Below are 72,089 nucleotides of genomic sequence, written 5' to 3'. Positions count from 1 at the left end.
TGTTTGGCCTTAAGGGCTGTGACTGTTTGACACTCTGACTGTGAGGTCTATGTGTTGCAGGTGTTGTGTTCTGAGGTGGTGATTGTTTGGGTGTCTGCTTTGGTGGCCTCTGCTGTTTTGGTAGATTTTTGATCAGAGCCTCCGAGTATGTCTTTGTGTGTTTATGTGTATGATTTGAGGTTGTAATGGTACTATGTGAGACTGGGTCTAGTGTGTGTGTGGTAACCTTCTCCTCCTGACTGGTCTTGCCAGTCCTATGTTGAGAGAGCTCAGCCTCCAGTTTGGCCGTATAGTTGCATCTCTCGCATGTATTTGTGTTTTGTAGGAGGAGGAGAGGGTTGTCTGTGTACATGAGGCAATTGTAACATTGCCTCAATATTCCCAGGTTCACCAGATGAGCAGGAGAGGACACTAGCAACTGATCCCTCGACATGCTAGAAGGATAGACCAAAAAAAACTTTAAAAAAGATTCCGAGGGATGTGGGTGACCGAGAAATGGGGGGTTGCCTTTTTGGGGTACTATCTATGACAAGAGTGCCGTATCAAGGTAATAAGTACTGTAGGAGCAAGTGCTAGGGTTAACAGATAGAGAATAGTCTACTTGGAGTCAAGTAGAGAGGATCTTTTTAGTTATAGGATACGCTGATTAGATCAGTAGTATAGTTCGAGGGAGGTAGTTTTAAGGGAAAATTTGAAGAGTGGACTTTAGGTAGCCCGAATAGTTTAAACCTGCTTAACCACCACTGCCCTAGTGTGCAACAGTGGCAGCTCCGCGCTAAAGTGTGCTTTATAGCAGGGGGCTGGAAAAGACATCTTGGTTTAAGCTATGTTGTCTTTCGGCTTTTCCCGGTTAGGGGTCGCCACAGCGGAACTCCGGTCCGCTAATGATTGGCAATAGATTTTCATGGTGCCGAGTTGCCAGCTCGACGCCCAACCTTCAACGAAGGCACTCCCATTAACGCATGTCTTTCGGAACGCCACTCGACCCGTGGGGAGGACATGCAGACTCCCACACACTAGCTGAGAATTGAACGGGAGAACCTCTTGCTGTGAGGCAACAACGCTACCGCTGCACCACCATGGATTCTTCCTCTGGTTTAAGCTATAGCCATAATAAATTGCAGCTTGATTAAGGTGGAACTCATTTCAGCGCATAAGTGCCAACATGACAAAGGTCTAGCATCCTCAGTGGAGATTGCATTTAATAAATATGGTATGACCACAATGAACAATTTATTAATGGAAGTAAACACCTTTAAAACTGTTTTTTTAACAAAGTTCCTTCATTTAGAAGACAGCTAGGATTTGTAACTTTCAGTTTCATGGAGGTTAGCAGAGACATTGCACAACTTTAAGATCAAGCAGGACACATGGTTTTGAGGTAACATTTTTGAAAATGAACTTTTATTTATTATGAGCAACTTACTGCTGGCCCTTTGTGCCTTGTGTTTGTTTTTTAAAAACATAGTAACACAATGATGCTTTACATGAGGCAAGCATTCATGAAAAGAACCATAAATTACATAACTTGTAATCTGATAGAAGAGGTTTTCTTTCAAGCAAGCAAGAAGATATTTACTTTACATACAAAAATGTTCTGAAAATGTTTAAAGGTAAAAAAAAAAAAGAAGAAGAAGAATCTGGCGCTGAGGACTTTTCTGTTAAAAGAAGGGAGGAGCACAGGCAGGACAACTACACGGAGTGAGAAGCAGTATGAGGTAAAGAATAACACCCTGGAGAGGCTACAGGGAGTTAGAGAAAGCTAAACCATTTAGGAAAGCACTATAATGTAGTTATTGCAAGAACTGAATACACTACTTCTGTTGTTACCCTAAATGCATCCCTTAAAAGCCATCACAGTCTGATTTCAGTTGACACCAGGGTACAACCTAACAAAACCATCTTCAAAAAACATCTCATTTCCCACCTAACCAACTCCTGGACATGCAGCTGCCTAGCACCTGGCTGACATATTCTAACTCCTTTCCCCTACCCACTATCCAACCTCCTCTTTAAAACTCCCACAGATGCACTATATATTATCACACGTTACTTGTAACTGCCTAGCACCTGGCTGACATATTCTAACACCTTACCCCTACCCACTATCCAACCTCCTCTTTAAAACTCCCACAGATGCACTATATATTATCACACGTTACTTGTAACTGCCTAGCACCTGGCTGACATATTCTAACTGCTTTCCCCTACCCACTATCCAACCTCCTCTTTAAAACTCCCACAGATGCACTATATATTACCAAAAGGTACTTGTAACTGCCTAGCACCTGGCTGACATATTCTAACTCGTTTCCCTTACCCACTATCCAACCTCCTCTTTAAAGCCAACAGATGCACTATATATTATCACACATTACTTGTAACTGCCTAGCACCTGGCTGACATTCTAACTCCTTTCCCCTTCCCACTATCCAACCTCCTCTTTAAAACTCCCACAATGCACTATATATTATCACATGTTACATGTAACTGCCTAGCACTGGCTGATATATTCTAACTCCTTTCCCCTATCTATTATCCAACCTCTTTAAAACTCCCACAGATGCACTATACATTATCACACGTTACTTACCAACTCACTGCCACCTACTCCCCACTGTCCCATCTATACCCACTAACTCTCCCCTAGACGAAGCTGAAAACGTCCTTTCCAAAAAGCCATAGAAGAAACCAAGGTCCTGGCAGTGTGTGCCTTGGCCCTGCCTGGAGTAGTTTTGTTCTGGTGGGAATAACAAAAGTTATTAGCCTGAGACAACCACTAGTAAATAATTTGTTTTGACACAGTCATCCCTTCATCTTACGAAATGAACAACTGATCAGATCTTCTGAAAGAATTTTGTCCTGTCAAGATAGTACTCAAGTTTCCTGTGGACATTCAAGGTATGAATTATACATTTCCCCAGTTTTGGGTTCAGGAAAGAAGACAGGGAGATAGATAGTTTGGCTTAAAGAAAACTTGCATACCACTTTATTCATTAGAGGATTAGTTCTCAAAGAAAACTTGTCTCCGTGGAAGATGACATAAAGTTGGCACACCATAAGAGCTTGCACCTCATATACTCCTCTTGCAGAGGTCAGAGCAATCTGTAAAACTGTTTTCCATGTTAAGAACCTAAAGTCAGCTAGATGAGCTGATTCAAATGGTAAAAGTGTTAGTTATCTAACACAAAATTAAGATCCTAAGGAGTAGCCATTAGTTTTCATAGGCATCTCTTATGTGATACCCCTTTTGGAACCATTTTGACAGGAGAATGCACTGAAAGAGGGGCATCCATGGGTAGACACACTGAAATGGCTGACAAATGATGCTCGTCAGAGGAGTAAGACAATGAAAGTAACCTCACAAATATTGCAAAACCAGCAAAACACCTGCCCTTTATGAGTGCCGGCTATTTTGTTGCCACCAAATAGAAAACCTTTCCCTGTGCTTATAACTTTTTCTGGTATCAGGATCTCCTGCCTCCATTAGTACCTGCTGCACACCCTCTGCAACAGTTGCCTAAAAAGTATTAAAAGCTCATCAGCAAGGCAGTCACATTTGAGCTTGTTTGGTGTCAGGATGCATCAAACTGTCTTGCTCTTGTATGAAGGGATCCAGTCTGTGAGGAAGCTTGTGGCAATTGCCTCTGGCCAATTCCAAAAGATGGTAGAACATACTTTGCTCTGCACAGACGGGACTCACAACGACGACTTTGGTGGATTCCTTCCAAATCTTCAGATATAGCCTTGATATCAGTGGAAATGGTAGAAAAGCATACAGGAACATTTCTGTACAAAGAAAAGGCACCTGTCTTCCAGGCCTTGTAGCATGGAGACCTGAAAAAATTCCTCACAGATGGATCAACTCTTGGAAAACCTCCTGATCTAGGTTTCATATATGATGGTCTACCTTTGTCCTGCTCAGCTTGTCTGCCATGCAGTTTTGCTCTGACACAATGAAGAATGCCTGTAGAGTGAGATTGTGCTATGAAGTTGTATCTCATGCTAACATGGCTAAGCTGCAAAGAGGCTAACATCTGTTTCCTCCTTGCTTGTTTATACACATCACTGTGGTATTATCAATTACAATTTGAGTTGGTCTTCGGGACCAAAGATAATTCAGAAAGTTGAGGGCCTTGATAACAGCAAGCATCTCTTCAGTGTTTATGTCCTTTTATCTGGTTTTGTTTTTTGTAGTCCAGGATACCTTTCACTTTTATCCCCCTTGAAACAGCTTCCCAAGCCAAGTCTGAGGCATCTGTGGTGACTTCTTTAAAGCAAGAGGATAGAAGGGGAGCTTTAGATTCAGGTATATTCTTGTCTCCACTAAGTAATTTCTCTTCTCAAAAATCACAGAACTGAAATCTGAAAAGATAAATGGCACTGGTGCGGGGAAAATAAAGGCTTCACCTAGGATTATGTCTTTGTCATATGAAGTCTTGCAAGAGGTATCATGAGAATAATAGACGCTATGTGACCCAGAATCCTGAGGTATTCCTTTGCAGTGCCAAAGTCTGAGTAGAAAGCACGTGGAATAGATTTAGAGAGAGCTACTTTTTCCTGTGGAATAAATGCTATTTGTACTGAGATGTCTAACAGATACTTCGGGAACACAATCCCATGTGACAAGAGTCAAAAAAGACATTAGAAAGTGCTCTTGGAATGCCAGCCTGTGCAGATCACCTCTCATCTAGGTCAGAGATTCCTGACACTCTGGAAAAGACTCTGCAAAGATAAGCAAGTTATCAAAATATGCAGATACCCTGTAGCCTGCAATGGGCTATGATAGGAGCTAGATACTTTGCAAGTACTCTTGGAACAGTGAATAGCTCAAAAGGGTAAGACAGAGAATTGATAATGTGAACCAGACACTCAAAACCTTACAAATGGCATGAAACCTGGATGAATAGAAATGTGATAATGTATTTATTCACATTTCAATACAAGGAAATTCTGACTGAGTAGGTACCCATTTTCACAGGTGACCTGGGGAGAAAAGGTCCAAAAACATTTTAAGAACAATCGTTTTACAATCTTCAAAATTAATACAAAAATATGTACAATTTAAAATAATTATACCAAATTAGATATAATGTGAAAACAATGGTTAAGAACAGATGCAACATATATGACAATAATTTGATATTTAGATCATTTTTAGCCATTTTAGAGAAATTAAAGGTAAGCTAGTATAATACAAACAGGAAGTAAAATATGAAGTGAAAGAAAAAAACAGGGTTATCGCATATTTAGAAAGAGCGTCAGGAGAGAGAAAATGATTGAAGGAAGTGAGTGAAAAAGGGGGAGAAAGGAGGTGTAAGGTATGAATAGGTACTTGTTCATATTTACACAAATAGTTTATCCTGTGAATGAACAAGAAGAGAGACAGCTTTTGGCTAGGAAATATTTCAGAAAGGGTTTACATGACTCAAGGGAAGTTTTTGACCTGATGGATGCAGGTAATGAGTTCCTGGTCTTAGTAACATGGTACCAGTACAGACCATGCCCAGTAGATCTGATAGGTCTGTGGACAGAGAGGAGTTTATGGTCACTGGAATGTAATGACCAATTGGAACATAGCTGTGTTGAATGACATTTAGTGCTGGACAAGCAAATGGAGGATGGATAATTTTATAGGAGCTAAAAAGCTACTTACATGTTAGTTCATGAGGTAGTTCTAACCAGTTTAGGGATTTTAGTGCTATACAGTGATGAGCCCTGAAAGAGGCATTTACTGCAAATATAGCCACTTTATTACAGCATTGTTCAAGTTTTCCTTTTTGTGATGCCTGTAAGTTAATAATGATGGCAGTGCCATGAAGTTGCAAGGGGTTGGGAGGGTGGCCTAATGGTTAAGGTGTTTGCCTTACACATACAAGGTTTGAATCTCACAGGGGATAATTGGTTAGGCTTAAAATGGCTCGCAAGGGCAGTTAGCTTAGTACTAATCTGTGAACCTATGAGTAAGCAGTGACAAGTGTACTTTTAGACAAGTTGGTGAGAAAGTTTGTGGCTTTGTAAAGCATCCCTAGTTTTGGTGAGGGTTTTTTTATGCAATTTTGTATATGCAGGTAATATGTCAGATAATCAACTGCTATTATACCTAATAGTTTTGGAATGAGAAGTGACATCAATGGTTTTGTTGTTGAGAGAGAAGATTTTAAATTTTGTTTTTTCATGAGAGAGGGATTTGGTGGAAAAAGACATTGCATGTTTTGTTTGAGTTGAGAATGACGTGAGTTAGAAAGCAATAATTCAGTGGCTGTTAAAGCTTGTATGGTTATTTGGAGATGCATCAAGTTGTTTGATGTACACGAGTGTGGAGTTATCTGTTTATTGGAGGCCTGCTGCATGGTTGTGTAAAGGGTGTTGGTAAGAATGTTAAAGAGGAGGGACCAAGGGCAGAGTCTTGCTGCACACTGGTGGTGACCAGCAGGTATATGGTGGTGACCAGCAGGTATATGGAGAGGAAGGAGTGGTATTTTTCTAACTGATACCCATTAAACAAGTAGCTTTTGAACCATAGAAAGGTGGGCTGAGACAGACCAATTGAGAAGATTTGATGTAGAAGTTTGCTATGACAAACTGTTTTGAAACTTTAGAAAAATCTATAAATAAGAGGGAGACTAATTTGCTACTATTGCTTTATTGACAGTAGCTATATTTGTTAGAACTGAAATTAATACTATGGGAGGGACAGAAGCTGCGTTGTGTGGGAGATAGAAGTTCTTCCTGCAGGAGATAGTTTAGCAATTGTTTTGTATACATTTTTCTCATATTTTGGAGAGAGGGGATAAGATTGCTATCGGTCTAAAGTTAGTAATGTGTGTTGAATTTTTTCCCATATATAGAGGGATAATGTGTGTTTTTTTTCCAGAGAAAGCAAATGTGGGATAACCTGGACTGAGACATTTATAAGGATTGAATCAGGAGAGTTTATTCTACTGGCTGTTGTTTTAAGGTAATCACTTGAAAGGTCATCAGCTGAGGTTGAGCATGGTTTGAGTTTGTTTAGGAGAAGTTTTATATAGGAAGTGGGCACAGGTTTGAAGGTGAAAGTGGATGTGGCTATACGTGGCTGTTGGCAGGATTGGGATTAGATGTTGGGGAATCCTTTCTTAATGATGCTATACTATCTATAAAATAAGAGCTGAATTCTATTGCAATTTAAAATGATGAGTTATTGGGAGAAGGGTTAGGGATGAATTTTTGGCCATGATATAAGATTTCTTTAATGTTTGTCCAGAAATTTTAGGGTTGTGTTTACTATTGTTCTTAATGTTATTACAACAATGTTTTTTCTTCTTTTATTATATTAGCTTTTTAGTAGGTTGCAGGGCATTCTGAAGTTTTCAATATATTGTGGTGTTTAATATTTCTACAATTACTGTAAAATATTATTACCAGAGAGGTAGGCTGACAGACATACACTGTACTACTGTATCTGTTAATATTTATCTGTATTAGTACAAATTCTTGCCAAACAGCTAATACTGTCAGAGTTATTTCAATTCTATTATAACACAGCAAGACAGACTGATGAACACTCAGTCAAAAACATCACTAAAGAGTGAAATATACTGTGCAGTTTATATACTCTTTTCAACCGATGTTATTTTTAATGTCCTTGTGACTTCTTGTGCTGGTTTCTGTTAGAGTCATGAAAAAGTCCATGGTTATTCCTAGCCTGGACACTTTCTTATGTCTTTCTTTGGTGCTGTATCTGAAGACTTCACAAAAAGTCTCTCCGTGTCATTTTTGCATCACTTGAAGTGTCTATTTTATTTCATTTATTTCTGCATCTGAAAGCTCACAGAAAGTCAACTTCCTTGTTTCTATAACAGGATGCCATTTACAGTAAGCCCACAGCTATATGTTATTAATATCTAAGCTGAGTAAAAAGTATAATCCAAGGCAGCGAAGAGCAGCAAGAAATAGCAATGAAGCCAAAGGTAATCTCCACAAAAAGTTTATTCAAACACACAACATAAATTTCTCCAAGTCCTTCTCTCAAACACACAACATAAATTTCTCCAAATCCTTCTTTCAAGCGCTTTCACTCAGTGCAGTACTGAGCTTTGTCAAGATAAAAATGCAGGGCAGAACAACCTTATTTGTAAGTCTCTTAATGAGATCATGTGCTTTGTTAATTAAAACCAGTCAAGTTGCAATTAAAATTAATTGGTGACCAATTTAAAATTAAACAGCAAGATGTTGTATGAAATACATAAAATCCTAAATAAAATACCTTTTGTTAAATATGTTATAGCTGAAAAACATGTTATTTAAAAGATATATCATTTGAAAATCACAAAGCATTCGTGTATAAATAAATAAATATTGTTATATGTTAATGTCCCATGAAACCACATTTGTAGTGACTGATTCTTATAACACTGTTTAGTGTGCAATAAATATTACAATGGGGTACCACGAATAAATGATGCGAGTAATAAATAGTAATAGATAAAAATCAAATGTTAAAAATACAAGAAATATAAATAATAATCAAGTATTAAGTGTTCAAATGTTGTTACATAGGGGGGCGTGGCCAAGGATGAACACAGGATAGCAGCAGATTTCTTCAGCTCCACCAATTTCATTACATTGACAGGAATTAATTACTTAAAAAATTAATTTTTGAAGTAATTTTCTTTCTAAATATGTTTGTTTTATATAGTTCTTGAACTATATCTAAAAAAGAAAGGAAATCTTAATAATTTTCCTGTCAGAAATTACTTTGGAAATTTTCCTGTCAGTTTATCAGTTTGAAATGAGTTCCAGTAAGACAAATTCTCAAGACTCCAGCATCAAGAAAGAACTTCAGTCTCTAATAATTATAGTCCAGCAACTTACTGCTAAGATGGATAAAATGGATACTAAAATAGACACTTTCATAGAAAAAACTACAAAACAAATAGACTTGTTACATATGGACCTGCAACAACAGAAGATCCAGATGACAGGCATAGAAGAAGCTGTGAATGACATGGAAAATAGAATACAAGAAGAGGAAATCAACATTGAGTTTCTGCTGAAACAAAATACACATTTACAAACAAAGCTGGATGACCTGGAAAATAGATCTAGGCGCAATAACATTAGGATTTTTGGACTGCCAGAAAATATTGAAGGTAACAATATTACTTCTTTTTAACAACATGGCTCCCTAAAACTTTAGATTTACCAGAAGCATTCTCTTTTGGTATCGAAGAGCACATAGATCTATAGCTGATACTAACTCTAACAAAAACTATCCTAGATCAGTTATAGTTAGATTTCTATCATCTTTTGATAAAGAGATGGTTCTTAAATCTGCTTGGGCTAAAGCTCCTGTTAAGATTAATGAAACAACTGTGCGTTTTGACAATGACTATTCTTCCATGGTATTAGCTAAAAGAAAAGTTTTTCTGCCACTAATAAGGGAGCTTAAAAAGCACAGTTTAAAACATACCTTCTGTTTCCTGCCAAGCTTAAAATCTTCCTTCCTGATGGTCCTAAAATTTTCGATGACTTAGACTCTGCTTTACTGTTTATCAAAAAAAATAAGATTTTGGAAAAATAGAAGAAATGGAATGGGCTAGTCCTTCGTTAAAGAGACTGGCAACTGAAACTTCATGGAAGACTTCAGAGAAGAAGAAGAGACTAAAAAACAAATGATTTGTACTATGTTTTTTTTCTCTCTCATCATTTTATTTTATTATTAATCTTTTTAAATATAGTTCCTGCATTTCCAAGAAGCAACAAATATTTTGAAAAAGATTTAATCAAAGTTATTCTCTGTGTGCAAAGAAATGTTTTGTTTCATAACTAGTCAAAATATCTGGAGATTTAATGGCAAGCTGTGATTTAACTTGTTTCTCTTTCTGAAGAGGAAAAATAAGGTCAGTAATTTGATACATTTTTTTTTCCTTTAAAAGTTTATAAGTTCTTCAAATGCTATTCCTAATTATACTTTCTTGATTACACTGCTTATGCTTGTTTGTAAATAATCTGTCATGCTTTAACTAATAATAATTAGAACTAAAAAATAGTAAATAATATGTTTTATTTTTAACTCTATTAATATAAACAGTAAGTAACATTCTATGGTATATACTTCTTATAGCTTTCTCTTACATTTTTTTTTATTTCTGCCTTACACCCTTTTACTTCTACTCTCTTTTCTTTTCTTTATTAATATATAGAAATGCTTTTGATCATATAGACACAGTAAATAATAAGATTTGCATAGGAGTTGAGTTGGGACAAAAATGTTGAGTTTTGTTACTTATTAATAATTTTGGGCTTGATTTCACTTACATAGAGTCTGTAATAACCTGTAGAATGCATTGTGAAGGTTTTGTCATGTTTAGATGCATTTACACTGCTAAATGAATGTTTGTCACTAGTTTTAATAAGTTTCCGCCAAAATGTTAAGAGAGACAATCTGGGATGTGGGCTGTCTCATGCACAGTGTCCATGAGCTACTTCAAAAGCTTCAACTCTCAGAATTCTCACAGAGAAGCTGAAAGCAGCTAGTCTCACCTTTGACCTAGATATCACACTGACACATCACAGATACAGGAATGACACTACCTAATTATACTTTCTTGATTGCACTGCTTATGCTTGTTTGTAAATAATCTGTCATGCTTTAACTAATAATAATTAGAACTAAATAATAGTAAATAATATGTTTTATTTTTAACTCTATTAATATAAACAGCAAGTAATATTCTATTGTATATATTTCTTATAGCTTTCTCTTACATTTTTTTTATTTCTGCCTTACACCCTTTTACTTTCTACTCTCTTTTTCTTTTCTTTATTAATATATAGAAATACTTTTGATCATATAGACACAGTAAATAATAAGATTCGCATAGGAGTTGAGTTGGGACAAAAATGTGGAGTTTTGTTACTTATTAATAATTTTGGGCTTGATTTCACTTACATAGAGTCTGTAATAACCTGTAGAATGCATTGTGAAGGTTTTGTCATGTTTAAATGCATTTACACTGCTAAATGAATGTTTGTCACTAGTTTTAATAAGTTTCCGCCAAAATGTTAAGAGAGACAATCTGGGATGTGGGCTGTCTCATGCACAGTGTCCATGAGCTACTTCAAAAGCTTCAACTCTCAGAATTCTCACAGAGAAGATGAAAGCAGCTGGTCTTACCTTTGACCTAGATATCACACTGACACATCACAGATACAGGAATAGCAGATTAATAATATGTGTTAAAAACCTATGTCACAAACATATACATTACTATAACTCATTTAATTCATCTGATTGACAAGCATAAATAATTTTATAACTCTATACTGGAAGAAATTGTCATGTGATATATTTTAAAGCAGTAGTATAGCATGTTTGTAAAATCTGGTTACTAAAATGTGTTTGCTGTGCATTATTTTGTATAAAGCAGACAGATTTATTGAAGGGACAGCAATGTAAGATGGTGCTCAGTAAAGATACAACTCAGTGAGATCTGATATATATATATATATATATATATATATATATGTATGTGTGTGTGTGTGTGTGTGTATGTATGTGTGTGTTTGTGTGTGTGTGTGTGTGTGTGTGTGTGTGTGTGTATACATGTGTATATATATATATATATATATGTATATGTGTATATGTGTGTGTATGTGTGTATGTATGTATATATATATATATATATGTGTGTGTGTGTGTATGTAGATATATATATAAATGTTTCTGAGAATCTGCTTAACTATGAAGTATGATTTATAACAATTTCTATGAATACAATATTTTATTCTATTGGCAATAATGAGTTTGAGTAAATGCTCATATACAAGCAATTCAAGGTTTTTTTTGGAAGCTGTTAACTGTATTTACATGACAGAAAATAGATGCATCCTAATATATGTAATGTCTGAATCATATTAGCCAAAGTTTTTGATTTAAATGAATGTTAGAACTTATTTTTCTCTCCTCTTGATTTCTAACATCAAGATTATTTGAATGCTATTTGAATACAAGTGTTTTATATTACATGGATGTATATAGTAGTATGAACAGTTTTTTAAAAAAAAAAAAAAAAAAAGTTTATTTTAGTTTATATGATGCTGTTTTACCAAATGTGTAGTCTTGTCTTGCTAGATAATTGAATTGAAAACTGTTAACTTCAGTTAAATATAACTAGTATTAAATTGATAAGGTGGTAGCTGACGTACTGCTGCTTAGGGTAGGGGGTTAACTTGAGTGGTAAATACTACTCTAAGTTGGAGTTTACAACTCTAGGCTGGATGCAAGGTTTAATCCTTGCATTATTTTCACTTGTTCATTGTTATTTGTATATAGTTTTGACATCCACAATATATTTTGTACATTCATTGTCACTACAAACAAAATTGAATCCTATACGAAATCCCATAAGAGATTCAATAAATACAGCTATATTTAAAGGTACACCTAAAGGAGGAGATGTAACATTACTTATCTTGTTATTTGTTATTTTGATCATAAGATTCTTAAGTTTTAAAAATGCCAAATGACATCTTTAAAAGGAATTTCTTTAAACATTAATGGATTGAATAATCCATGTAAAAGGGCAAGCCTAATAAGATACATTAATTTACATAAGGCCAACTTAGTCTTCCTACAAGAAACCCATCTCTTGAAAAAGATATTGATAAACTAGCCACAAACAAATATACAGTATTGGTTAATTCAGAGCACACTCAGAAAAAGAGGAGTGGCTATTTTATGGAATAAAAGTATGCCCATTCCTAAAACCATTAAGTCTTATCAGGATGACAAAGGAATGTTTTGTATGGTTACAATACAAATTAATGGGAAGACTTACACTTTAATTAATGTATATTGGATACCTGGAATTGGTATTAATACAGTGAAACATCATCTTGATAAGATCATATCATTCTCTATAGGAGATATTATTTTAGCTGGTGACTTTAATTGTATACTACATGAAAGTGATACTACCACTATAGGAAAGAGAAGAATTACATCTAATGCAAAACATTTAAAGGATTTTGCTAATTCTTATCATTTGAATGATGTTAATAATCAGATAGATTCAAAATCATTACCATACACCTTTTTTTCTAACAGATACAAAACTTATTCAAAAATAGATAGGGTCTTTAATTCTAACCAGATGGTAACAGATTTAATTAATTCCAAAATCATTTCATGTCCTATATCTGATCATAATTCAATTGTTTTTGAATTCATGATAAAAAATACTCATAATGTTCAGATCAAAAGGATACCAGCATACTTAACTCAACTAAAAGACTATAAAGAATATATACTTTCAGAAGTAAAACAATTTTTAGACATAAATAACACTCCTGAAGTCTCCATTGTTTATGTTTGGGATGCCTTAAAATCATATCTATATGGACAAAGTATCAGATGGTATAATAATAAAAGGAAATCTTGGGATAAGGAATTGTTAGATATTCAAAGTAAATTAGACTCTTATAAACATAATAATAAAGAAAATATTATGGACAAGAAAGTTATTGAAGAAATAAACAAACTAAATGAGAAATACAAAGAAATTTTAACTCGTAAAGTTAAAATAACTTTAGAGAAATACAAGTTTTTGTCTTATTCAATAAGCCCCAAATACTTACATAGACTTAAAAATAAAACAAAAAGGTTGAATAAACAAAACCATATCAAAGAAATCTTTTCTCTAAGGAAAAAGAAGAATGTTTCTAGTATACCAGAAATACTGGATGAATTTAGAAATCACTTTCACAAAATTAACTATAATAATATTAACATGGAACCTAAAGATAAAATAAAGGAGTTTATAACCACAAATATGAATAAAAAGCTTAATAAACAACAGATTAAACTATTGGACAAGGGTATTTCATATACAGAAGTTATTACACAAATAAATAAGCTTAAATCAAACAAAGCACCGGGTAATGATGGTATTATACCAGAGATATATAAAATCCTTTCTAAAAATACATATTCATTAATACATAAGGTTTTTATTTTGGCCCAAACTGAGTTAATAACCCCCCCCCATCTTGGCAATATACATTTATTTCACCAATTTTAAAACCTAATAAAGATCCAACTAGATGGTATTCATATCGGCCCATCTCATTACTTAATGTTGATTATAAAATGTTTATGAATATCTTTGCTGATAGATTGAAGACAATCATTCCCGGCATTATAGATATAGATCAGACAGGCTTCATTGTAAATAGAAATACTTTTGATAATATAAGAAGAACTTTAACATTAATAGATTTTGCAAATAGGAAAAAGAAAGATTTAACACTTATTAGTCTTGATATAAGTTCAGCATTTGATTCAGTAAGTTGGGACTATCTGTTTACCTTAATGAAGTGCACAAACTTCTCGGATGCATTTGTAAATCTAATTGAACATTTATACAAAGGAACGTTGGCTTATATTAAGGTAGGAACATATGTTTCACAAAAATACCCATTCTTAAAGGTACAAAACAAGGATGTCCACTTTCTCCACTATTATTCACTTTAGTAATGGAGCCTTGGGCTAATTTGATCAGAAACAGTACTGACATAGAGGGTTTTGAAATAGATGAAAATACAACATCCAAAATTCAACTTTTTGCAGATGATGTTCTAATTACATCAGCAGGATCTAATTCTTCTATACAGTCTCTATTTGATAACATGATGAATTTTAAAAGTATTTCTGGTTTAATATTCAATGAAGAAAAACTAAAATACTACCTATATATACACGAAAAAATATTCTCATTAGTGATTTTACTAAATATGTACCCAATTCAGGTCAGATAACTTATTTAGGTATAATACTATCTAAAGATATTAAATCTATTATATATAATAATTATAATACCTGTTTTCTTAATATACAAAATCTTTTAATACCTGGAATAATATGTTGTTTACTATGGAGGAGAGACTTACAATTATTAAAATGATAATATTCCCCAAGATTTTATACTTAATACAATCAATAATACTTCCACCTACAAAAATAATTATCAAGAAACTGAACACACTAATGTTAAATTTCTTATGGGCACCTAATAGACCTAGGATTGCATTAAAAAAACATACTAATAGCTGGTCTCAAGGGGTTATTTCTTTTCCAGACTTTAATTTATATACTATCTCTTCTATTGTAAAAGTTATTACTTTATTAATAGATCAGTCATATGTCACAAAATGGAAAGATTATTGGGAGCTAATTAGTATACACTTCATGAAAATCTCCTTAACACATAAAAATATGATTGTAAATAACTCCATGTTATGGTTACTAAAGGAATTTTGTACTTCACCTATTACACCTAAACATATGGTTTGTTACCCATTAAATATTATTATTAGTTATCGTAACTTTATATTCATGCACCCTAAGTATAGGGAATGGAATTTTATTGTATTTCCTATAATGTATACTCAGGGAATGCTTTTGTCATCTACATCTGAAGGAACTCATTTAGCTATAGATAATGATCTAAAGTACTGGTATCAGTTGATATCTGATAATAAAGTTAAAAATCTAGATTTCTTAAAACAAGAATTTGATCTAAGAGAAATTTGCTGGTTAGAGGTTCAGACCTTTAGACAACATCTCATTAATAGAATAGATTTAATGTCTATAACTGTTAAAGAATCTATTCCAACACTGATTGATTACTTGATATTAAATTTACAACATAAAGTTTCTGATAAAGGTAAACTTTCATACATACATAAAGTTATCAGACAAGAAACTTTTTACAGTGTAGATTCATACTGGAATAATTTCACTTCTATTAATGGGGACCCACCAAATCAACAAGATAAACAATATATATTGGAATCTGCTTATAGAACTACGTCTTCCATTGTCTGGAGACTTTATACATGGAAATTTTTACATAGATCTTTTTATACACCTTTGATGATGAATAAAATAAATAATAAAGATAATCTATGTAAGAGATGTAATGTAGAAATTAATGCTGACTGGGCTCATATGTTTTATGACTGTATAAAATTGAAAGAATACTGGAAATCAATTAATGAATTTTTGCAGGCTCTTTTACAGATAATTTCATTATTTCTAAATCTCTTATATTATTCAACACACCTGTACCTCAAAGTGTTAAAAAGGTTAAGCTTCCCTTGTTATGGTCTATTCTAGCAGTGGCTAGGAAAATAATAACTAGAAATTGGATTTCAGATACACCTCCTTCGTTCAATGAATTTAAAAATGTTATGAATATAGTGTGCCATATGGAAATAAACACAATTAGGACTAGAACAAATAGAAAACATCTTATTTTATTGTATGGGATAATTTACAAAATTTGTTAAAAAAATTTTAATTTCAATAGCATGGTATTTTAGTTTAATTAATTGATCTGATTGTAGTGGATGTCTTTGTAAATACTTTAGTTGTTTTGTCGAATATTATAATAATACCTATTTTTAATTACTTGTATAAAATTGTTATGATATTTCTCTTATATGTTAAAACAATAAACCTGTTTTGAAAAAAAAATGTTGTTACATAGATTATATTCCCTATACTCAGAATAAATATAAATATAAAATACAAATAATTTGATACAAATAAGTAATGTTGATAATCTCTTACTAAATGTTGTATGCTATAACTTAGCTCTTCTTAGTTTTAAGACACTACTTAAATTTGTGTAGTCATTTAACCCTGGCCATTTAGCTGCATCCAGTCTTAGTTGCCATATAAGCTCCCTATATTCCAATTTAGTCTCCCAGTCACCCCCTCTCTTGTCGGGTGTTATCTGGTCTAACACAATGAACTTGATTTCCATATCTGGGCAGGACAAAGGGTGTTTATAAAAAGCATTGGTCTCTTTTTTTCTTGGAAATATTGTAGAAATGCTCATAAATTCTTCTCTTTAGAGCCCTTTCTTTTTTCCCAATATAGAAACTTTGACATTTTATACATGAGCCTAAATATACAACATATTTTGCATTGCAGTTAAAATACCCATTAGACCGGAATAGATATTTCCTAGATGTGATGTATATTCTATGATTATTCAACATAGCAGTGCATTGTTTGCACATTCCACATTTATAAGTTCCTTTCTTGGATCTACTACCAGTGGTATTCGTCATTTCTTTTCTTTCAAATAGCTCTTATTATTAGCAGAGAGGTAGGCTGACAGACATACACTGTACTACTGTATCTGTTAATATCTATCTGTATTAGTACAAATTCTTGCCAAACAGCTAATACTGTCAGAGTTATTTCAATTCTATTATAACACAGCTAGACAGACTGATGAACACTCAGTCAGAAAGATCACTAAAGAGTGAAACATACTGTGCAGTTTATATACTCTTTTCAACCAATGTTATTTTTAATGTCCTTGTGACTTCTTGTTCTGGTTTCTGTTAAAGTCATGAAAAAGTCCATGGTTATTCCTAGCCTGGACACTTTCTTATGTCTTTCTTTGGTGCTGTATCTGAAGACTTCACAAAAAGTCTCTCCACGTCATCTTTGCATCACTTGAAGTGTCTGTATTTTATTTCATTTATTTCTGCATCTGAAAGCTCACAGAAAGTCAACTTCCTTGTTTCTATAACAGGATGCCATTTACAGTAAGCCCACAGCTATATGTTATTAATATCTAAGCTGAACATTTACAAGAAATTAACTGTTCTTGCAAAGCAAGCCATATTTTCTTTTACTGCACACACAGTATAATTTTGGGGAAAGCATTTTAATTTATACAATCTCTATCAATTCCCCCTTTTTAATTAATACCAAGAAAATTGTAAGACAATTTACAACACAATACGATTTTCAGTACTTTGAATCCCTTGGTCTGTTGCAACATATGAATTCCTTGCATTCAATGCAATCTCTTCATACAATGTTACATTACCAATGGCTGTTACTCGAGTAATACCTTTATTAACACAAATCTTAACACACATGCAAACTGTTGTAATTAAGCAGATAATGATGATAAGAGCAATTAATGCGGAAATTATTTTACCCCACCATAGACACCACCATTATTACTTATCTAGTCTTAACTGCTTTCATGCTTGCTTAAGCAAGTTGTCAGCCTTGCAGTTACACAGAAGCATTTATTTCAAAATCTTGTCAAGTTAATCCTTGCTTTACAAGGCAAAACCTTGTATTAGAAACAAGCATTGGGAAAAAATATTTACAATATCTATCAATTGCCCCCTTTTTAATTATAAAGGGAAAAATGCAAAAAAGCAATTTACAGGACAATGTGATCTTCTGTACTTAATAGCCTTTCTTCATTATTAACAACAGTTACTTCTTTGACAGTTTTATTAACACATCTCCTCTGTTATATCTGAGATAGCTCCATAAGTTGCATTTGCTATCAACTTTGTAACTTTTTATATTGCCATAGTGGCACCATATCAGTAAACATTTTCAGCTCCTGAAATAACACCATTTCCTATGTCCAGCTGTTTTAAAATATTTCCCTAATTTTTTTTATCATGAACCTCCCTCTTTTTCTGGTGATTTTTTTACCATGTCCTCTGGTAATGTGCGAGTAATTCTCATTATTGGAAATGCATACTCATGTAACAGAATTTTTCTTTTTCAACTCTTTCCTGAAAGAAGTATTATGTGTTAACTCCCATGCTGTTTTTATTTTATGAAAAAAGAGTATCCCTTTTTCTATTTTCATCAACTGTATATGTTTTTATGGCTGATTGTTTCACAACACTGTTTTTATAAGATTCTTTAAACATAAAACCTCTATGTGTAACCTCTACAGGGACTGCATGTAATAGCATTCTCCCTCTGCAAGGAATGTGGCTAAAAACCCATCAATTTGACTTGTTACGTGCCTTTGCAAACACATTTTGCATGTCTAAAAATATACTGAAATCAGGTATCTGATCATGATCTAATATATCTGAGCATCTCTCCCCATTTTTTCTTTGCAACCGTTTTATTTGCATTTGCTTTTGTTTTTTTTTTTTTAAATTGCCTTGTCCCGTCCATAGATTACTATTATAGAAATAAATTTAACCTTTTTTAAGACTGTTAACAGACTGTCACTGTGCTGATACTGTTTGATTGTTATTAACTTACACTGATTTTTATGAACCAACATGGTGTGCTCCTTTTTCTTGGATTTTTATTAGCTGAAAAATGCTTTGTCTAAGTTTTTATTGAGGTTTTTAATGACTCTGTACTTTACGTCCTGTATGTATTCTTGTGTATTATATGCAGGATGGCAGTTACCAATCTCACTAATGATGTTCTTGCTGTACTAGTTTGTTTATAAGACTGTTTGCTGTTATACTTTAAGTAAGACATTGTTTTGAAAATATGACATTACAGTCACTGTTTGCTACCAGTATTGATCCTGTTTGCTGTATGCAAAAGCTGCCTTTGGAAACATACTGTACTTTTAATGTGGGGGGGGTGACCCTCCCTTGTTACCACAGAACCTTTTGTCATTTAGGATTTGTCACAGGTACTGCCTTAAATGTTACTCCATTTCCAGACATAGATGTGGACTTACATACCCAACATTTAATTGCAATGTTTAGTTTTTATTTTATTTTACATTTGTTAATCGGGAATGCCCGACTGGAGCAAGGTCCATTTACAGCGTAGACCCAGGGAGAAAAGCTCCACATAAAACAAGTACAGTGGTAGATATATATATACATATATATATATATATAAACAATCACGATATATATAAACACAGGATATATAATACAATGCATTAAAAAATGAATATATACAATAGTTTGTTCTATACAAGCTTTTGCAGTCATAGTTTACACACAATTGAAATTGGATAGGAGTATTTGGGAGCGAAATACACCCTATTTACGTATGCAGTGAAAGAGGTATTTTGCAAAATACTCCCTATTTACTTATGCAGTGAAAGAGGTGTCTCACAAGAGATAATATACAAATGCAAAACATAATGATTTATGTAGAAGCTCCTCATGGGAGTATTTTTAGTACAGTATTGTAGGGATAGTAAAGAGTGAGAATACGGGGTAGTAAGAGTGGGAGGAAAAAGGAGTGCATCTAAGTGATGCAAGGACATAGCCAGGACTGTGTGAGGTGCGACTTGAGTAATTTTTTGTATAGTGATATAAATGGAGCTGAGGTGATATTCTGGGGGAGGCTGTTCCATTTCTTGGTGATGGAAAAAGAGAAAAGAGCTTTTCCTGCAGTATTGTTAGATTTAGATACACAGAGTAGGGTTTTGTTGGATGACTGCAGAGGACGGTTTGCTATGTATTGGTTTAGTAGTTTTCATATACCATTTGCATTACTGTAAATGTATTTACCGTATCTGTCTTAACTTTAACTTTACACTGTATCTGTATTAACTTTACTCTGTGTCTGTATGTCTGTAGGTTATTTCTGTGTTTATTCTGAATCCGATCTGGCTTATTAAATCAGTAAAGTAATATTTATTTTTCTGTCTTTTCCTATCTCCTTTGTTTAATTAATTAACATTGAGTTTTGCATACTAACATTGTCTTGCACTGCTTTAAAATATCCCTGCACTTTGCTGCCAACTGATAACCTGTATTCTGTTAATTTGTTGCTTTAATGCCTATTGACTGCCATGATCTGGGTATAGGGAGGATTATCCCCATATTCTACTGGTCATAATTTACCATTTTTATTATACTATTAGTGTTTGTAATTACTCTTTTCAGTAAGGCAAGGGGTTTGTCCTTCTGTTTATTGCTTGTCTCTTGTTTTTGTGTACCCTGATGTTTGCAGGTTATTTGCATATATGCTCTTTTCTGTTTATGATTTACCTGTTCCCATTGTTCTATATACTTTTTATATCCTCTCCCGTCTCTTTGGGGATTGGATATTGTTTCTGAAAAAGAGGAATGTAATCCGAAGGATTACCTACACTCACTGGCACTGCTAATTTACCACAATTTGTCTTTGATGTAGCCCACAAGGGCTGACATTGTGACTTGATTTGCTCCCATTTATCCTGCAGTTGTGAATGTCTCTTGGTAATGTCTTTTTTTATAGTTACTTACGTCAATTACAAAGCAAGGAAAATGCTGAGCTGTATTTCAACTGTCTTCCTCTGTGGCAGACAAAACCTTGTTACTGAAATCAATTACTATTCCCAATTTGCCGAGAATATCAACCCCAAGGATTGTTGTTCCGCAACTGGAATTCATAAGAAATGTACCCTGTACTGAAGATCCATTTTCTGTGAAACATATTTTAACTGGCTTACTGCTTATGGCCATGCAAGTGCTGTCATCAAAGCCTTGAATGTAAGATTTTTTGAACTGATTTACAGGTAGCTGTTTAGTAGTGACCTGTCTAATGTGTACTTTGTACTTTTAATTTTACATTTTAATTTCTGACTTACACCGTGTGTGAGATTATATGGTGGGTTTTCTGTGTATTCCATAGGGTATACTTTATTTTTACTGTATCCCTCTGTGTTTGTTCCTGTGACTGATTCTCTCATAATGTATTTTCTTTATCTTGGTTTCTTTCCCTATTTTTGGGTTTTGAAGAAGCACTATTATCTGCATAGATACCCTTTTGTATTTGACTTTCCTTCTATCTTTTGTAATATGGACACTCCTGTTTAATGTGGCCTATTTTCTCACAAGTAAAACATATGACCTGTGTTGTGCATCTGTCTGTAACCCTAGTAGAACAGAAGCTGCTTGTGTTCCCCCTGTGTTTGTTTTTTCCATCAGACCATGTATGACATTCCCTTCCTTTCCCCACGTAGTCTACAAGCTGTTTTTGTACATTTCCTATGTGCATCTGCAATACTGCGTACTTTTTTAAAACTGTCTGGCACTCTGGCTTAATCTCTGAGGTGGAGTTTGAGATGTGTAATCTCCGAGTCTGTATCTATCTGTCTGGCAGAAACTGATTTTAAAGCTGCATCTGCATTTTGCAGAATGTCATTAACTGTTTAACGGAATTGCTTCAACGTATCATTTGCCTGACCAAAACATTAGTTTGTTTTTCTCTGTCATGCTATTTAGACTGTCTCATTATTTTCAGATAGTTTTTTTAATTTTTTAAATGGTGGAAACTGGCATTACCTTGTCTGTGTGTTTAAAACAGTTATGTGAGTCTAGACACTCACCAGTTTTAGCTGCTTGCTTTGCTTTGACATGTGCCAAAGCATTTACTGTAGCCTCTTCTGTATTACATTTTTTATATGCTTTGATTTTGACAATACTAAACTTTTCCTGTAAATCATTTTGGGAATCACTGCTCATAACTCCCGTAGTACTGGAACATGTTTTAGGGGTTTGCCAACACTGTTGATGAATCCCCTTATGACCCAAACTGGCATGTGTAAATGCAAAAAAAAAATGTAAATAAAGCATCATTTGAAATAGACCACACAGTGCATGTCAACCATTGATTAAATACCAACATATTGAAACAATTTTTTTTTTTCTTTTTTTTTTTGTCTTGCCACTGAGGCAGAGTCTGCAATAAACAAGACTATTGATATATATCAGCAGGAGAAATAACTGTCATTTCTGCTGAAACCTGCCCAATGTCAACTGGTATATTTTGTAACCCTTGCTGGGCTTTTTGTAACTGTCTTGTCAGATTAACCTCTGTAGTTTGTGCCCTTAGTAAATGTTGTTGGTGCTATCTGATTGCTACGTTAAACCAGAAATGTCATTATTTAAAGTTTGAATGCTATACTGAGTCTGTTCCTCTAAATGGCATTATTGTCCCTTACTACTGTCTCTAGGGAAATTTTGAAAAGCTGTGAAAACCTTTTCTTTAAAAGGTTAATATTATTAGCACACACTGCTATGTTAGAACTTTCTTCTTTCTGTGCATTTGCAATATTTACTATAAATAACATTTTTATGTAGTCTATTAAATTACTGACAATAATTGCATACATTTGTACTGTATGAGATTTAGTTGACTGCAGAAGGTACATTTAACTGTTGTATATGTGAAGAACTAACAAAGCCAGAATGAAACAGATTGTTTATCAAAATAGGATATATCTTATGGTACAGCTTTGTAAGTTTGGAAAGTTACTTTGACATAAAAACAGTGTTTATGAATTGCTGCACATTTTGTGTATGGATTATAGGCATTTATGCATTTACAAACACAACGGTTATGTAATGTCTGAACATTAAACATTTCCGATTTACATTTCATGTCTGACACAGAAGGTTTAAACCATGTAAATTTATATATATAATATGTGGGCATTGTAAAGTTAAATGTCTGTACTGGCATCCATGTTATAACTATGAAGAATTTACCGTACTTTGCGTAGATGACAAACAGGTGATCAGGCTGAAGTCACTTAGAAAACATGGTGTCCTTCAACAGACGAATTGATAGTGGAACATCGCAGGACAGCTTCTATGGCGTCACTCTGCATCCACCAACGAAGTACTAGAACTGTTGCTCTGTTGATGCACTGGAATTGTCAGTCTGTTGAACTCACGAAAAATCTAAGGCCTTTATGAAAAATTAATTGTTAGTAACAGATAAAAAAGGTTGTGGCCAGTGGGCTAGGCTCACCATTGTAAAATATTCTTAGCAGAGAGCTAGGCTGACAGACACCGTACTGCTGTATCCGCTAATATTTATTTGTATTAGTATAAATACTTTACACACAGTTAATACTGTCAGAGTTATTTCAATTCTATTATAACACAGCTAGACAGTCTGATGAACACTCAGTCCAAAGACGTCACTAAAGAGTGAAACGTACTGTTCCACTTTATATACTCTTTTCAACCAATATTATTTTTAATGTCCTTGTGACTTGTTCTTCTGGTTTCTGTTTTAATCATGAAAAAAGTCTATGGTTATTTCTAGCCTGGACACTTTCTCATGTCCTTCTTTGGTGCTGTATCTGAAGACTTCACAAAAAGTCTTTCCATGTCATCTTTGCGTCACTTGAAGTGTCTGTATTTTATTTCATTTATTTCTGCATCTAAAAGCTCAAAGAAAGTCAACTTCCTTTTTTCTAAAACAGGATACCTTTACACTAAGCTGAACATTTACAAGAAATTAACTGTTCTTGCAAAGCAAGCCTTAATTTCTTTTACTGCGCGCACAGTATAATTTTGGGGAAAGCATTTTAATTTATACAATCTCTATCAATTACTTCCATAATTTTTGTCAATCCTGCATTAGCTTTCTACTCTTTTTGGATAGCCAAACTGCTTTACTTGTTTTTAGTCTCTTCCTTCTCATAGTTGCAAGGCTATTTAGGATACTTAGATAAGTTGTATTGAATTCATTTACAGCACCACCTACAGGCAGGATTTTCATGATGTTCTAGTTAATAGATAGGTACTAATGAATATTTCTGAGTTAAACTTGGACAGGTTGCATGTTGTTTTATAAACATACTGTTTAAATGGATATGTACGATGTCTGGAAATTCTAGGCTTCTTGCATTATAGTAACAATATATAATTTCTTTCTTATCCTCAATAGTCTACACTATCGTCTTTATGGATCTTTTCTGACTCATCAGTTTTTGTGATTTCTGTGGACTACTACTTCCTTCTGCAACAGGGGGCCATGCTCCGCCTGGCCCAGCCCCATTGTAGGAATGTTTCTGTCTCTTGAGAATTCTACACTGTCATTTCTTCCAGTCCTGACACCAGTGCACCTATCAGGATTGGGCATTTTTTTATCCCAGGTATTGTGCACCCAGCTATCTTTTTTTTAACCTACTTCTGTCCATAACATAAATGTCTTTTGGCTTTTCCCGGTTAGGGGTCGCCACAGTGCAACTCCGATCCGCTAATGATTAGCAGTGGATTTTTACGGTGCCAAGTTGCCAGCCCAACGCCCAACCTTCAAAGAAGACACACCCATTCATGCATGCACTTACCTGCATGTCTTTAACATCACTCAACCATGGGGAGGACATGCAGACTCCACACAGAAGGTACTCCAGCCAAGAACTGAACAGGAGAACCTCTTACTGTTAGGTGACAACGCTAACCGCTGCACCACCGTGGCCCTAGACTTCTGTCCATGACATATGCTATATAAAATGCAGTCTGTATGCCAGTGTCATCTTGCTGAGAATTTGTGACAAACAGGGTCCACCTCATGAAGGTTCTCACCAAGACTTGAGATTGAATTTAATTCTAGTAATGCTACTCTGCTTGCTGATTTATCATCCCTCCATTTGGACCCCCCTGTATAAAAAGGCTGGCTGTATAGATTGGGAGACGATCACTAAAATAGTCTGACATTGTACCTGTGGTGGTGGTCAATTTGCTACAGTCTGATACAAGGATCCAGTCAAATAAGAAATTGATGTATTGTTATTAATTAGTTGTGTGAAACTGCATAAAATTATGCTAGATGATACTGACATCAACTGGTAGTATTTTTTAAAATGTATTTCTTTTTTTTATTTTCAGGAAAATAATAAGCTCTACTGTATAGAATTTTGGCATTTATTTGTTGTATGGCAAAATGTGCTAGCTATTGGGAAATATTAAAGCAATACAGACACCTTTTCTCTTTATACAGTCATTATGGATGATATTATAGATGGGGGGGGTCTAATTTCAGAGTTGTTTATGCTTGGTTTAAACCAAGTTTCAGTTCTAGGAAGAATGCCAAGCTTGTGTCGGGTAATCCAGGCATGAACTTCAGAAATGTTATTTCTTATGCAACTAAAATTTATGGCAGCAAAAGTTAGACTGCCGGGGTTGGGGGAATGATCATCGCTGAGTTAGAGGAGTGTGCGGAAGAAAATTGTCTTGAAGTTGGTAATGATAGTTGGGGCCAGGATTTGGGTGAATGCCTCTACTAAGATGATTTTAGTATATTGGGGTAGTGTTTATTCTTCTTTTTTCAAAAATATTTCCCACATGATTTTGGACAATAAAAAAATGGTGATTCAGACTTCCGGAAGGGATAAGGGACTGCCAAGTTAGGAAGGGGCAGGGGCCAGTTACTTATATAGTCGTCCTTCTTTATTTGACTATCTTTTGTTCTGGGAGGGGGCTCTACTTTCTTTTTGGGATCTGCTTGCTACTGCTTTTTAAATGTCTGCTTACCAGCATTTTGCTTAGACTGTATCTTGCCAAAACTGGACTAGGGAGCAAAAAATATCTTTGAAATATTACAGGAGGAGGGATTCAAAATATGAGATTCTGTGAATCAGCTTACCCCCTCTCATCACACTTTCTGAGAAACCTTTGCAGCAGAAGGTTCAAAATTAAATCTCCCTCCAAAGGAGAATTTAAAATTTCATTTTTACATCTGGGAGCCTCTGAGAATGCAGCCAGACGACTCTGCTCAACACAATAGCAGAGGCTACAGTCCTGAATGAGGTATTTACAGAGTCAAAGGCACACTTTAATCCATGGTTAGTGACCAGACAAATAGAAGAAAGTAAACCACTCATAACGGATTTTTCCTCACTAAAGGGAAATGCAGATAAAACATTCCTCATACATTCACAATTAGTCAGAATAAAGTTTAACACGCGAGCCTGACAACAAAAATTAGAAGTTGCAGAAATATACACTTTCCCTCCAAATCATTTGTTTTACCTCCTTGTCTGAAAGGGAAGGATTACAATTAACAAAATGTTCGGCAGCAGCATTAACTAAAGCTATAGCTTCTGGGTCAGGTCTAGGATGAGTTTTGTTGTTGTATCTTTTGGCTTTTCCCGGATAGGGGTCCCCACAGTGGAACTCCGGTCCGCTAATGATTGGCAGTAGATTTTTACGTATCGAGTTGCCAGCCCTGACGCACAACCTTCAACAAAGGTAGCCCATTCACGCATGTCTCCACACAGAAGACGCTTTAGCTGAGAATCGAACAGGACAACATCTTACTGTGAGGTGACAACGCTACCACAGCAGCACCACCGCAGTTCTCTAGGAGGAGTGTACAAAATCTTGAAAGTCTCGGGAACTTGCACAATCTGCTTTCTTAAGTGCAGAAGGATGGTTGACATGGAAACCACAGGCTATGATAAACACAACTTCTACTGTTCATAGGTAGGTGCTAGGCTATTGGCCCTAGGGCCTATATAAGCCTAGCCAAAAGGTACCCTGGCTTTTGCCACCCAAGAAAATTATTTTCCTGTGCCACTGTCGAGCAGAACCACAGAAGTGATCCCCAGGGTGAATTTCCTATCTCCCATCTAATCAGCAAGATTTTTCTTGAAGAGTGCTAATGAGGAGCTTTGTTTGATATAGATAGGTAGTTTGTTCCAGAGTATGGGAAGTCTCTGGGACAGGAATCTATCCCTCCAGCATGTTCTGTTTATTGTGGTGACAAGGTTTAGGTCCCTAGAGCATGTAGCTCATAGGGATTGGGATTTCTTTAAGTGGAGCATGTCTAAAAGCTCTGGGTTTGACATAGCTTTGTGTGTTAGGCAGAGATTGCCTCTGAGTAGGCGATATGTGATGGAGTAAAGCTGCAGTTTTTTGAAACGGTCTGCATAGGGCATCTCTTTGAGGTCAGTAATCCTCTTTGTGAGGTATTTCTGTGGCCTTTTCAGTTGCTGTAGATGTCTTGTGAGGTACATACCAAATGGGGCATTGTACTCTATAGTGGGTATAATGAGTGGCGAGTAGAGGGGAACAATGACCTCTTTTTTTCCTGGATGAGAAACCTTTTGTGATGAGGTGAGCCACGTAGAAGGATTTCCTGACTACTGTGGTGATGTGACTGTCAAAGGAGAGACTACTGTCCACCTGTGTCCCAAGGTCTCAACACACTTTTGGTGTTAAGTAGACTACCGCCTATGTGGTAGTTCATGGGTACAGAGTTTTTACCAAAAGGGATGACAATGCACTTTTTGGCATTGAGCTTGAGACCATGGCTTTGACACCAGGCATCTGTCTCAGAGAAGCCCTTTTGTAGGATGTCCACATCTTTTGGAGTTTTGATTATGGCTCTTAGTTTTCAGTCATCTGTGAACTTCATTAGCCAAAGACCTTCTGTGTTAGCCTGTACTTTAGAGAAGTAGATACCAAACAGGAGAGGACCCAGGACTGAACCCTGTGATACTCCACTTGTCATTGGTCTGAAGTTGGATTTGGAGTCTGCTACTTTCACAGAGTGGGTTCTGTCAGTGAGCTAGTTGGCAACCCATCTTGTGACACAGGGATTTATACCTAAGTTCAGTGAGTTTATCTATAATTCCAGAGTGTGGGATGGTGTTGAAAGCCTTGGGGAGATCTAGATAGGCTGTATGAGCCAGCTTACCCTCATCTACGGCTTTGGTGACTGCTTTAAAGAAGTCTATCAGGTTTAGGAGACATGATCTGCCTTTTACAAACCCAAACTGGGTGGGGTCCAGAGTTTGGAGATTACCAATGTCATTGTTTATAAGTTCCATGATGATACATTCCATAGCCTTGCAGACCAGGCTCGTTAGGCTAATGGGGCAGTAGTTTCTGGGGTCCGTGGTGGCTCCCCCTTTGTGGAGTGGGATAACAGTCACTGTGCGCCATTCAGTGGGCACATAGCTTGAGGTGAGGCTGTGATTGAACATGGTACTTAGGTGGGGTGCCAGTTCATTCTGTAGTTCATGTAGAACACAGCCTGGGATGTTGTCAGGTCCCATGGATGCTGTGTTCTTGGCTTTGGATAGTATTTTTTTTACCTGTGCAACTGTGATTACAGGAACTTTGCATTCTTCTGGTATAGAGATGGGCCCTTTAGGGGATGACAGGGGGGTAAAGTTAGCACTGAACCTATCTGCTAGGATGTTGGCAATATCAGTTGGTTCTGTATATTTAGTGCCATTGTGCTGTAACTCAGAGCAGATCTGAGTGTTACTATTGAGATTCTTGACATAGCCATAGAATGCTTTGTGGTTGTCTTTAGAGTCAGTGGTGATTTAGTTTTTGTAACTAGCTTTGGAGGATTTTATGAGGTATCTCAGCTTCTTACTGAGGCTGACCAGGGAGTTTCTCCAATCATGGGATTTTACTCTTTTGCAACAGTTTCTTTCTTCTGTTGTAGAGTTTGTTTATGGTAGGAGACCACCAGATTGGCTTCCTTTTTTTGGAGGATAGCATCTTGGTTCTGTTAGGGATTGCACAATCCATGCACTCGTGCAAGTGCTTATAAAGTGCATTTGTGTAGGATTCAGCAGTCATACCTCTATTGTCCATCAGCATGGGTGTTGTGAAGTTTGCCACTCCTGTCTTAAGAAGTGTGAAGTTGGTTTGGAGAAATTTTTTACTGTGGTTTCCCTAATGGGGGGTGGGGGAGGGATGTGGATGTCTAGGGTGATTAGTTTGTGGTCGGATCTGACCAACGAGGAATTGACCTCTGGTGTGGAGCACCGGTTGCCCATGTTGGTAATAACCAGATCTAGGATACTGCTGCCCCTGGTGGAGGTGTGGATAAGTTGATCCAAGGCATTGGAATTTATAAATTCCAGAAACCGTTGAGCACAAGAGTTGGTACATAAGTAGTTTTCCCAGTTAATGGTGGGGTAGTTGAAATCGCCCATTATTAGGGTGTTAGGTTGTACCCTAATATTTTCCAGTGTACCAAGAAATGAGGAGTGGGAATCCTGAAGCATGGTGGGGGATCTGTAGCAAGCTACGATTTGGATTGTGGTCTTGCCCATGAGTTAGTTGCACATGGATAATCTCGGATGCATTATGTTGAGCAACTAGCCTGGAGGTGTAGATATCCTTAATGAATATGGACACGCCTTCACCTTTAGTGTTTCGGTCCAGGTTAGGTGGCCGAAAGGTGTGGTATGAATTATAGCCCGGTAATGCAGGGGTATTCTCTGGAGCCTTGAACCAGGTCTCTGTCACTGCACAGATATCGATGTTCTCCATTTTAAGGAGTGCCTCGAGTGAATGCATTTTGAGGTTTAGACTTCTAGCATTGAGTAGCAATACCCTCAGATTCTTCTTGATTGTACCTGTTATGGTGGTGAATTTGTCATTTGAACCTTGCCTAAAAAAGGTACTATAGGGGTAGCTAGAGCCTTAGCCAGTATCCGGAATCCCAGAGGCGACAAGTGTAGGCCATCTCTGGCAAAGCATCGTGGTTTGTCGATCATGTCATCCCAGGCAGACAGATACTGGATCCCCTTAGAATAACACCAGAAGTTTAGCCAATTATTGAAGTCAATCATCTTGTCCTTGTACTGTGGTATCATTCTGGGCGATGGCAGGATGCTACTCAGGGCTAGGGTCATACCTGCCTGGGCTACAAGATCGCACAGCTCCTCCATGTCCATTTTCATGTAGTCCAGGGAGGTACGTCTCAGGTCATTCATACCAACATGGACAATGACAGAGTCATATTTGTTCACAGTACTGGAGGGATGAGTGAATGTTCTGAAAATTTCAGTTGTAACAACTCATAGTACTTTCCGAGGGATGGAGAAACCTTAGTGTTTTCACACAGAAAACAATGGCACCTTCTAGAAATAGCTTCAGGGAAGAAGAAACCTTCACAGCGCAATTCAAATACAATACTGTTCCGAGTCTGAATCACAAATCTGAGGAAAAAATCCTGCATCTGCCCGACTGCATGCCTCTACAGATGCAATTTCTTCAGGAAAAAGGAATCCCAGTTTATTTGACCAGAAACCACATTATAAGAAGGAACAACTACCTGTACAATTCCCAGACCAGACCTTATAAACTACTCCTGTCCCATGAAACTGGTGCAGGAGAAGATAAACATTTAGTTTTTGATTTCTTTTTGATAAGAAAGATGAGGCAAAAGGTTTTAATAGCAGTACCAGCTTCTCCAGGGATGGGCACAGCATTCTGGCCAAGCATGGCACCTTTCCTGCCCCTTCTCCCAAGACTGGAAAGAGTGGCTCTGAGGGGAAACCAACAGCTACAGAGGACATGGGTAACCCCTTGTCCATAGTGGCTGTAACACCAGAGTGATCGAGGAAAAATACAAGTGGTCTGCACAACTAGTTTTGGCCACAGCAGAGACATCCAGCTGCAGCCGAGTAAAATTATTAACATGCTGTGGTGGAAATGACTGTTTAGTTAACTTTTTCTTTTTGTAGCTGGAAGAAGGACTGACAATGGAACCAATAGTTTGAATGGTGCTTCTTTCCTGGGGAAACTATGCAGCACAAAGCGATAAAAATAAAAAGTTTTTAAAAGTAAGCTCACATAATAAAATATTAAATGTGGAAGTTTTTTTTCTGCAAAGGGAACTTATCTGCCCCGCAATGGAAATGCACGAGCCAACAGTCAATCCTTGAAAGCCAGCAAAGGAGCAGTCTCTGGCAGCAGGAAAGTTCTGAAGGGCTTAATACCAAAGCCTGTCTTTTAATGAGCTCAGCTTAAGCTGCATAATGGCTTGGATGCATGGATGGTGCCCTGAAGCTTTGGAAGCTGGCCAGTTATATTCCTAGGAGGATATAATGAATACAGCTTAGGCTACTACAGAAGTGATCAATATGACAAACATCTGCCTTGTACCCAACTTGTAGATGAAAAGGGCCTTCAGACCTATCCACCTACCTACTTATCAAATGAATAAATAAGGGACAAACAAACAGAATGGCATGTGTGCATTGGAATCCAGAAAATAAAAGGTGGGATGTGAGCAAATGCCATTTTAAAGGGACTTGAGTGCTGGGAATTCATGAGAAAGAATGGAGGGGAGAAGGGAATGTGGCAGATAGAAGGGGAATGGTTTACCTGACTTACACCACAGGGTATCCTGCTCAAAGCTACCTGCACAAAGTTAGAAACAGGGGCAAGGCAGGTGCATAGGGGTTAGCTGCAATAAATGGATGGACTGTGCATTGCATAGGTCATTCTCCATCAGTACGTCTGTGTACTGTTTCACATAAATAAGGCAAACTCCTAATTAAAATTCTGTTCCAATGGTACAGAGAGATGAAGCCTTGCCTACAGCCCAGACAGCCACTTTTCATTTAGCAGCCAGTGAATGTAAGGGACTGGGTGGGAAAGGACGAGCCTAAGAAGCTGACACCATCTTACTCATCTTCTGGAGGTAGAGGAGCTGCTTGAACCAGTGCACTGGCAACACTTAGCAGTGTCTGGGTGCATTTCCTACCTATAATGGTTGTGTTGGCTCCAATTCTCAGTGTGGATCTCTGCTCAGTGGAGACAGGATAACAAGTGCAAGTCAGAAAGCTGTTTGTAGTAGGGATGGGTAGGCAGCACCTTGCTCTCTTTCCCTCACACCCATTTCTCACTAAATGGGAAGGAACAGTCTGGTCAGGCTTGTTGGGGAGGAAAAAATGGGCTAGAGCTCATTTCCAGCAGAGTGAATGGGCCAAAAGGGGTGCAAGTAGTAAATCCATAAGACAGGCCACTGGAAGGTAGGATAAGAGAGACAAATTCTAACAAAGTTGAAGTACTTGTGGCTTATATGCCAAGCTAAACAGGACATAACCATTGATGGGCTTGTCCCTGAGGGTAGAGAACTCCATATCACAGAAAAAGCAAGAAAACAGAGAGCATCTTCAGACAGTAGTCTGTTGCCTCCTCTACTAGATGACAGTACTTTCCTCTATGCAACGTTCAGTAGTTAGATACTCCTTGGTCAACTCTTATTTAGAATACTCCCATGCCATGTACCTAATTGATGGCTGTAGGAGATGTATTCTGATTCCAAAATGTGAAAAACTGCAGCTTTTTATAGTTGTTGTTTGGGACATCTGAATGAGTGCTTGCTGTATGAATGCAGCATGGCCTTCTCTGACCACAAAATAAATGGCCCATGCTTTCAAAGAGAGTTGTCTCAACTACAAAACCCTATAAAACTGAATTGCACATGCCCCAGGAATACAAAATCCCCCCATACACACACACACATTAGTCTGGCAATAGGACTGCTGGAGGTTTTAAGGATTTGTCATTAAACATTTATCTTGCATTTTCACCACCCAACACCCATATGGACTCTCAAAGAACATTTTTTTTGCTTGTTTAAAGTAACATCATAAAAGTATTATGCTGAAACTGTATGGTTACAACTGAAGTGGCAAGGCTAGGATTCTACATTTATCATAGTAATAAATGCAGTTTTTACAGGATTTCATGAACATGAAAACTGTAATTTGTTAAAATGAAACCAAGATGCCCATCTAGCTTAGCCCAGAAGGTGATATAATACAAAGGTTGATGAAATCATCTCCTACATTAAATATTTACTTCAGAAAACCATATGTTTACATTTCAGGGTGCAAGACCATTTAAAATAACCAAACTTATAACACTATGTTTTACTTATAGATTTAAGTAGTATAATTTTGCCTATATTTAGAACCTCCTCTGAAATGTTACAGTGCAACTATTCCAGCATAGCTTCTCATAATGCTGAGAAAGTCACACGCATTTCCTCCCCTAGATGACAGATTTCTTCTTGTTTTCTAAAGTTCTGTTTCATACCAGACCAAAAAAAAAAAAATTCCCCTTTTAATTTTTGTCACTTTATAACAAATCCGTTTGCAATTTTAAAACATACTGATTGCAAATATCGGTTTAATGCAGCTCTACAGCAGAAACCAGTAGTGCCTTAGGAGCTGGGGACAGATAAGTTAATGTAATCATTATTTGGGAGGAATTCTGTTTATTCTTTCTGCTTATTTGCTACTTTGCCCTGAGGATAATACATCATAGGCTTCTTAATATCTTTAATATTTCAGAACATTACCTACTTCCTACATGTATGCCACATTGCAAGGTCAAACAAAAGTAAAATATGTCTATTGCTAATAGGTTTTGGTTCACTGGAGAACATAACTCAAGACTCACTTCTCATCTTACTTTCTGAAGTCACCATTCTGAAACATCTATTTTTTTTAAGGAGAAATGTGTATATCATGTAGGAAAAAGGAAAGAACACTTACAAATTATTTAATGCATGCTTTTTTTTGTTCTGCCAGGCTATTATTGGCTGATCCCAATACATGTAACCTATGGGATCGTCTGCTTCATATCTACCTTAGTTGGAACCAATTATATGCATACACATACATACATACTGGGGAGACAGGATAGAGTTAAGGGTAATGCATCCTGGCAAAAACACTCATGTTCCTTTACATGCACTCACCACTGTGCGCCACCCTGGAGTATAGAGACTTACAAAATACCTTTTGAGATCTGTAAGTCTCGAGTTCTACATACCCTTCTCCATTTTTATTTCCTTTTACAATTTTTTTCTAGACTTTTTAGGTATTGAGTGGAATTTTCAGGAGTATTTTTCATTGGATGAGAATTTGTTAACATCACTAATCTTCCTCTATTTAATTTTCTTTTTTTTTTCTACATTATTCAAGTCTGAAGATGTCTGCTGTTGAAAACTCTCATATTCATGTTTTTTGGTGGATAGATTTGCTCATAATGCAAGAAAGTCACTGACATCAACTTTGGGTAGAGCAAAAAGAAACCAAAACTTTCTGAGCTAAATGCTGAACTCCAGCTACACTTACAATGAAAAAAATGCAAGTATTCACAATAATGAGCCCACCAACATAGGTATGTCTAGAAGTTAGACAAGTAGCAGAAAACTTGATTAGAAAAGTTTGAATATTATATTATTACTTCATGTTTGGAAATAGCTGGGGATGAAACCATAAGCTCACAAAATAGGTTTGATTTTCCTGATAATGAAAACAATCATCAGAAATTAAATAGTCGTTTAAGTAATACTTTAAAGTCACAAAAATTCTTTGACGTGCAATTTACTCATTACAAGAAAACAGGGTCCAAATGAAACAAAAAATGCTTACACGAATGAACGGAGACGAAGAGCAAAAAACTTTGAAACTGCAGACTTGATCAAATAAGTGTTGAGATATCCAAAAAAAGGAAGCAACAAATTCAGTGAATATGCATAAAAATTAAACTGCATAAAAATGCTACAGTTGGAGGAAACAAGTAGGTAGTCAACTATAATAGTGCATTTCAAGCAAAAGAAAAAAAAATATGTGAGAAAATGCAGTAGGGAGGCATGGAAATAGTAAATTTGAAACTAGAACAAGCAAGATATTAGCCAGTGAAAAAAATTTTTTTTACAAGAGGTATGATTGTAGCCCTGAAGGCTGTGGTTGTCCAGTGATTACTTGCAAATGCAGAAGTTTAAATCATGCTACAAGAACGTCTGAAGCATAGATAAAAGTTTTGGAACCAAACACAGTGTTCAGAATAACAGTTGAAAATTTAACAATGAGCAAGCCAAATACTACAAATTCAGTCAGTAAATCAATAAAATTATTGGTTTGTATGCTGTAATCATTACCACAGGGAAACTGGAAGTGCATGTAAGTTGCAAGATATGGAATCACTTGATTGAGATGCTTCACAATAAGGGTAAAAGCATTTCATTAAACTTATACCTAACATCTTTTATGACAGGTCACACAATGCTCTGAAAATACAGGGCAAGTTGGACTGTTTAATGATTACACTGCTAGTTTAATGCCAAGCTACCAAGCATCAGCACATCTATCTATCTAGCACATACACTCACATACATACATATATATTAATATATATATATATGTACTCCAACACACGATAGGTGCACGGAACAAAGTGGTGCATGGAATACAAATAGACACGTAACCCACAATCTTATCCAGCACTCGATCTGTGTTTTTAGTTGGGCGGTTTGCCTAATAAACTTCTTTACACCTTGGCTTGGCTTTATCTTTTTTGAGTGCTGGATAAGATTGTGGGTTACGTATATATATATATATATATATATATATATATATATATATATATACACACACACACACACACACACACACACAAGACACTTTTGTACAACCCATCCCATGTTTAATGCCCTTTAAACAATAACAAAAGCAAAACAAGAAGGTTGCAATTATAGTGGAAAATATCTATATAAGTTACATGAGACAGACAAAACCAGAATGAAATAAACTTCACCTAAAACATGTGTAACTATAACTAATAACTTTTGCTGGTTGAATAGTGATTTGTGGTTTACTACCTGAACCAATGAATCACCCAGCTATTTGACAATGTAATATGTAATTGTTCAGTCACAGCTTTATGACAGTGTTTCTTACATTCAGCGTCTTCATTTTGGAAATGCAGAAAGAACACACAGATGCAAGAAATGAAGCAAAATTTGAACTGTATTATTAAAACCTGTGAAAACCAGGCCACGATGTGCATATTTTGCTATTACTTGTACATTTACAATTTGCATTACATTGGTCAGATAAAAATAAAGATTAAGAATCCTACAATTTGAGAGGGTAACACTCATTAAAAATTAACATAATCAACTTAATTCACATTTTATTAATATTACTAATGTTAGGTCACACATTTGATGTGCCATCATATTAGAGATAAAATCAGCAGATTTTAAGAAGCTACAGTGCTTTTAAAAATGCCATATAATGTAGTAAAATGTCTTAGGGTTGCTCAGTTTTAAATGCCCTAAGTGGATAATTTATCAAAGTATTTAATTTTGCAATACAAGTCTTGCCAAACATTATAAAAGATGCTCTTCCATTTGAATCAAAATTAAGACTTACAGATACCAAACGTTGGCTGTTTATTTCACATCATACCATTTTCAAATGTGGCAGTAACATTAGCATTACTCTCAGCTGTGTTTAGAGGCATAATGATTACAAATACAAGGTGCAGGGTTTGATTCTCAAATAAGGTAAATGGCCAGGCTTAAAATGGCCTACAAGATCAGTTTGTCTAGTGCTAATCTATGAACCTATATTTCTTTGATTAAAATATTAGGAAATGTATGATGTTTCATATATATATGTATGCATATACAGAACGACATACCTAAATACATTCATACAGATAGATAAATATGCAAACAGCTTGACTGATTTATTTAGCCCTTTAACGGGCACAGTTACCAAAATCAGGCCATCAGCTACAGAGGTACACAAATTGTACTACTTTACCATGAAATAAAAAAATTAATTGTTGATAATATTTTTATTCCCTTGTGCCCAATTTACTTCACAGGGCTATATGCATTCCAACTGCTATTTTTACAATGTTAGGTGTAATGCTGGGGTGGAGACATTGCAGTGTGTTCCATTAACATGAGACAAGATGTTTGAGTGATACACATACCTCTCAACCTCTTAGCATAAGAAAACTGGACAATGCCCAAATAATGGGGGAACAAAGGCCGAAAGAGAGAGACACATTTTAAATATTGCTCTTATTAACTTAGAAAGTTGTTAGAATAACAGGCTTTATGTCAGCATGCATTTTCTGGAAGATATGGAGTCTGAAACTCAAATGTATGTCACTATTTGGTGACTTCAGTCCAAGATGATTTGCCAGAAAAAACTCATATTTTATGAGGAACAAGACCAAAAATATGAGGCAAAAAGCTGGACAGCTGAAATGTATAGAGATACAGTCTATATTCAATATAGCAAGGATATCTATGCGGCACAGTGAAGGATGAAATGAAGTACCATAACTAATGACAGTAAACTGACATATACGATTTGAAGCAGAAAAGAAAATGCTGTTGTGTGATAACTGTAACAAAGTGCATTTTATATATGTGTGTGTGTGTGTGTGTGTGTGTGTGTGTGTGTGTGTGTGTGTGTGTGAGAGAGAATATATTATGCATCAGGAATGTTGCTTGCCTAACCTAAGAGCTCTTGCAGTAAGGCTGTGAGCTGTCCTCCTCCTCCACCAAGCTAAGTAGGCACAACTGTTTATGACAACTGTTTTAGGCAGAACTGACAAATGTTACTGTGGCAATGTGAGGTAGTGCCAGCTGGGGCAGGGGGAGTAGGTCAGTGCATGTGTAACATTTGCCAGCATAACTAGCTGGAGTTTTGTAAAGAATTATATGCCATTGGAATATCAAATTGATCTGTACAGATGCTTGTGTTAAAAATGTATTTGTAAAGTTGCTAGTGTTAGAAATGTATCAACAGTGGGTCCCGTTGGACAGAAAAAGAAATATACATCTATGTCAGACTGTATTGTTGTAACTGATGAAATGTATATATTTTAACAGATGATACTGTAAAGGAAGGGGTTAAGCTCAGCCCAGCTAACCTTAAGAAAAATTGCCTGAAATTAAATTACTTGGTTTAGGCCATAAAGATTTTATCTCATGGGTTAGAATGCAGCCAGAGATGCAAAGTCTGTGAAATGCCTGGGCTGGGATCCTATTCTGTTGGCCTTAGTGGTGAAATAATTGCTACCCTGGGGTGCCAGAGAATGGCTTGTTAGTTTTTGCAGGAACGGTGAAGGTGTTAGAATTGTTTTACAGTTTCCAGATACTGTAATAAACTTTAAAGTTCTGTGTGTGTATTGTGACACATTAGTGCCAGATCCTAGCTCAGTTTCTAGTAAGAGGGTAGTGTGAGAACCACAGAGTCGGGTGACCAGATGTGATGGCATTCTATTGCCAGCACTGAAACTGTATTTGAATACTAGTGACCGATGTGAGGTGTGCACTCTGTTTTTGGACCTAACAAGAGACTCATCCACATTCATCTTGCCTTGTAAATAACTAGGGAACAGTAATTCTTCAGTCGGTTAGAAAAATATGGTGAGATTAGCTATTTTTTTTCTAGATCTGCCTGAGTCTTTGCATCAGTGTTGTTTTTTTACGTTTACTGTGATTGAAACTCTGGTGTTTATTGTAAACAGATATTCAGCATTTTCATTTTTTTTATTATTTTATATTAAATATATCTAAATCTTTCCATTGTGGCTAGTCTTTTAGAAAATATTTAACCTTTGACATTAATTGCATTTATTTAGTGGAAATGTGGCTACACATTCCCTAAAGTCTTGCTGCTTGGTTAAACACTACCATTTGTGTGAGTATTCATTTTAATAAGTGTAATTGGGTATGCTGGTAAGAGCCTTAAAGTAACTGGCTTTGGGTGTTCTGGTAGCAGCAGATCTACCTTATAGTCTGGGTGGAGGTGGCAGAGTGTCAAAGCTGTGCAAGCCTTTCTCAGATATGTGTGTGTGTGTGTGTGTGTGTGTGTGTGTGTGTGTGTGTGTGTGTAAAAATCAAATCTGAAATGGAGTGCGTGTGATGGCTACTTAGAACAGGAATCCTCTGAGCACTAATTTCATAGAAAGGATGGTGTAGGAATTGGGTTGGAACACCCGGCTAAGGGCTCAGTTCTATAGTGGTCAGCTGGGAGTCTTATTTGGGGTCTGGAGAGAAAGCATCTGAAAATACTGTGTGTGTCTATTTTTCTCACAGTGAACATTCCTCACTGGTGTCAGTGCTGAGGTTTGAGGCTCCTTGATCACTGGCTCAAAGGAAGGCTGTCACATACTGCTGAGCAGCAGTGTGGATATTAATAGAACTTCTGTATCCTGTAAGCAGTTGTCACTAAAGGTGTGTGTACTCTCAGCAGCAACAAGGTAAATATACAGAATTTCATTTTTCACAACAGTATTATTTTTTTTTTAGTTTAGTTTAGACAGGGTAGTTTTCCTTTTAGAACTATATTTGCTAGCCAAGATTCATTCTCCATCCCTTCCAGTTTTATCCTAACAACAATAAACAAGGCCAGGAGCTATATTAACTTAAGTCTAAAATAATAACTAGTAAGGCCAAGAACAACACTCTCACAGTTATTCAATTTTAAATATCTGTAAAGTGTTTATCTACCTCATTCTTTCATTTAGCCCACTATAAACTTTGTAATGCTATTTCCTGTATTTCTAATCATCTTCCTTCAAACTACAGCTCTTCAATCCAAGACTCTTCAACACTTATTAAATCAAGTGTCTCCACTAAAACAAATGTAACCCCACTCAATTTTTATGCCTTAACAATATGGTACCACTAATCAACCACAAATTTATACCTAAAATATGTCACCTTACCTATCTATGATGACAATTTCTCCAACCCTCTTCTTCAAATTATCAAAGAAATAAACAAAAGAAAAAACAACACTATAAATAGTATTCATCATACAGCACTCCACTCTGACACTTACTCTGCTTTTCTGTAGATACACTGAAATTAATCCTGGCCTACCCAGCCATGCACACACATTTGATATTAGCCACACAGTGGACTTTTCTTCCACATAACCCTCATTTGAATGAAAAACCTAAAATATTCCCATACTTAATAAAGTCAGCATCAAAATTAAACTATAGCAATTTGAATCCTCTCTTTCTATCTATGGTCCAAACTGCTAAAATAATACAATCCTGAGTTAAAAAATTATATTGCAAAGCTCAGTTACCACTTCTTCAAATGCAACTACACTTTCAGAACTCACGTAGGTTAAAGGCGTGGAAGTGGAACACTATTTTCCTAATAAACAACAACCTAAAGGCATCTCTTACTGTGATACACATGTCCTTCTAGACAATGATCCCAAATGGCCAGTAATCTCGGCAGCTCTTACACTACACTTATTGTACTGTCCTACTCCCTCACTTCCAGCAAGTTTGACAAGCTCAAGCTCCGACTGGATTAAATCCTCCTAAAAGCAAAACCTTCTGTCAATATATTTTTTTATTTTGCTTACTTTTCCAGCTGACCCAGCAGTTACTCAGTACTGCTCCATTTGTTTTATGCTTCAGTGCCCCTGTTATTAACTATGAGGCTGGGAGCACTCCAAAGGGCTGCAAAGGTGGATAAATTACTAGTCAGCAAAGCAAGTGTTGAAAAGGTAGCCACTTCATTCTTAAGCACTGTGTGCCATAATCAGAAAAAAAGTGATGAGACTGGCATATGTTCTGAATGCATCTGTGTCAGTCCTCAAATAATCAGTAAACTATATTATGTTGATTGTAGTTTACATTCACAAAATAATATAATCCACATTTTGGTGAGTATCCCTTGCCGTATCAGAAGAGAAAGTCCTAGAAAAGACTGATCTGTTCCAAACATTAGCTCAATGAAAAGGGACTAAGTCAGACTTTCAACCTTTTGATAGCTGTTTTCTGTAGAGGACAAATCACCACGCCTTAAGGCAGAAGGCTTTGGCCTCCTCATCAAATGGAAACAGTACAATTTCTGAGACCAAGAGCCAATAAAGCAAAGTGGAAAGCCTAGCACTGAACATCAATAACCAGAGAAATACGGTGTTAAAGCAAGTCCAACTACATAGAAATAAAATAAAATCCTTTGATGAAATCACAGTTAAGTGATTTCATCCTTACCTAACTGTGATTTCATCCTTAGAGCAGTCAGGACATCATCAGAACTGAGAAGAAACTTGAATCCACACTTACATAACATACAAAGTATCATGGGATATTGCACCTATATATGCCAAAAATAAATAAGTAAAAGGAACTGAATACTAAAACAAAAATGAAAAACTAAAAATATTTTGTTATGTGCAAGATTAAGGGTTATAATTTATATATCTCCTCTTTGTATGCTAGATATAGATATTCTGTCATGAAGTCCAGGGGGTGGGGGGACGAACTTCTTAAGTTTAACTGCCAAGTTAGTTCCCTATACACTAGCCTGGTTTTTCAAGGACCACCTCTCTGATATTAATGGAAACAATGTCCAATACAAAAAAAAAAAAAACTGATATCTTACATGTAAGAGCATGCTTTTAAAATGCATTTGTTTCTTTTTTAATAGCGATGTTTTACATGTGCTTGTAAAATTCAGAATTCATTGAGAAAAAAGAATCTATTTAATCCCAACCACCACCCAGTTATGCAAATGTACAAAACATCATGTGAGCAAGACATCAAGGATTTCCTAAAACAGAAATGATATGGGTATAAAAACATAACACCACATGAAATTGACTTACTGCATGAGTTAAGTCAGCAACTGATCCATTAGACTTATGAAGACCAATAAAGGTGGGGGGCTGGTAATAATGGACAACCAAAGACCATTCAGCTCATATATATAATATTCTATTGTCTCAGACAAGTACATGCAAGTTTCCAAAAATGAGATTAACATTGCATCCAAAACATTGAACTTTTTTACCAGGATCTTCTTTCACAAAAGACTATTGTGACATCCCCACTCTTGGCCAGTAAACAAGGAGCCTGAACCCTGACCACTGACACTGGAGAAGGACCATTCACTTGGAAAACAAATGGATACACTCAGTATTTCCAGATGCAGACCTCTCTGCATCAAGCACAATTTCCCTTAAGGGCACACAGGGAACAAACTCTGCCCAGGGTCCAGGTTTCTCTCCCTGTCTCTCCCCAGGTCCCCAGTAAGACTCTCCACTGGCACAGCTGCAGAGTTAAGTCCTCAGCCAAGTCCTCCATCACTCTCTCTGTGAAACTGGTGCTTCGAGTTCCTGCCCCAAGTAGCTGACACACACTCTGAGATTTAATTTGCGTGCGCACACACACACACACCTGGGAAAGGCTGGCACAGATTACCTGTTCTACCAACTTTGCCCAACTACAAGGTAAATTCACTGTCACCAGTCAGTTACTATAAGGCTCTTATAAAATGGTATCCAATTATACCGAGTGAAAGTAATATTAATACAAATGGTAATGCTGACCAAACAACAAGGCTTTCAGGAGTGGCCAGAGTTATCACCAAATAAATATATGCAAATACTATCAAAACTTAAATATCTTCTAAAAGGACCAGCCAAAAATGAGAAGTTTAAATATATTTAATAATAAATAGAAAAGAACATGAAAATACTAAATATCTATTTGCAGTAAACACCAAAGTTTCAACCACAGGAAATATTAAAATAACACAGATGAATAGATTCACACAGATACAGAAAAACAGTACTTAACTAAACTCAGTATACTTTCCTGACTAACGAGTTGCTGTTCCTTGGTTTTTTACTAGAGCAAGACAAGATGAAGTAGGTGAGGGATCCTTCTATGTCAGAGTCCAAGAAAAACACTGCTCCTGAGACTTCAGTTTCCCCTAATATTAAAACATTATTTCTATACAGAATGACATCACATACATCTGTTCATCTGACGTCTGGTTCCCATGCAACCCCCTTGGCTAGAAACTGCCAGGATGTATCACAGAGGTGTCAATAATGCACACATAGAGAGCCTTTGCAAGAGCTGCTGCAGCTCTTAGAAGTTATAAAACAATTTCAAACTGCTACCCTTTCAGAGTAGCAAGTAGTTCACCCCAATGACAATGCAAGAAGCTTCCTAGTATAGACTTCTTGTCTCTGGCTGCATATAAAACTATGAGATAACATCTTTATGGCCTAGGCCCAGTAATTTAATTTTCTTACTATTTCTCAAAGTCAGGTGGATTGAGATTAACCTCTTCTCTTCCAGTATCCTCTGTTACAATGTATATATATGTATATATATATATATATATATATATATATATATATATATATATATATATATATATACATATACATACACATACACACACATGCATACATTTGAACAGTTACAATAATGCACGCACATTTCTATGCTGCCCAGGACACAGTGTTGATACATTTTTAACACAAGCAGCTTTACAAATTCGTTTATCAACACAAACATCTGTACAAATCAGTTTGATATACAACTGACATATAATTCTTTACAATATTCCAGCTAGTTGTGCTGGTATATGTTACACATCCACTCACCTACTTCTTCTGGCATATCTGGCAGTATCTCCTACTGTCACAACTATTACCAAAGAACTAAATGAATGTTTAAATGTTGACAAACCCACAGTCCACTCAACATATACCAAAATCACAACAGTATTTCAGACCCTGCACAGAGGCCAATTGGGGCAGCCAAGGTTTCACAAACATATCACCGGCTGTATTTATTGACAGAAATGCTAAACCTTTCATCATCAAACATACCGATTTAAGACATTTATTGGATTTCTTAAGAGGTATCAATCAAAAAATGGTACGGGGAGAACCTGATTCTTATAACTATCGTTGATGTTGACTTATTTTTGGCCATACCTCCCTATGAAGGTCTAGAGTTATTTGATGAGGCCTTAACTCAGAGTAACTTCCTATCCAACATGGATATTAGGCCGATACATGACTTCATGGAAATTGTGTTGGATAACTACATGTTTTTTGAAGGAGAATTCTATAAACAAATTCTGAGGCTGGCAGTGGGGTTAGCATATGTCCCCATCTATGCTAACATGGTGTTATGGACTTGGGAGAACAACCACATTTTTAACTCTCCATTTGCTGATTGTTGGCTTAATTATTCCAGGTTCATGGATGGCATATGCATACTGTGATCTGACATGATGGACAAGTTAATTGAATTTTAACTTATTCACTGCACAGTTCGTGTGTATTTACTTCTCCTAGGTTGCTGCTTTCTGTATTATCTTCGCTATTATAATGTGTGGTACAATGTATACGCTGTTGTATACCCTGCCACTGACTCATTAATTCAGATGAAATACTTAACATATCTACAAAATTCTTCAGGAGTGGCAGCATGACAACACAGGAGGGAAAATGCAACTGCTCTGTCCTCAAAGCCTTATTCAGAAGCATCGGATGGACAAATGTTGTCTTCGGAATGCATATGTGGGAAATCAAATGGATAAACTTATAGAATATACTTATCTATCATTTTGCAAATTGCATGTGCCATTAAGAATCTGATGAATCTATTGACTTCATGACTGAATAAAATCATACATTTTAAACAGGGAAAAATTGTGTTACACAAAGCTTTATAAGTACAATGTCGGTGCCTCGATTTTCATTACTTTCTTTAGCGAGATTTAATTTGTGAGTTACTAAACAACTTTAATGCACATTATATTTCAACTTGAATTATATGTAATGAGCGTTTTTTAGATGCAGTAACTTAATTACTGCTATAAAACAAGGTTTGTGCAGCAATAAGATATATATAATCACACATTAGCAAAAATTAGAAATGTTATTGACAGTACAGTGAGTATCATAATTTTTAGATTTTTAATTTACTTTTTTAACTAGATGAGCATTTCTTATTCCTTGGGAGTGCTTGCTTTTATGTCAGAGTGCTACCCACAGCTAATAATCTGCTGCTGTAGAAAAACTTCGGATATTTTGATAGAAAGCTGCAATGGAGAGCAAAAGTCATACATTTTGTTTCAATTGTCCAAGTTTAGCTTCTGTCTATCATTCAAGCAAAGATACTTTAGCAAATGCATACTGACTTGAAATGCTCCTTTGAAATTCAGTCACCAACAGAATCCAGTCTTAATAAATGTCTGCTGTGAAGCAATCAATAAGCTATTGTAGAAATCATGCTTCAGTACATTTTTGACAATGATACTTGGTAATACCTGCATGACATGCTGAATTATTTTGGTTTTCCTAAAAATTAAAATACATAACCCTAATGGAAAATACAAAATTCTAAGGAATGGCTACCTTATATCTGGTACAGGTTTGTACAGAATAGTCTTTTGCATAGGAAGGGTACACATTTTATAGAAAAATTATTCAGTAGTTTCTGTTCTGCTAAGTACTAAGGGACTGTAACTCTGCAAAAACTCATCTTCGGTGAAATAACATGTAGACACATGATTTTTCAGATGAAAATCCCTTGTCTGACTTCTAGCTGCTAGCCAGGTTTCATTAAATTTTGGCACTTCTCCAACAAATAAACAAAAAGGGCACATGTTCAGGTATCTGAACATTGTAATATCAAACCCAAATGTTCGAAATACAAAAATAGCGAAGCCACGGCACACCAAATTTTTTCCCCAAGGAAAAAAATCGGTGGGCCGTTTTCAGGGCTTTGCTATTTTCTCCACTGTGGTGCGATCTTGGAGTTGGTATATTTAAGTAGGGGGGTGTAGTTCAAGTTTAAAGTGTAAGTGTTTTTTTTTTTTTGTAACGGAACAGCAATTTATTTCCCTGGGGAAAAAAAATCTCTGTTCTGTGTTTTTGTACTTCTTGGGTTTCGAACTTCACAGTTCGATATTACAATGTTCGAACACCTGTGAGTTCGACGGTGTAATATAGACCCGCTTTAAATGGTGCAGTGCTAAAGGTGATATTGGGAAAGTTGCCTTAGATGAGTAGGAGGCAGCATTAGTTATCAGTAATTGTCAGTCTTCAGCTATGTATTATGGGGCTTACTTTAAATTAAAAAAAAAATTAGGGCCTGTTGTTTGGTACATTCAAATGTCTGTCACATGTCTAAAACCCTTAGGTTTCAACATCAAATCAAGGTTGTGTATCTATCTGTAGTTAATGCATATAAATGTCTCGGCTTTTAGATAGGTTCTTACTTATCTTTCAATGTACATTTCAGCAAAACAGTAAAGCTTTAGAACCAGTTACACAGCTTCTGCTTATACCGGAGGCCAATCAAACCTCAGCCAAACATATCATATTTCCTGTCTCTGACTATGATGTTCCTCTTTTTTCAGTAAGATCCTACTCATATTATCATTCAGAAGGGCCACTAAATAGTATTTGTCACTTTATAGTTCTCTCTACTAGAATGGAGAAACACAGCATTAGAATTCTTAAAACATTTGGGATTTCGGTAACTCACAGAACTGTCATTATTAACTTCACTGATCACTAACATTTTACAACAGGAGCATTGTCCTTAAAACCACTTCTGAACTCAAAAGTGCAATAAATTCAGAATTCCTTTCTTGATATTCTGGACTTGATTCTAATCCAATACTTGCTTGAATGTTTCACTGCTGCTTTCTTCTGAGCCTGAAAATGGTACAATTCCCTTTCATTACAAGGTCTTCTTAGGTCATCAATCAATTTAAGGCTAATTGGCCTGTTACATCTTTGAAACATGTTTGCAACCTGTAACCGTGATAATGAAATTATACATACGTCTTTAGATAATTGGTAGCTTTTGTAATGTATACCGTCTAGGATATGTTAAAGTTAATTGCAACTTGTGCTGCAGTAACAAAAAAAAACTGTATTTGGTTTTATGTAATACAGTGTTATACTCTCAGTGAGGGAGCTTAAGTCTGGAGTTGTATTTGATCGCATTATAACAGGCTACAGCTTAAAATAGTCAATTGGTCCAGCTCACTTACGTAAATAAAAGATTACCAAAGAAGACAATGTTAACAAACAACAATGGAAGTACCAAAAGGACATTATATTTATTTTTTAGTTTACATATTATTAACTTGGCTATTAATACTGGGCAGAAGGAACCCCAGGGTAAAGCTCCAAAAGATAGTTAAACGATGAAAAGAAAATACACTGAAAAAAGGTGGGGGGGTATGGCATAAAGGTAAACGTGAAAAGACAATACAGACTTTCATAAGTTAATAAAACAGGGCATGATTAAATATCACTGACTTTGAGTTCACCAGTTTAATCCGTTGGTTTGTGTGTTTTTATCAGGTGTGGTAAGCAGTGAACGCTTAGAACTTAGAAAACACAGCTCTACACCACCATCTAGTGGCTGAAGAGGGGGGCTATGGGTCTAGTGGGGAAGAAATGGCAGATTAGCAGGAGTTTTAACCTGACACTTTATTTTAAGGGACAACACTTTAACAAGAGTCCGTTTACTAGAACTAGCACCTTTAACCCCCCCACACATCCTTCACTGAAAGTGTTTGAAGAACTGGTCGAAAAAGACATTAGAAAGGCTAGCACCACGAAATTAGAAATTTTGCCTCAGAACATTAGCCTTGAAGAAACCGAGTTAATACACTTACTTAGAAATGAGGGCTGCAGGGTTATTGAAGCCTGATAAAGGGGGTGGGGTGGTTTTAATGTACACCACAGATTACGAAGCTCGTATACATTGTATGTTGCAGGACTCGGACCAGTATGAATTGGTTTCCATGAATGAGATGCATTTAGCTTATTCAAAGATTAATTTCTTACTTATGGACCAATTATTACAAGGGGCCATCAATGAGAAGTTATACAACTACCTCCATGTAGCTAAACCTAAGATTCCAGTAATTTTCGGCATCCCCAAAACACAAAAAGGTTTAAACCCACTGACATTCAGGCCTATTGTTTCTGGGGCTGGTGGCATCACAGAACACTTAGGTAAATTCATTGATCAAGTGCTAACGAATTTTGTTACATCTTTGAAACATGTTTGCAAAGATTCATGGGACTTTTTCAAAGGTATCAAACCTCAGTTATTTCATCCCGAACTTTTAATGATCACTATAGACATAGTGGAGTTATTTCCCAGTATCCCTCACTCCACAGGTCTAGATTGGTTTAACGAGATATTAGTTAATGAGGCTGGTCTCAGTTCTAATGTCACCAATCTAATAGTAGAATTCATGGAGATAGTTTTAGAAAATAATTTTATCTATTTTAACGGGGACATTTATAAACAAAGGAAAGGGGTGGCGATGGGTGCCCCTTGTGCTTCCCTTTATGCTAACATAGTGCTCCACAAATGGGAACAAACTTTCATTTTCTCCACTAGATGGGTTGATTACATAAAGCACTACACTAGGTATTTGGAAGATATTTGTTTATTATGGAGTGGAACTGAGTCAGATTTTTATGATTTTTTTAATTACAGAAATTCCACTTCTTTTTTTGCTTTTACACACACGATTAGCAGAGATGGGTTGAATTATTTGGACGTCACTCTGTTGAAGAACATTCCAAATCAAGTGTTTGAGTCCAAATTGTACAGAAAACCTACTTTTTCTAACTCATACTTACACTTTGACAGTGGTCATCCTTTCTACCAGAAGAAAGGCATTGTTAAAGGACAACTTATCAGGGCCTCAAGAATGTCTAGTATGATGGAGTACTAATTAGAGGAAGTACGTTTCCTAAAGGGTTTGTTTCTTGAAAGAGGTTACTCTGCTTTAATGGTTGACACACTAGTTAAAGAAGTCACCAATAACAGAGAGAGTAAATACCCGCCTCTGTTAGGAAAAAACGACACTTGCACTGCTATTAGTAATACTGACCAGCAGATTGAATATCAGAACAAATACATCTACAATTTTTCCAATAATTCTAACCAAATTAAAGAAGTGATTTTAAAGCATTGGCTAGTCCTCACGCTACATGATGAATTGAAAAACATAGTCCCTGAACACCCCAACTTTGTCAGAAGAAGAGATACAAACATGAAAGAATTATTTGAAAAGAAACAACTATCCAAAATATTTGAGACTAACTGCAGAAAAGGTACATTTAAATGTGGGATGTGTAAACAATGCACCTTTATTATTAACAGTCATTCACTTTTTATTCAATCGAGGAATTTCCTCTTTCAAGCTAACTGTTATTCCAATTGTGGAACGAAAAGTATAGTTTATTTAGGTCTTTGCATGAAATATTATAGTTTTTATATAGGAAAAACAGAAAGAACTTTGAGAAAGAGGATCTATAAACACCTATATGATGTCTCCAAAAAGAAAGAATCTAATGCTTTTTATAAGCATTCTACTATGTGTCAGAATATGGCACTTACATTTATTGTTTTAGAACAGGTTACGGCTGATAATAGGGGAGGGGACTGGGAGACCAGGCTAGAATATAAAGAACTTCTTTGGCAGCTTAAATTAGATGCTGTCAGACTTCCTGGTCTCAATGACAGTATTAATTTGAGTAGTGTTCTAAAGTTGAGAATGGCTCGCTTATAATTAGGTATGAACACATGCATCTTTTAGCACATTCCCCACAGTTTCACTATTTTTCATTTAATCTTTCTGCACTATTAATGTTGATTAATAATGTTTTTAACAAAGTTATTTACAAAAAAAACTTCTTGGTTCAAAGATTTTTTACAGATTTAAATTAATTTTACAAGTATTTATTCCAGTTTTTTTACATATATACACACATATTTTAATTGATAAACAAATTATTATTATATTTTATATGAATATCTATTTCAAATAATTGTTTAAATACATTAACATCTTTACTATAATACAAAACATTGGTGTAATGATGGAATGATGAGTTTTATATTGTCAACATTTTTTAAACATTTTTATAAATGTTATTAATGATATATTGTATTGAACTAGTTAGTTGAAGCTAGATTTTGATAGTGACAGTTTTTGTTATAGTTTTTGGTTTAAATATGTCATAAATTGACTAACTGATTTAAAATAATTTAATTAATAAGTCACATGACTTATCATTTCTTCTATTTAAGGAGAACAAAGGCAGTGTTTTTTATCTTGATAAAGCTCGGTAATGACCGGGCGAAAGCGCTTGACATACTGATATTTTGGAATATTTCTTGTGGGACATACTGATATTTTGGAATATACTTATTCTTTGTGGTTCATTAAAAGTTATCTACAAGTATTTTTTTGGTTCCTGGCTTCCTTCGTTGTGAGCAGTTTTGAAGTTCTTAGATTAACAGGAGTGCTAACAGAAGGGAACTGAGATGTTCTCCTGGGACGATGCAAGTGTGCGAGCCACTAAGTTTAACAATCTACACTACAGAACGGATGAATTAAGAATCTTTAGTGGGAGAAAAAAACAATACAGATGCATGCAATAAGGGGTAAAGTAGGACATAAAGCAGTGATTTCACTATGAGAGAGGGGCAGATGTTGAAACAAGATAACCTTAAATTAAAGATCCATATTCTTTCAAAACTTCTATTTGCATCACTGCTTGGGGTAGTTGATGGGTTGGATTTTTCTACAGAGTTGCTGTGCTTGGAAAGCATAATGTAGGGTGTGCTCTGAGCAGCTTTGTATACTTTTGCACGTGCATGAATGAATGCTGATGTTGTTATGCTGAGCACACATCAGCTTGCAAAAATAGTCTGGAACACAGTTTTTTTTTTCACATGGTGCCAGTCTAGTCATACTGCAGTGTGTATTTGACTCCCATGATAGTATGTGCCGCAGTTCACATGGTTGTGAAGCTTGGAGATTGCCCCTGCCCCTTATTTGCATACCTTCTCCGCAACTGGACTCTGCCGGGTACAGAGTTGTTGGGATGTTGATGAATGGCACAGGCTGATGGTATGAGGTGTATTCCTTGCACACCAGCCCTACACATTTGCAGACATACTTTATGTATACAACTCTCTATTTGGTGTGGTCTCCAGTGAGTGTCTAGGATTCTGCAGTGCTGCTCCCTTGTTTTGTAATCTGTTCCAAAGTCATTACCCATTTTAGTGCTGTAGTTGTGGTCCGGTTTCCTCCCCCATCCCAAAGACATGCTGTAGGTGGACTGGACACTCTAAATTGGCCCTAGGCATGAGTGCGTGCATATGTGTGCCTTCTGTAGAAGGTTGGGCGTCGGGCTGGCAACGACACCGTAAAACTCCACTGCCAATCATGAGCGGACAGGTGATCCACTGTGGCGACCCCTAACTGGGAAAAGCCGAAAGAAGAAGAAGAATGACTAAATATTACAAAGCCAAAGCTTTGTTTTTATGAGATTATGCTGGATACCCACCGTGTCTGCAGCCAGTCTGATGAAGTAAATAATGCTTGACCTTGCTTTTGAGTTGATGAGAGTTTCAGGTGTTCTAATGGATGGTGGCAGCTTGTTCCATGATGTTGCAAGCAACACCCTCAGGGCACTGTTACTGATCTACCTGTTGGTCACTGGCATTTCATTCATTTGGCAAGAATGTGTAACACCTTTGTGACTACTGTGCAGCCTTAGAAATTAAGGTAAAAATCATGATGGACATAAAGCAATTTTTTTTTTACAAGACATCCACATGATCTTAGAAGTGTTACATGATGACGACTTCAGTGTCAGAAGTAGCTATCTAGCAGAGTAAACATAGGTCCTAGGCGACTGGGTCAAATTGACTAATGCTGATGTGACACCTCAACTCCATGAGAAAACTGTTAAAAGGGGAGTAATGATGAGGAAGAGGCGACTTGATGTGCACAGACTGGCAGCCTGCTCTTGTAATATAAGAAATTCTTTAAAATCTCTGAAATATAAAGATCATGACTAGGGAAGTAAGTATAAGCTACACTAAGTAAGAATGTACATCCACACACTGTTAAAAAAATAGGGCTTCTTATAGGCTCTTGGCTGAAAACCATGGACCAGAAAGGTTCAAGGAAAGGATAAAGGAAAAAAAAAAGATCGGTCATATGAATATAATAGGCTATGCTATTAAAACCACACCTGCTCATATATGTGTAGCATTTAAAATAAGAAATGTTACACCATATTGTAACGTCTGTATTGGTTAACCCTCCTATGCACATACATTCGATTCATATGCACATTTGCAACAAACATTTCTTTTAAGATTATGTAACAAAACTTGTTTTCTGCAGAATGAAAAATGATGTGTGTTATTTTAGGATTATATTTAAAATTTCGGACAGATTTTCACCAGTAAGTCATCTGTATCACCCTTCGATATTTTTATATAGCTTTGCAGTAATTACATATTAAAGCAGATACCAGTAAAATCCAAATAAGAAGGACTAAATGTAACATATTTCAGAGAAAAAATACACTTATAAAATACTTATTAGGAACACCAAAGTTTTTTCCTTTTTAACTTTCTAGGTCTTATATATTATGAATTTGGAAGCATAGTATTTTGTAAGAGAAACTTAACTCAAATGCTATACTATTTATTACCTTGCTGTTTGAAGTATGGATTTCATCTTTCCTATAATTAAGTCATTTCATATCCTAGTTGCTTCATTTTTTCTTTGCTACCTTTTAAATCACATTCATTTACTGCTTAAATCATTTGCTGTTTCATAGTTTTATGAATTACATTGTTTGAGGTGTTTGTGAATGAAAAAAAAAGTTACAACACACACTTGCTCATATTCATTCTGGTAAAAGTTGCACATTAAGTTGTCATTAACTTGTGAAAAAAAACTTCTGGTTAGTATAAAACATATCACTAAACAGAATCATAAGTTAGATAAAATTACTTTTATAATACCTCCTGACAGCTTTTGTTACTTTAGATGCATTTTTCACATACTTTTGAATAATTATACTTTAAAGGTTTCTGTTCTCCTGTCACATTGGAATACTTTATTTAGGTTCTTGAAGTATGTTATATAGCAGTCAATATGTACATTTATGATTCAGCTGTCAGTTTAAATCTGCGGTGGTGCAGCGGTAGCGTTGTTGCCTCACAGCAAGAGGTTCTCCCGTTCGATTCTTGGCTGGAGTGCGGGGAGTGCCTTCTGTGTGGAGTCTGCATGTCCTCCTCGCAGTTGGGTGGGCATTCGAAAGATATGCGTGAATGGGTGTGCCTTCGCTGAAAATTGAACATCGAGCTGGCACCTTGGCGTTCGTGAAAATCTACTGCCAATCATTAGTGGACCGGAGTTCCGCTGTGGCGACCCCTAACCGGGAAAAACCGAAAGACAAACATGATTCAGCTGTCAGTTTAGTCTGATAATTGAAATGTCTGCCATATTTAAGTCACAAAAAAGAAGCAGCAAATGGAATGTACCTTTCAGCTAAAAAAAACATTATTTTTTTACAATGAAAGTGAAAAAAAAGCTTAAGACAGCAGAACACTCTGAGAAGTATATTTGTTGTTACTTGCATGCATTTGATTTGTTCTTTTTCCTTGCTTCATAGAGTTCATTTTGCATTTTTTTAAAACATGATGCACACAATTGCTGCTCACTAGTCTGTACCGGACAGTTTAGTTGCATTTATCCAAAATGAAACCACTTCATATGTTAATACCATAGTTTTTCTGTTTAAAGTCAGCATTAGCTTTGCAGGACACCTTCTTGAATGTGTAATATTTTTCATTTTAACAATTGTATCATTGGTCAGAGCTCTCATGACAACAGAAGAGTCATGATCAGGTTTTATATTGTTACCTTTGTAAGCAAGTCTTCCTTTAAATTAATGTTTATGCTCAGTCTATCCAAGAAGTTAAAATGTATAACAATGGCTTTTGTACATTAGGTTGTAATGTTTCTTATTGTTAGAGACCTGCAAGCTTTTTCTATCTCCTTCCAGTAGCGATACAGTAATTACCAAAAACAATCTTAATCCACTCTGTTGTGAAAAAAAAAAAAAAAAACAGTTATGCTTCCTCTTTCTTCACCTTCAAGTATACTAAAAATGCTTACCTTTTTATGAGTCAATGCTATCGCTATTTCATTGTCAGGACTTGGGTGCAACTCGAACTAGCCTTACACACACAAGACCAATTTATTCATGTACTACGAACAGTACTCAGAACAATGATGTAAATCAAATGACTGAAGACCCTTGTCCTTGAAATACTAAAGACCTTAACTTTCTCTATTCCTGGCTCACTAATCACAAATGAATACTTCAACCTATAAAAACATTTGCACCACACAAAAAATCAGCAAAGTCACATAAAATATCACTACCCATTTTTGGCACACCAACAGAAATAACCAACTCCTTCAAATACCTATATTTGTGGTTAGACCAGTTACTAGCATTCCATACTGAGAAATCAGGTACAAAAGTTAAATAATTTCTCTTTTGTGCTAGGAAAATCTCACCCTACCTATCCAACCCAGCCAGGGTAACCATAGGCAAAGGAGTCCTTTTGGCCCAGCTCAGATATGAACTACCTATAATCGCCGTGGCCTCCAAGGAAAAACTCCTGTACACTACTGAAAACAAAATCTGCCACTTCATCGCTAACTCAACCTCTACTGAGTATCACCACTTCACCCTAAAAAAATGCAAATGGCTCCCATTGCAGCACAGAGTAGACTTGCACCAAGGCTGTCTCATCTTCAAACTTCTCCAGCCTAACTGACTCCTGCCAATAGCTGCCAATCTTTATACCAAATACACACACACACACAAACACACACACACACACACACACACACACACACGCGTGCATGAGTGCAGAACTACCTCAGATTGCCCTCCCAAACAACTCCCGACTCCAGCCTCCACAAACCTGGTGACAGTGCACCAATCTTTCCCTCTCCATTCTCTTAATCTATGGGGATCTTCCCCACACACACACCTAAAGTATCTACAGTCTCCCTTATTCACCTTAACAGATGAAATTAAAAAATTCCTCCACACAAAATCAAGCTGTATATGCCACACAGGTCATATCACCAAGAGTTTCTTGACCTCTAGCCTTAATCTCAATCAGTCACTAAAAACCTCCACCCTGACTCTCATTACCCCCCAGTATTTCCACCATGATGTAAATGTAATATACCAAGTAAACTTGTAAAATGCTAATTTCTCTCATAATTGTTACTGTATCCGTTAATTGCAACTGTATAGTTTTTATTGTATACATGACATTCTGTTCTGTTTTTGATATGTGCAGTTTATTTAATCTCTCTTCCTCTTTTTTCTTCTATATTAATTATCTCACCCACGCAGTATCTGCAAATGGTCAGATGCGGTCAGTATACTGCCCTATTAAGCAAATGTAGAATAAAAATAAAAGTAACTAGTTCCAGCGGTATGATTTCCAGGGAGGTTCCTGACATAAATCACAAAGATATTATCTGTGGCCAAAGAAAAAGACAGCTCAGCAGCATACAAGGACTCTCTATATGGCAGGTTTTTGCTTCTGTGAAGCTCACATCCCATCATATTCCTAACTACAGACTAGCATTATCTCTTAATATGGTAGAAGGCAACGGGTCTGAAGTCAAAACGGGTCTGAAGTCAAAACAGGTTGGTTACTGAAACAGCAAAGTGCATCGTTACAGCTGTTTATCTGAAGGGAATATAGAATGAAAATAAGTGTCTTGAAATTTTCTTTCAGACAACCTACTTAATGTAACACTCCACCATGGCTCGGGCCTTACCATTCTACCTGGATGTCTTCACAACTGATCAACTCTAAGTTGATGAAAAAAAACTGTTTTACACACCGAGTTGAGGACCAAAAAGCTGTTTTGCTCTGAAACCACATACTACTTTCTATAGTTATTATAACACACAAAGCACTTCTGTGGTGACAGCAAACACAGTATCAGCATTCCTTTCTGAATGCCTGTACTGTACCACTGCACAACAGGCATCTGCCAGTCACACTGCCTAACATCTTGCACAAGGGCAGCCCCCCTCCCCATAACCACATCTTAGCTATGCCTCTGATTTTACTGCAATTAGTCTCTGGCAGAGAAATAATTTCCCTCCCTGATGCCTTAAGAGTGTCAGTAGCAGCCCAATGATAAGACAGCTGTACTACTTCTGAAATTTCTGAAGATCTGCCTGAATTAGAAGAAGAAATGCATACCTCTTCAAAAATGTTGAAAAAGAGGGATTGCAAGCAAAACATCTGCAGTAACAGATTCTGCCCTTTTCTACATATGATTACCAGTAAGCATTCCAAGTATAAAGCTCTAATTAAGTTATGCAACATCAATACTAACACATGGACTTGGACACATCATTTATTAAACGACATTACATTCCCTGCCAGGAGAGCTGCTTTATCTGATGTCTTCTCAGTTATTTTGAATAAAAGGTCAACATCCCAACTTTCAGTTATCTCCATTAGGAATGACATCTCACAAAGTGCTTAGTAAATGTCAGATGAATAACAGATTAATACACAAGGCACTGTTACAAACAGCAGGTATGAGCAAACAGGCAGCAGCTGGGGAAACCAATGCAAACAGCACTGCTATGAAAGCTCATGGCATGTTTAAAGCAAGCAAATTAGTGTCAAAAGTGAGGGAGATTTATTTTGTACAAATGTATTTGTCAGAATAAACAACAGGAAAATGTGTTTCACATGAACAGGCAATAAAACAACCAACCATCCACAAGAATAAGATGGCTGCATTTGCTAAGAGTTGCGATTATGTTAAAGCAGTTCAACAAACATTAAAACAGTCCGTCAATCAATCAGTCCATTACAGTAGCTGTAAAAGGATGGTTACGATAAAGTAGAATGTGGCCTTTATTGGATGATCAAATATCTAAAGACAAAACAAAGAAAAATATAATACATTAGGGGCACTTTTTTATTTAGAATACAGGGGCATTTATGAGATCCTGTCCATCTGTTCACTTACTCCGTCTTACTACCAGACCTTTTGATCCAGTTTAATGTTTAAATTCTTTATTACATCATTTATTTTCCAAGCCCTGATAATTTAGTGCATACTTTTGTGATCTGTGATAAATGAAAACCTTTCTTTCTCCAGACTGATGCTGTAAGCACCAGTATATCTATTAGTACTGTCTAAACTTATGTAGCTATCCAAAGAAGGCAACACAAACATCCTCTAAGATATCAAACTAACATCCTTTGTCCTTGAGTCAAGGATTCCTGTTGGTAGCATGGAAACAAGACTTGGAATTTGAAAACATGAACCTTTAGACCGAAAAATAGCTATAACTGACAATAACAGCATCCAAAACTGCAGTGCCTTGTTCTTCCACAATGTATGCCTGATTATAAATTTACTTTTGTTACTGCTTCTACAGCAGAATTATGTGAAATGCATATTTTCAAGTAGTCAGTAAAATATAATATTAAACATAATACAAAAAGAAAGGCAGATAAATGTAGACAGATTGATTGATATATATATATATAATCAATGTGACCTGCTGATCCACAGTATGTTTGAAGCAGTACATAATAACCATAATTTTCATAGTTAAAAAAATCATGCCTGCTTTCTTTTTCCTGTAAGGCAGGGCCCCCTAGTACCCCATCAACTGACAGACATTTTCCCCTAGTACCCCAACAACTCACAGACAACATATTCCCTAGTACCTCAACAACTCACAGACAACATATTCCCTAGTACCTCAACAACTCACAGACAACATATTCTCTAGCAACTTAAAACTTCAAAAAGAACAAACTGAATAATGAACAAAAGATGGCACAAATGAAATAAAACCACAACAATTTAATGTAAGCGCTTTTGTACAAACAATGACATGTACTTCTTCATACAAATGAATCCCTGGCACGAATGAATTAAAACCACAACAATTTAATGTAAGCTCTTTCGTACAAACAATGACATGTACTTCTTCAAATTCCCTAGTACCCCAACAATTCAACTCACCAACATATTCCCTAGTACCCCAGTGACTCACTAACAACATATTCCTTAGTACCCCAATGACTCAACATAATCCCTAGTACTCCAACAACTCACAGGCAACATATTTTCAAGCTAGCTGAAACAGTGACAACTGATGCAATTACCCTTTACTACTGCTTCTTCTTTTGGCTGCTCCCGTTAGGGGTCGCCACAGTGGATCATCTGTTTCCATTTCTTCCTGTCCTCTGCATCTTGCTCTGTCACACCAACCACCTGCATGTCCTCCCACATCACATCCATAAACTTATCATAGGCCTTCCTCTTTTCCTGTTACTTGCCAGCTTCATCCTTAACATCTTTTTCCCAATATACTCTGCATCCCTCCTCAGCACATGTCCAAATCAATGTAATCTTGCCTCTCTGGCTTTGTCTCCAAACCTTCCAACCTGGGCTGACCCTCTAATATACTTATTCCTAATCCTGTACACCCTTGTCACACCCAGTGCAAATCTTAACATCTTTAACTCTACCACTTCCAGCTCTGACTCCTGCCTTTTTGTCAATGCCACCGTCTCCAACCCATATCACATAGCTGGTCTCACTACCCTCTTGTAGACCTTCCCTTTCACTCTTACTGGTACTCATCTGTCACAAATGACTCCTGACACTCTTCTCCACCCACTCCATCCTGCCTGTACTCTTTTCACCTCTCTTCCACACTCACCATTACTGTGAACTGTTGATCCCAAGTATTTAAGCTCATCCACCTTCACCATCTCTACTCCCTGCATCCTCACCATTCCTCTATCCTCCCTCACATTCACACACATATATTCTGTCTTAGTCCTGCTGACCTTCATTTCTCTTCTCTCTAGAGCATATCTCCACCTCTCCAGGGTCTCCTCCACCTGTTCCCTACTCTCACTACAGATCACAATGTCATCTGCAAACATCATAGTCCACGAGGACTCCTGTCTAATCTCATCTGTCAACCTGTCCATCACCATTGCAAATAAGAAAGGGCTCAGAGTTAATCCTTGATGTAATCCCACCTCTATGTTAAATGCATCCATCACTCCCACCACAGACCTCACCACTGTCACACTACCCCCGTACATATCCTGTACCACTCTTACATACTACTCTGACATTCCCAACTTCCTCATACAATACCATAACTCCTCTCTAGGCACCCTGTCATATGCTTTCTCTAAGTACACAAAGACACAATGCATCTCCTTCTGACCTTCTCTGTACTTCTCCATCAACACTCTCAGAGCAAACATTGCATCTGTAGTGCTCTCTCCTGGCATGAAACCATACTGCTGATCAGTAATCATCACGTCCCTTCTTAACCTAGCTTCCACTACTCTTTCCCATAACTTCATGCTGTGACTGATCAACTGAATCCCTCTGTAGTTGCTACAGCTCTGCACATCAACCTTATTCTTAAAAACCGGTACCAAAACACTTCCATTCCTCAGGCATTCTCTCACTTTCAAAGATTTCATAAAACAATCTAGTTAAAAACTCCACTGCCATTTCACCTAAACACCTCCATGCTTCCACAGGTATGTCATCTGGGCCAACAGTCTTTCCATTCTTCATCCTCTTCATAGCTATCCTTACTTCCTCCTTGCTAATCCATTGCACTTCATGATTTACTATCCGCACATCATTCAACCTTCTCTCCCTCTCATTCTCTTCTTTCATCAGCCCCTTAAAGTACTCTTTCCATCTGCTCAACACACTCTCCTCATTCGTGAGTATGTTTCCCTCATTATCCTTTATCACCCTTACCTGCTGCACATCGTTACAAGCTTGGTCCCTCTGTCTAGCCAATCGGTACAGGTCATTTTCTCCCTCCTTAGTGTCCAACCTTTCATACAACTCTTCATATGACTTATCCTTAGCCACCACTCTCTTTGCCATGCAACTCATCTCCTTATACTCCTGTCTATTTTCTTCATCTCTCTGACAATCCCACTTATTCTTCGCCAACCTCTTTCTCTGTATACTCTCCTGTACTTCCTCATTCCACCACCAGGTCTCCTTGTCCTCCTTCCTCTTTCCAGATGTCACACCAAGCACCTTTCTAGCCATCTCCCTTACTAGTTCTGCTGTAGTTACCCAGCTATTTGGTAACTCTGCACTGCCACCCAGTGCCTTTCTTAATTCTTCCCTGAATTCCACCTCACAATTACCCTTTTTCAATTTCCACCATTTTATCCTTGGTGCTGCCCTCACACTCCTCCTCCTCCTCTTGATCACCAATATCATCCTACAAACCACCATCCTATGCTGCCTAACTACACTTTCCCCTGCCACAATTTTACTGTCTCCAATCTCCTTCAGACTGGCCCTTCTACATAAGATATAATCCACCTGTGTGCATCTTCCTCCACTCTTGTATGTCACCCTATGCTCCTCCCTCTTGTTAAAATACGTATTCACCACAGCCATGTCCATCCTTTTTGCAAAATCCTCTACCATCTGACCTTCTGCATTCCTTTGCTTAACACCCTACCTACCCATCACTTCCTCATCCCCTCTATTCCCTTCACCGACATGCCCACTGAAATCTGCTCCAATCACCACTCTCTCACCTTTGGGTATAGTCATCACCACTTCATCCAACTCACTCCAAAATTTTTCTTTCTCATCCATCACACACCCAACTTGTGGAGCATATGCACTAACAACATTCATCATTACACCATCAATTTCCAGCTTCATAAACATCACTCTGACACTCTTCTCACCTCCAAAATACTCTTAGCATACTGTTCCTTCAGGATAACCCACTTGCCATTTCTCCTCCCATCCACACCATGATGCAACAATTTGAACCTGTCTCTGATACACCTAGCCTTGCTCCCCTTCCATCTGGTCTCTTGCACACACAATATACCAACCTTCCTTCTGTCCATCACATCAGCTAGCTCTCTCCCTATACCAGTCATACTGCCAACATTCAGAGTTCTGACCCTCACTACCACAGTCCTAGCCTTTACCTGCCTTCGGGCATGCCCTCCCCATCTTCTCCTCCTCCGGCCAAACGTAGCCCAATTTTTGCCAGCACCCTGTTGACCCAGGCCTCGACCAATCCGGTATGTATATCTTTACTGTTGTCCACATGTATGATTTGGCAAAATTTTACGCCGGATGCCCTTCCTGATGCAACCCTCCCCATTTATCCGGGCTTGGGACCTTTACTACATTCTAATGAAATACAGATGAAAATACCCCCACTATAACAAAGCCCTCCCCATGAAATTTAACGAATATCCTTTACCATTGGTGATGGTATCTAACATAGCCCTTTGTTTTGTTCCACAGCAGAATTAAGAGAGGTAAGCACTTAAAAGCAGCACATCCTTAGTTAGGCAATAGCACTGGTTTTGAGTAGAGGGCTGAGTTACTGAATCCAAAACTCGAATATAACTTCACCCACACAAAGATACCGTGCATTCCAAAGGAGTGAATATAGGTAACCCAACCTATTTCATGCTGTTCCAGTAAGCTCTACTTTATCTTTAGTCACAAAATTCAGATTATACCAGGTAGTTAGAACAGGAAAGATTCAACATCAAGTAAGCAATTTTGCCTTATATACATATATGTATGTGGCAGCGCTACAGAATCTTGAAAGCCCCAAATCCTGAAGACCAAAATCTCAAAAGTTCAAAATACTGAAAACACACAGGATACCAACACTTACTATATTCCAGCATAAGTACATACAGAAACATACTACCCTTCAACTATACGTAGGGGGGGTAAGCCACGTGCAATCTCGGAGTTGATATATTTAAGTAGCAGGGGGTGTGGGGGGTGCAGGAGGCTTGCCCCCCCCCGCTTATACTTGGAGAAGAGTAATATGGTTGGTCTTTTATTTTTTTCTGTATGTACTTGTGCTGGAATATAGTAAGTGTTGGTATCCTGTGTGTCTTCAGTATTTTGAGTTTTCAGTATTTTGAACTTTTGAGATTTTGGTCTCAAGATTTTGGGCTTTCAGGATTCTGTAGTGCTCCCATGTACGTATATAAGTTTATATATATATATATATATATATATATATATATATATATATATATATATATGTGTGTGTGTGTGTGTGTGTGTGTATACACACACATGCATGTGTATTACCAAACGTTGAAGTTCACATCTGTTTTGGTCAATACGTGAATGAGACTGACAATCCCTGGGTATAGGAATATTCCCTTTATACATGGATTGTGCAATTTTGAGTTAGTCTATATAATTAGCATAGGGTGTGGGGGGTGCTTGCTCTCCTGCAAAAATCACTTCCTTTTGGTTTCTCCTGCTCCTGGGTTATTCATTGGAACATGCACAGTACCTGTTGATGTTCCATTTTTACACTAATATTTAAGAGGTCATGCATTGCAACAGTCAATGAAAAGAAATATACCCATATATAAATCAATTGCAACAGTAAATCAATGATTTTTTCTTTTGGAATACAGTTTTAACATTAGTTCAATATGTGCATTACATGTCCTTGTTCTACTGAAATCTATTGACTGTATTTTCTCATTGTACTTAGTTTAGTTTAAAAGATCATTATGGTCAGAAACTGACCAAAGTTAATGTTTCATTATGGCTGGTATTCAAGGTCGCCACCTTCGCCTGCTTGTAGCGGTAATTCATGAAGAGCAGCACTATGTCCTTATGTGAATAAGGTCATTCAGGCTGACTATGGAAATGTGTTTACCAACATGCCTCCCTCTGGAAAAAGTGTAGCATGTCTAAGGCATAAGAGGAGAGCTATTACAAGGATACAGGGTACTACATATTTGTGTATTACTACAAATCAGAGGTAAACATAAAATTACCTCATCCGCATGTACAACTCATAAAAGGACCCTGAATTTATGTCATTAAGTACCAGTGCAGCAAATTACTAAGCTGAGTGTCAGGGGAAAAATGAATATGTACTTTCATACGTTTTAAAAGGAGGCATGATTATTAATTTTCCTTCAAGAAATGTTTGTTTTATTGCATTTTTGTGCTTGTGCATATATGGTCAAACTACTGAAGGGAGAAATTAATTTTGCCGTCAGTGAAGTACTTGTGCATACATGGACAGACTACTGAAGGGATAAGTGGGGGAAATGATTAATTTTGGTGTCATCACAGTGCTTTTATATGCATGGGCAAACTGCTGAAGGGATCAATGGTGAAATGGTGTCATTTTGGTGCTTGTGTTAAAATCATTAAACTACTGAAGGGATCGGTGGGGAAATGGTGTCACTTAAGTGCTCGTGAATACTTGGATAAACTACTGAAGGGATCACTCGGGGCAAGTTTGTGGATTGCAAAGTAGACATCAGAAGGAAAGCAATGCTTTAACAATAAATGTACGTTCCACACAGATATTGCACTATGAATCACAAGAAAGCTTCATTATAATTCACTTTGCACAATTTATCACTTACTTCTCATTATACTATATTACGCATTAGAGTAAATGGCATATATGAATTATGTCATAACTACTGTCATTCACAAAATCAGGGATAACCCTACCACATTATGTGCAAACAACCACAAATACTGTCTTATATCTTGATCAGCTCTTTACTACTAATGAGATCACATTCAATGATATTGGTGATATTTTGTGGGGGGTTGGCATAACAGTTACAGCGTTTACCTCACAGACAATAGGTGCAGGGTTTGATTCTCACCTTTGAGGAAAACTGACTAGGCTAGGCTTAAAATAGCCTACAAGGCAACTAGCCTAGGACTACCTATAACCTTATGATCCTATAAATGCTATTTTGAACTAAGTGTACATCAAAATGTCATTCTTGAAAACAATCAAATTTTTTTTCTGTGGAGGGCAAAACTCTGACTTCCTTTGCATCCTTGCTTTAAGAACTAAACCATAAATGCACTCTAATACAAAATTATCCCTACTGCCACATGTAAACAAAACAGGCTTAGCTGTCTTGCTGCATTTGCTTGATGGCAGGAGAAGATAATAAAGGTATCTAGTCTGCTTTTACTTGCTTTTACCTTTCTACCTACCCCATTAGCATGTTTCCACCTGTCCCATGCCTCTTGAAGTATCTGTGTGAATTATTTCATCATGAACCACTGCAGAAGTCCATTCCTGTATCTATAGCACTTTCTGTGAAGCAATTTCAGAGATCCAGGGAACAGTTAGTCCTTCCTTGCTCTGCTGTCATCCATTCCAGCCATACTAGTGGATACGTAACACCAGGGTTACTGTCTAAAATGCAGTACATTGCAACTGTTTGCACTGAATACCAAATGCCACTCATCTTTCTGGCCACTTGGTCAGCTGTGCTCTATATTTTTATAGTCTTCTCCCCATCCTCCACTACTGCTCAACTATCTTTGTGCCTTCATCAATAAGGCTAAGCTTGTTTTTTACTCTCTCAGTTGTTTGAGATGAATCCAAAGTCAAAGTAAACTTTGTCATTCAGAAATCACACAAGTGCAAAAACTTATTCCATGTTTGACATATCTTTACAGCTTGCAACTCAGATACTCTTTTGCAGAGGTTAGAGCAACAATGAGGCAAAAATATCTACCTGAGGAATTACCCACATAAGGATCAAATCTTGGATGACCCCCAGTCTAGTTTCCATTCATGAGTTTCTGCCTTTGTCCTACTCAGCTTGTCTGCCACACACTTTTGCTTTGATGGAATGTAAGATGCATGTAGAATTTGAAAGTGCTCTAAAGACATATCCCATTCTAACAAGGGTACCGTTCCCTATTGCTTGCTGATATATCACATTACTGCAGTATTGTCTAACTCCTTGAAGAGGTCCAGGGGATGAAAGGTGATTCGGACAGTTGACAGCCTTTATAAGAGTTAGCATCTCTTGTAAGTCCTGACTTTCTTTTCCTAGAGATGTACATATTTATCCCCCTCAGCACTGCTCATAAAGCAAAGTCTGAGATGCCTGACTGATTTGGAGCATAGGGGAGATGTTGACCTGGATTTAGGGATAACTGATGTCTCCACCAAGTGATTTTATTTTCACAAATCCCAGAACTTGAACTTTAAAAGAAAGTGGGTGTTGATGCTGAGATCAAACAAACTTCAGACACTATTTGTACCTTTGTCACGTGGAGTCTTGGAAGAGATATTATGAGAATCATGGATACTATGAGACCCAGAATCCTGAGGTATTTACTCAGAGTAACATAAGTCTGGATGACAAATCCCTGAACAGATGTAAATAACAATTAAAAAATTCCTGTGGAAGAAAAGCTCTCTATACTGAGGGAAAAGGGGAAACGTCCCTTAAACAGTCATCTTGCCTTATTTCACAGTCTTTGGTTTTGGGGGGTGGGGTGGGGACCAGCATGTGATTTGGACCTCCCTTGCCATTTCTTTTAAGATGTTTGCTTAACTGCATTCTGCTAAGACTGTTAACTTTGTTTCCTGCTAAAACTGGACAAGGGAACAGAAAATTGCTTGGGGGGGGGGGGGTCAAGATGATGAGAAGTTAAAAACACTGTGTTTAGCTCTGCTTCATTTTAAAATTTCTGACAGGATTTTTACTAAAAATCTCAAATAAAACATTTCAAAAGTTGATGGATGTATAGTTAAACACCTGCTGAAAGATTTGCTACAAAAAATAACAAGTTTGAAACTCAACTGCTTTTCCCTGTCAGGGAAACTAGAAAGAACTAATTGTTTTAGAATGAGCAACTCAAGCCCAGTGTACAGGACAGTACTATGAAAAAAGACACACAGGCTATACTAAATAATATCAGTGAGTTATCTGTAAATAAAGATAAAATAGAAAGAAAATGGACAATTTTAAAGAGGAGTGTAAAAAACAAGTTGAATTGCTGAGTGAATATCTTAAACAACAATCATCACAAATCTTGAGTATTGAAGAAGCAATGTCTGATTTTGATGAAAGATTACCTGTAAATGAGGACAACACTGAATTTCTTCTGAAACAAAACAACTTACTCCAGGATAAAGACAGATCTAGAAGGAATAACATCAGAATTTATGGGATTCTTGTAAAAGAAGAGGGAGACAGTATGATTCACTTCCTTAATACCTGGCTGCCTAAAACTCTAAACCTGCCTGAAGCTTTTTTCCTTTGGCATTGAAAGGGCACATAAATCACTTTCTAATTCATCTCTAAAAAAAAAAAAAAAAACTCACCAAAGGCCAACACATAAATGATAAACAACTTGAAACACTAGAAAGATGCTGAAACAATGGATCAAATACAAGCTCTCACCAAAATACCAAAATGAAAATATATAGTTCCAAGTTTAAAGTCAAAAATAGCCCAGAAAAGATTTTTCTGATAATCCAAAACAGGTTTATTTGATAAGCATTTTCATTCTTCTCATGAGAACTTCTTCACCTAAAACAGTAACTAAAACTAAACATATTTATACTGTCTAAAATACACGTCATTCAAAAGGTCTGGAAAAAAACACACCTCTGTTTATACCAATCAAAATAAACCAAAATAAATTATTCATAAGCTTGCAGTAATGCATAAAATAACAATGCAAGTATGTAGTTATAGATTTAAAAAATTAATGAAGAAACCTAAGAATACTAGATGCATTATTAAATGTTTTATAAACATGTTAGACATAATGTAAAATATGCATAAATATATATATATGGTTTCACTTTATGATCTCAAAATACTAAAATACCGAATTTTAGTATCTCGAGACTATAAAGCCAAAAGTGCAGTTGCGCGAAATTGCATAATATCGAATGCGGAAATGTCGAATCCGTGGTTGTGTTGGAGCATTCTTGATGTGCGGTGCAGTTTGTGGATTTAGCTGGGAATTCAGTTAAGTGGTGTTTTTGTAAGGGTATTGGGGAAGGATTTTAGTGTGTGTGTAGTGGTGGGTTTTGTGTGTTTAGTGTGACTTCGGAGTTGGTATATATAAGTAGCGGGGGTAAAGGGGGCTTGCTCCCCTGCTTATAAGTAGGGTAGGTGTGTTTGTTTGTTATGTTGTGTTTGTTGTTTTGTTTGTTGTAGTGTAGTTAGGTAGGTGTATATGTGCTTGTTTGTGTGGTGATGTGTGTATGTGCATGATTACGATTTTGAATTTCGCGGTTGTGCGTTTTCGGCTTTTGGAATTTTCAGCTTTATAGTCACGAGATACTAAAATTCGGTATTTTAGTATTTTGAGATTATAACGTGAAACCATATATCTGTATATGTATGTCTGCATATATATATATATATATATATATATATATATATATATATATATATATATATATATATAGTGCTCTATCTTTCGAATGCTTTTAATTTTAACGTCTTGAGTAAACATACTATTGAAAATGTTAATCATTTTTTCAAATTTGGGGTAATTGACAGCATTAAAACAGATCAGTGTGGAGGAGCTTGGTCACTAATTTTAGAAAAGCGTGAACTTTATTGGCAGTTACATTTGAATGCAGGCAACTGGCCAGGTTGAAATGACCATGTCTCCATTAGCTCCTTATTAAATTTAAAAACAGTTCCGGTTTTATTGGAAGAAGTTCTTATGAGAAGAATGAAAGCGCTTATCAAATAAACCTGTTGTGGATTATCAAATAAATCTTTTCTGCACTATTTTTGACTTTAAACTTGGAACGATATCTTTTTGTTTTGACATTTTGGTGAAAGCTTGAATTTGGTCCATTGTTTCAGCAGCCTTCTAGTGTTTCAGGTTGTTCCTCTCTATTAAAAAGCATACCTTCACCAAGGTCAATGATCGTAAGACTTTTTCTCAAGTCAAGATAAGGATTTAGTCTTAAAAGCTGCACAGACTAATTATCCAATTAAAAGTAAAGGAAATACTATAAGGTCTGACAATGACTACACTACATTTGCAATGTCCAAGAGAAAAGCATGTATGCCACTTGTTAGAAGCTTCCAGCAAAAATAAGGATTCACCTTCCAGAAGGAAAGAAGATATTTAACAGTTTGGAAGATGCAATGGACTTTATACAAAAAATAAAACCCTAGAAAAAGCAGAAGAAATAGACTGGAATCTACCAATTTCTTTGAAGAGAAACGCAACAACAGATGGTTGGTTAATAAAAGATAAAATCAGTAACAAACTGAAAGATAAATGAAAATCAGTGTATTTCATGGTTATTAATTCTTATTAATTTAAATAAGTGCCTGAATACTTATGAACAGATGCTGCACATTACTTTTTAGAAGGTAAATCATTTCTTTTTTTTCGCCACTTCAAATGGTTACTAGTTCCCTTTTTAAAATGTTAGAGTTTGATTCTCTTAGCTATATACAAAATTAAAGCCACTTATTTTCATTTTGAGTTTAAAAGGTTAAACTATTCATCTTATTAAGAGTTAGTCATTATTATGATAAATCCTACATTATATGGTATACTTTCTGATATCCTGGCATAGTTTAGTACTGTACTAACAATACATGATGCAACAAACACTAGAGGCATGTTAAGTTACATTCTGGGTTCTTAAAATGGTCCAGTAGTGTGCTACTAATAGTATAATTGACATACAAAAGCATACAAGAAAGACATGCTATATTTTAAACAAAGTATTAAAAATATAGCTTTTTACATATATAAAGTTATTACTGGAATATTGTCAAATAATCGGAGTAACAGTCATAGTTTTACAATTTAAACCTGGATCACGCATAACTCTCATTCTTTTAATGCAAGTTTATATGCTACATCACAGAAATTGTGCTTGCTGAATCATTAAACATTATTTCTTTGAGTGTCAATGGCTTTTTAGTGGTTGGGATACTTTGAGATAGTTTTTGTGTTTTTTGGGGGGGGTAGTTTGGGGGGGGGTTGAGTGATTGATGCATGGTGTGATGGTGGCTTGGATTAACTTGTGAGCGTTTTTGTGTGAATTGCAACTGATGGACTGTTCATTTTCAAGCCCTTATCATGAAAACCAGCTTGAAACAACTTAGAGTAAGGTTACTTCTGTCTAAAAGTAAATAATCATAATATTTTGAATCATATGCTAAGATTTCAAAGAATACAAATGAGATAATAAGCAAAAGACAGTGAATTGCATTCTGAACCACTATCAATTACATAGCACTAAATGCTTACTATTGGTAGTATACTTGATATGCAATATCACCCAAGAAAGTTATACTATGCTATAAACTAAGTATAAAAATTATAGTTTCTTACATATATAAACATTATTAGAATGCTATCAAATAATCAGAGTAACATTCATACTTTTACAAGTTAAATCTGGATCACACAACTGTCATACTTTTAATGCAAATTTATATGCTATGTCTCTTTTACAAAAAAAAAAGAGCCTGCTTTATATTAAACATCTTATACAAATAGTGCTTACTGAATCATTATATGTTATTTCTTTAAATACAATAGCTTTTTAGTGGCTAACATACTTTGAATTTCTTTTTTTTTGTGGCTTGGTAGGGTTTGAGGGATTGATGCATAAAGCAAAGGGGGCTTGGATTCACTAGTGAAAGTTTTCGTGTGAACTGCAGCTGAAAAATTGTTCATTTGCAAGACCTTGTCATGACGACCAGCTTAAGTCAGCTTAATAAAAATCATGAGAACTTTTGTGATGCTGCAGGAGTTCTAAAATTCTAACAACTGTCTAGGTTACTTTTTCATGTCTGAAAGTAAATAATCATAATATTTTCAATCATCATGAATCAAAGAATACCAGTTAGATAATAAGCAAAAGACAATGAACTGCATTCTAAACCTCTGTCACTTATTAAATAGGGGTCTGTATTACATGATCGAATGGTCAAATATTCAAACACGTAATAGTCGATCTGTAATAATTGAACTGCCACAATGTTGAAAGGAAAAGAAAAAAGAAAAACCCACCCAAACAAACCACCCCCACATGGGGGGCTGTGCCCCCAAACCCCCCCCACTACTTAAATATATCAACTCCAAGATCACACTACAGTGCAGACAATGGGAAATCAACATTTCCGGACTGTACGGAGATCTCCATTGAACTGTTCGACATTGTGGCATTTCGATTATTACGGGTCAACTATTACGTGTTCAAATATTTGACCATTCAATCATGTAATATAGACCCATTAAATAGCTCTGAAAGCTTACAATATACCAAAAGGATAGTTTATATACTAGCCTATAGAATGACGCTTCTGATTAAAAAAAAAAAATTAGGATTGGGTTTCTCTGTTACTGTGTCTTTTTAATGATAACAGCACTTAATATCTCAGTACAATTTATTATGGAACATTTGAATCTTAAAAGGGAAGATTTTCAGATGTTTATTCAGATACTATTATATGTAACATTTAAGGAAAAATTAGGACTGATTCTAACAGTAATACTATATTAAACAGTATCAAGTATTCAAGGGTAAATATAAATGTTCTGTTATATGACACTCTACACTAGGATTATAGCTAAAATATAAAACCTAGGAATATAGTAATAGTACAGGACATAGTATACAAAGAGAAATAGAAAGAGATCAGAATAAGTAAATGTGTACATAGTTAAAGAATACAACTATGTCTACAAGGGTGGGAGGTTTGCATGGTGGTTAAGGTGTTCACCATGTAGGCACAAGGTGCAAGGTTTGATTCTCACATGGGGTAATTGACTGGGCTTGGAATGGTCCACAAGGACAGTCAGCCTGGTACTAATTTATGAACTTATGATCCTATGAACAACTTTACACATAGTAAATAAAATAGAAAAAATACAAAATCATCTGACCAATAAATTAATAAATATGAAATTAATAACTGAATTCCTCCCCTACAGTAGAACAGGGATTTAATGTGAAGTACAGGGAAAGATGACTGTAGAGGTATTCAGTTTTATCAACTTATAATAAAGGTTTGGAACAGCTGTTTAACTTTTCATGTTCATAATAACTTACTGATGGGCTTTTTTATACTAAAAATATGAGACATCCATACGAATCAGAAGCATGAGGTAAGCTTTATTAGTCTAATGGAGAGTTTGAGAGGTAGTTTTCCTGCTTTTTCAACAAACTTGGAATATGTTATTCCATGGTATATGTTTTAGGGTTATATCATTAGATAATTTTTTATTTGTTTCATACATTTTGTCCATAGCTGAAAATTTCATATTGCTATATATAAAGTATATTTGTTTTTTTCTCTTTTATATAAATGTCTGATTTTAAATGCATATCTATTAATATTAATGGACTGAATAATTCAGTAAAGACGGGGTGTCTGTTCAAATACTAGCAATTACATAAACCTCAAATAGTATTTCTACAGGAAACACCTTTACTTAATAAAGATGTAAATAAACTTTTATTATAGAAATATTTGGTGTTAGCAGGTTTTGTTTTTTGAGCTAAAAGAAGAGGCACCCTCACTTTAAAGAAGAACTCACCAGTAATGCCTAAAGTAAGCGATACCCATGTTGTTAAAAATGATATGTTAAGCATTGTTATAACTGAGTGGAACAGAAAGCTATATACATCGGTGAACTTGGTGAACTCTTATTGGATTCCAGGGGTTGGAGCTAAAGATGAAAAAAATGACTTAGACACTATAGCTTATTACATGAAAGGTAAAAACATAATGGCTGGTGATTTTAATTGCATTTTATCAGACAAATATTCCACTGCAGATAGAAAACTGAGAATCACATCTGCAATCAAACACTTAACAAATTTTGTAAATCTTATGAATTTAAAACATATATGAGTTAAAGAAAACAAAACTCACTTCAATTTACCCATTATTCATGTAAGTATGGAACACGAACAAATATTGATAACATTTTTGTCTCAAACAATCTGCTATCCCATATCAGAGAAGTTTCAATAGTTTAATTTCCATTATCAGACCATAATGCTATAATCTTTAATATCATTTTAAAAACTGACAATCTAATGCATCACATGAGATTACCAGCATACTTTATTAAAATAAAAAGATTCAAGGATTGGTATTTTAAAGAGATCAAACATTTCCTACAAATAAACATGAATGGTGAAGTAACTGACATTATCCTGTGGGATTCACCAAGCCTTATATAAATGGAAGAGTTACAGGCTGGTATATTAGTAAAACAAAGAATGGGACAAAGAACTGAATACACTAAAGGCCAAAACAGACACACTAAAGTTAAGTCTTAAACCAAACAACATTATCAGTCAGTCTGAACTTACAAACTTAAATACAAAAATAAGTTGACATTCTAAATCATA

This window comes from Protopterus annectens, chromosome 4.part0 (assembly GCF_019279795.1).
Source record: "Protopterus annectens isolate FY-2018-M chromosome 4.part0, PAN1.0, whole genome shotgun sequence".
In the NCBI taxonomy this organism is placed as follows: domain Eukaryota; kingdom Metazoa; phylum Chordata; order Ceratodontiformes; family Protopteridae; genus Protopterus; species Protopterus annectens.
The sequence above is the reverse complement of the archived record's forward strand: the minus strand, read 5'-3'. Positions refer to the sequence as shown.